Source organism: Melospiza melodia, chromosome 3 (genome assembly GCF_035770615.1).
Source record: "Melospiza melodia melodia isolate bMelMel2 chromosome 3, bMelMel2.pri, whole genome shotgun sequence".
Classification (NCBI taxonomy): Eukaryota; Metazoa; Chordata; class Aves; order Passeriformes; family Passerellidae; genus Melospiza; species Melospiza melodia.
This window is the reverse complement of record NC_086196.1, coordinates 69209201-69279075: the sequence shown is the minus strand read 5'-3', so window position 1 is coordinate 69279075 and position 69875 is coordinate 69209201. Positions and strand designations below refer to the sequence as shown.

General features: G+C 43.1%; 3 protein-coding genes and 1 long non-coding RNA gene across 4 annotated transcripts in view; 2 read left to right on the top strand and 2 right to left on the bottom strand.

Annotated features, from left to right (window-relative positions):
• NSL1 (NSL1 component of MIS12 kinetochore complex) overlaps positions 1 to 920 on the top strand; it is a 9646-nt gene extending 8726 nt beyond the window's left edge. Inside the window, exon 7 of the mRNA XM_063152159.1 lies at positions 1 to 920. This exon is cut by the window's left edge and continues 593 nt beyond it. The gene's annotated coding sequence lies outside the window, so the exon portion shown is untranslated.
• A 3440-nt stretch (positions 921 to 4360) lies between these two features.
• BATF3 (basic leucine zipper ATF-like transcription factor 3) lies at positions 4361 to 9653 on the top strand. The gene is given in 4 exon segments (XM_063153487.1): positions 4361 to 4418; positions 4421 to 4458; positions 5809 to 5913; positions 8348 to 9653. Coding segments are annotated over 4 exon segments (387 nt in total). The 3' UTR covers positions 8534 to 9653.
• Positions 9654 to 37091: 27438 nt separating this feature from the next.
• ATF3 (activating transcription factor 3) lies at positions 37092 to 46669 on the bottom strand. Its single transcript, XM_063152158.1, has 4 exons — positions 46580 to 46669; positions 41976 to 42219; positions 40980 to 41087; positions 37092 to 40037 (listed from the first exon to the last, which is right to left on the bottom strand). Exons 2-4 carry the CDS (start codon positions 42213 to 42215, stop codon positions 39840 to 39842), a joined length of 546 nt encoding a protein of 181 aa, XP_063008228.1. The 5' UTR covers positions 42216 to 42219; positions 46580 to 46669; the 3' UTR covers positions 37092 to 39839.
• A 1593-nt stretch (positions 46670 to 48262) lies between these two features.
• On the bottom strand, positions 48263 to 63013 carry LOC134416782 (uncharacterized). The gene is made up of 3 exons (XR_010027390.1): positions 62977 to 63013; positions 48990 to 49158; positions 48263 to 48345 (listed from the first exon to the last, which is right to left on the bottom strand). It is a non-coding gene; the product is annotated as an uncharacterized LOC134416782 (long non-coding RNA).
• Positions 63014 to 69875: the final 6862 nt, after the last annotated feature.

Genomic DNA, 69875 nt, shown 5'->3' with positions numbered 1-69875 from the left:
CTTTTAGGAAACCACTAACTGCTCATTTACATTCAGCATGTCTCTAGAGAGGTTGGAGAATGTCTAGTTCTCCTAATGCACCTTCATTAATTACTGAGGCATGTGGCTTTTATATTAATGAATTAATTGACACTGCAGCATATTGAAATCACCAAATTTGGTGCAATGTTGGAGTTTTAAGGAAGTCTATGCACACATGTGACATTAGTCCTTGCTATCCTACCTTTCCTGAATGTAGGTCATTTAGGCTTATTTATAGTCATGTTTGTTGAAACTTGGATTTTTAATAATTGTATGTATTTACTTGCAGTGTGCTCTTCTGAACATGAATTCAACCATCAGCATGTTAGGGTCTGATAAATCATTTAATGTAATCCAGGTGTGCACCTGGGGTTTTCCTGAGCAATATTTCTACCCAAGAAAGGATCTTGACTTGGGTTATGTTTGCATTTGTGTTGTTTGACTAAACTTTAAAGATCAGTAGAGGTTACCAGTTAATGGTATTCACTTGAGCTAGCTTACTTTTGTTTTCTTTACTCATTAGTGCCTAGAATATTGGAAATTAGTACTAAATTGAGCCTTGTGCCTTAACCATTTATAACTTTTTCTAGTTTATGGTTGCATGTGCCTGCAGTAAATACTCCTGTCTAGTATGTAAAATATTTGTTACACAGTAAATGGAGGGGGGTTTTAGAAGCTTTATTAATGACATGTTTGGTGCTAAGAAGACAGGTCCAACCTCTTGTCTAAGAGACTGGGAGTTCACAAGAAAACAGATTTTAGCATCATTTCTTTTGTAAAAGTGAGCATCTGTACTGAGACTTTGTATATGTAATAATATGTAAATATTTTTCCTGACCTTGTATATATAAATGTGTGTTTTTATGTGAAGTAAATTAAATCAATTAAGGAAGATCAAAGCTTCAGATAATATTGTCAGTTCTAATCCCGGAATAGATGGTGGCTGAGCAGTGAGCGTACTTCAGAGGACATCTGTGTTAAATTCTGGCTTGAGTAACTGAAGTAGTTCCATTTACTGCCTTTGAACTCACAAGTGTTATTAATCTCAGGGCTGCAAAGCTTATTGGGTGAGAGAGGACAGGATGTGAGAGGGACTGGAGCTGCAGGGCTGTGGGGTGTGTGGCTCAGACTGCTTCTCACACAGCCCCTTGCTATTTTGAGTGCCCATGCTCTTTGAGTGCGGCGTTGGAAATCCCTGCTACGGCTTTCTTCTCATGGATCCTGGCTGCTGCTGGGCTAAGGTGAGCCCTGCAAGATTCTGCATGGCCAGTATTACAGTGTTTGGCCATTTCCTCTGTTAATAGGAAGATTCTCTGCTCTTCTCTGCAAATGACAGGCAAGTACAGAAAAGAGCTAGGAATAGGTATCTCTTTGAAGAAGTTCCCTCAGAAATAGCTGGGTTAGGACAAATGCCATAAGAAATTAAAAGGGAAAGCACTGTGGTTTAAGACTTAATAAATAAATTCACACAGTGCATGTTTCTGTTTAGAGACTAAAGGATAGTTGGCCTGCACAGGATTTCAAGTTAGTGGGAATGGATGCTCTGAGTTAGAGCAGTTGGTCTTCTTTTCCATAACCTGTGTTGCAACTGCAATTGGATGGAAGAAGAAAAATGCATCTGGAAATGCTGGCCAAGTAGACTGTATAAAGAAAAAGATAAAGCAATCAGGATTCCAAGTGCAGTGTATAAACTAGGAATTTAAAAATCTGATGGCTACTTTTGGCCAAGCAACACTGGAAAGAGAACCTTCCTTTAAATGCAAGTTCTGTGATGAGTTGAACTCAACATGAATGTTCAGCAGTTTTTCCAATGGTTATTTAAAAATTCTACAGCCAGTGATACCTGCAACTTGCTGTTCTTCCCATTGGCAGAAATACATAAAACACTTCATTTTTCCCCACTGAGTAGCCTTCTGTCCTTCAGTTAACTTTTCATAGGAATAGGCAGTGTTGTGCAAGACATGTCTAATCAGGCTTCTACTGAAATGTCACAACAGCCAGGCTTCTTATTTTTAACTTGGGGCGAATTGGTATTGCATCAAGAAATGTCTGGTAGTTTTTCTTTATATAGCCTTTGAATTTTGTAACACAGCTCAATGGTGAGGGATGCTTGGGTTCATTTGCAAACAGAGTTTGAATTTCTTGGCTTTTGGGGGCGGGACAGAACATCTCACTGTTTGTTAGTGTGTCCTGTCTGCAGTGTGCTTTTTGCTCATGAGGCTAGGCCATCCCTGGCCAAGAAGAACTTGCAAATTGGAGCAGCACCCACACATGCTTTTGCTGTGTGTACTTTCTGAACAAAGGGGATTACTAACTGTAAAGAGGAAGCTCCTCTTCCAGAAATCTTCACATGGACCCTGATGTCTGTTTGGAAGCCTGGGTGCTCTGAGACCCAGTTCTGACACGTGCCATTCTCCAGGAGAGCCATGCTGTGCTAAGCTATGATCAAAAACCAGTCTGCATGTGTGTAGGCTGCTTCAGTGCAGACAAAAATCACTGATAAACTGCCGTTATAAAATGTAAGCTCAGCTGACTAAGCTGCTTTCTGGGCTGATTTTCTCTCCTGCACAGAAACACTCTGCCTTTACTGCTGCACTACCTGGAATTACTGTGTAGGCATTTCTACAGATGTACCAGAGATAGCTTTAATACTAAGTAGAAACTTGTTCCCACAAGCAAATTTTGACTTGTCATTTCCTTTGTCATTTGTTCTGAACAAGAACAGACTATTCAGGCTCAAGGGGACTGTCCCCTGGCTTGTCCCATGCTTGTGTTATCCTGGAAACCTTATTCTGCAGCTGCTGGGAATTACTCAGTGAGGTGGATATTTACTCAGGACTAATAAATTCTTGGTGAGCTGCTCATGATTTGATGCTGTCAGGTAGCTGGTGCAGGTGCCATTTGCAGCAGCATTGCTCCTGGAGCACGAAGTTCAAAGTCCCTCCGTGGAAGGGGACTTTCTTTCCCACAGATCACTCCAGAGGGCTGTTCAGGTGTTTTATCCACATGGTTCATAGTAAGAGAACATACCTGTTCCCTGAGCTTGTGAAAATACTGCCTTCTAGTCCTGTTTATTTCAACAGAGCTAGAGCTACAAAGGCAGCAAGATCCCAATGCTCTCTTTTTAAGCAACTGTCCCAACTAAGCCTGTGTTTGTGCCCTTGTGTACTGCTTCCCTTTAACTGCACGAGGTGTAGTTAGGCTGTTTCAGAGGAGCAGTTGAGAGCAATTCACCCTCTAATAGCCCTCTGCCTAGTCCAGGAGGTGCTGGTCTGCATCCCCTCAGCTGGAGAATGGCACTGAACCCACACCTTACTGCTGCCTCCATGAGCAGCCCTTGGTGAACATCCTGCTCTTGGCACATTGGATGGCAAAGCAAGAAAGAAGCAAGACTGCTTTTGAAGAAACCAGGGAATGCCCTGTGAGATGCTTGGGAGAGACCCAGCACAGTCAGGGGCTGCAGGTTAGGTCAGGGTATATTGGCAAGCGTTCTTCCCAGCTGTGGTCACCAGCCACCTCCCCAGGGCTGTTAGGGTGGCAAGACTCACAGGGACTCGGTCCTCCAGGGTCGGAGAAGCTCTTGGAAAAGTGCAAAATCAAATAAATTCATGGATAGCCTGGAGGATTGAGATACAAGCTGCTTTGAGGTGGAACAGCTGGGGAGAAGCCCTTCAAACCAAGGAAGTCGTGCTCAAGCCTTGTAGTCACAGTCCCAGAGCCTACCAGGAAACATGTGGCAGAGCACAGGCGTCACTTTGACTCTTGGACTCGGGGGAGCATGGTTCCCTCACCTTAAGCATGAACTGTTAGCCAGATCTTCCTGGAAGGATAGTCTATATTTACTCAGTTTGCCAACTCTATAACTTCATCTAAGCTGGATGACTCAAGCTGCTGAGGAAACCAGAAAAAAAGGGAAGTATCAGATTTATGGAGATACCTGGGGCTTTGTGACCGACTGCCCTGCAGTTGGGGGGCACACACCCTCCTCTCATGGCCATGTGTTCACCTCTGTGAGCTGAGTACAGCCAGGAGGGTACAAATCCTTTTGCAGAAAAGCAAGGATGTTGAAGTAGCTGTCAGTACAAACACTCCCTTTCAGAGCATGAGGCCAAGGTAACTGCAATTAAAATGCAAAAAGGTATTCTGAGAGGTAAAAGAAACAGTGTTCTGTTAAAATACTCTCGACAGAATAATGGAAGAGAAAGATTTTTGTCTGCAGCAACTGTATTTCCAGCATTCTTGGTCCGGCTTTGCCTTTACAAGAAGTCTGTCGCATTTCCTTATTATTTAAAGGAACAGGGTGAGTAGCGAAAGTGAAAATCGCTTTATCCCAGGACGGATGCCGTGTCCTCACACCCACGATCCCGGGCTGAGCTGGCTGTGCCGCATGTGGAGCTGCCGATGTCGCAGGAGCGCGGCGTGCAGGAGCGGCCGGAGGTGAGCAGCGGGGAGCACACGGGCTCCGGGGCAGCCGGGAGAGCACAGAAACTGCGGGGAGTTCAATTCTGCAGGCGAAGGAGCGAGTCAGGCCGCCCGAGGGGGCGTCGAACCCAGCCGGCCCGCGGGGCTGGGGCTCTCCGGGGGGATTTTCAGGCAGCTCCTGCCCGGCAGCGCCGTGACCCGGACTTTCCGCGGCTCCCGGCGGTCCCGGGGGGCGGTCCCCGCGGGGAGCAGCGCGGGATGGGGCGGCCCGGTGGTCCCGGGTTCCCGGTGCGGGCGGGCGCCATGTGAGGGCCATGTGGGCGGCAGCTCCGCCCCGGCCGCTCCGGCACCTGGCGGCGGCACCCCCGGCCCGGGGCGGCGCGTCCCCTGCCCCGGCCCGCCCCTCCCTGCCCTTGCGCTCCCTTCCCTCCGCTGCCGGCACTCGCACCCCCGCGGGCCGGGGGAGCCCTGCGGGCGGCTCGGCGGCGCCGGCATGTCCTGCGCCCTCCCGGCGGCGGCGGCGGCGGGGGCCAGCGCGCTGTCCCGGGGCGCGGCGGCCGAGGGCGGCCAGCAGGTAGGCACCGGGCTGCGCAGGGCGGGCGGGCACATGGGGCTGAGTCACGCCGGGCAGCGCCGCGCCGGGGGTGCCCCCTGCCCTGGGCATCGGCCCTTCTTTTCCCGGGAGGCGCCGCCGCGCCGGCTCTTCCCGGGTGGGAGCGCGGGCGGTGCGTGGAGAGCGCCGGGGCACGGCGGGGCAGCGGCTCTTCCCCAGCCGCGGGCAGCCGGGAAGGGAGCAGCGCTTTCCTGCCCGCTGCTCGCACCTCCGCCCGTCGGCCGCGCCGGAGCGAGGCAGGTGTAAAACACTGCCGGCAGAGCGGGAGCGCCGGTCCCCGCTCGGCTACCCAGCTCCCCCCAGCAGCAGCAATGCCCCTGCCCGCGGGGCTCTGCGGCATCCCCGGCAGCCTGCCGTGCCCCAGCTTCCCCCATCAGTAGCAATGCCCCTGCGGCATCCCCCGGACAGCCTGCCGTGCCCCAGCTCCCCCCAGCAGCAGCAATGCCCCTGCCCGCGGGGCTCTGCGGCATCCCCGGCAGCCTGCGTTGCCCCAGCTTCCCCCATCAGTAGCAATGCCCCTGCGGCATCCCTCAGCAGCCTGCCGGCTTCCCCCCCCTCCGCTTCGGGCCCGCCCGTGCACCGGGGCCGAGGGATGCGCTGCTGTTTGCAGGGACCATGCGGTCTCTGGGAGACCGAGCATCAGCGCTGTAAAGTTGGAAACGTTCGTTCTCAGGAAGTTGCACACCCGACTTCGGGCATCTTCTGTGTGCACCTTGCAAACTAGCGAAGTGTTTCTGGCTGGTGTCTTCCAGAGTCGGGAAGAAGATGACAGAAAAGTAAGGAGGAGAGAAAAGAATCGAGTTGCTGCGCAGAGGAGCCGGAAGAAGCAAACGCAGAAAGCAGATAAACTTCATGAGGTACTTGGTTCTTTGCAGGCATGGCTTGGGTACCAAGCACAGGACTTTACAATAAACTGGAATTCTTAAGCAGGCATGGGCCTGTTTTCACACAATCCTGCTCAGAGAGCTGTGGGTGTGAGGCACTGAAAGCGTGCTATGGGATGCCTGGTCGGGTACTCCAGACACTGATGCTGCTCTTGGACAGTGCAGCTCTGCCTTCAGTGACACTGCTAGGAAGAGAGAGACATGGTCTAGCCCTTGCCTCGTCCTCCCTCTTTTGCTCTTCCTGTGACCCCCAAAGAATGGGATCACAGGGCTCCTTTGGGCTAAACCAGAACCATTTTCTTCTGTAATAGTGTTACGCTTGTCACGTTTGCTGTGACAGTGGATGAATTCTTGCTGTCTTACAAGGCAGAAGGTGATGGAAGAGGAGGGGATCATGCAGTGGCAATGCTGGCTTAAATAAATTCTAGAACTGTGGTGTCATCAACAGGATTCCCAGACATACCCAGCTGAAAAAGCTTCTTAGGAACTTGGGAACCTGTAAGGGTGAGAGCTCGGCTTGGCTAGCTGTTACACTTGTATGCCTTGAAAAGACACAGTGGGTGCCCAAACAGATGAAATGAAAGTAATTGATTCTTACAGAAGCTCTTCATATCACAATGTGTTGTGCTTCTCTTGTGTCCCAGTGCAAACACTGGAGGACAGGGATCCCTTTTCTCTGATTTTGGATGTTAGCTCACACCACAGTGCTCTTGTCGCCAGGTGTCAGCTTTTGGGGCAGGTGTCACTTTTGCAGCACAAAACTGACCGCCACTGTGGCTGAGTCAGTTGCTCAGCTCTGAAGGTTCATCACGGGCTTTTTTCTTTCTCACTGTGCAAGGATTTGCCAGCAGTTAGCAGAGACTAAGAGGGACAGTGTGGGGAGTTTTGGGCTTGGTTTTTCCCAGATCTCCTCTGAGTCAGCGCCTGAGAAAGCCAGGTGCAGGGTAGTTCTGAAAAGGGGTAAGCCCTGGCTTTTGTGGAATCATTTTTGGGCCCTGTGCCATCCTGCAGCCTATCTGATGTTGCTCCTGAACTTGAGGATCTTCCTCGTGCTGGGAATCTTCATTTTGAGGCACACAGGTTTTGCCAGCTGTGGGCACATCTGGTTGAATGGAAATTCATTCTTAGCAAGAACAACGTGACAGTTTCACCCCTGAAAATGAGACTGAGCAATGGGACAGCAACATTTATTCCAAAACCCAGGACCATGGGGTTTGGGGCAAGAAGAGATGAGCAGAATGACAGTGGGGGTAAGACAGCTTGGCTGGAGTTTGGCTCCAGTGCTGTGTGCTGTATTAGGAGGACTGTGCCTGTTTCACTCTGTGAGAGGTGGCTCAGGGGTGTGAGGGAGGGCCAGGGGCCCAAAGTTCTGCAGCAGAGGGGAGCAGAGGCAGTGCCAGGCTGCCCAGGACAACGTTGCATGAGAGCCTCTCCCTGCTGCCTTTCAGGCACGTGTAGGCTTTGAAGTTTTCTCTGGAGTTTTCCCAGGGAGGTGAGATTGAGTGGGTGGGTGTTGAGCCTTGGGCCAGCAGCAAGACATCCATCTGCAGGTTTTCAGTGGGCTGGCCCTGAACCTCCAGCTGTCTGCTCTTTGGGATGGGAAGGCTTAGAAGCAGGGACACTTGGGACACACAGTTATCAAAAAATGTAGCACAGGTGTCTTGCATCCATCACATGCATGCTGCAGAGCAACTCAAAATTCCTCTGCAGTTAACAGCAGCTTGTTTATTGCCAGAGAAGCCTTAGCTCAAAAGCAGTCAGGTCAGGGATAACCAAAGGCACTGGTCTGGCCTTCTGGTGACAGAATGAGTCTGGCCTCAAGCTAGCATGATGCTTCCCTCCTCCTGAGTTCTCAGGCTTCTGAGAAGGTGGCTACAAGCTCTGGCAGGCCTGGAGGAGAGCGCTGGACATGCTGTGCCAGCCTGGATAAATGGCTTTTCCCTGCACTGCCCTGGGGCAACGGCTGCCCTTCTCTCACCAGCAGTGCCAGGCACTGGGTTGGGTTTTCCCAGCACCTCTCAGCAGTCAGTGCTTTCATTTTCTCTGACCTCACCGTGCAGAGTCCATCTTGGCCCTTGCCATCAGAGGCAGCCCGGGGTGGAAGAGGCCACCAGGGGACACAGCCATCCCTGCCTGCAGCCCTGGGCTCCTGGGGACTCTGAGGGCAGGTGGCATCTCCTGGTCTCTAGGGCTGTGAAAGGAATCCCAGTGCGCTCAGGGCACAGGTTGTAAAGCACCTTCCCTGTTCCAGCACCCAGGCTGGGTCTGTCTTTCTCTTAGCACTTTGTAAGTTGTACTAAGAAACCACACTGTTTTTCTACTGTTATGTGAACGTACTCGAGGTGGAAGCACTGAAAGGAATGTTTTGACTGTAAGTTGTTGTTTCTTTTCTTTCCCCTCCTTCCAGGAATATGAGTCTCTTGAGCAAGAAAATACCTCCCTGAAAAGAGAAATCGGAAAGCTAACAGATGAAATGAAACACTTGAGTGAAGTGTTGAAGGATCATGAAAAGATCTGTCCACTATTGCACTGCACCATGAACTTTGTGACCATACCAAGGCCTGATGCACTTGCCAGCTGCCTACCAAGATGAGTGCCCTCCTCAATCACCTCTCAGTGTGATGCGTGAAAGTGCCATTAACGGGAGGTTTCAAGAGCTGCCGCAGCTCTACTCCACGTTGAAATGTTACAGTCTTCTGAATCTCAGGAAAACACCAGCATGGAAAAAAAGACAATTTGAACAGCAGCTTCTAACTTGGTAGACTCTTCAAGCCATGGTTTTGCCTTTGGAAATGTCAAAGTGCTGTGCAGCTCACTATGGAGCGATGGAGTGTAGACAGGGAAAAGTACCAACCCCAGCCTGGAATGCCTTCCTCCCACACATCCACTGCCAGTAACCCTTTGTCACTTGTCACCCATGCCTGTCATGATCAGGCTGCTGGGTTTTATCTCTCTAAACAGGTTTGGTTAATAAAAATGATGTCTCATCTCTATAATGTTCTCCACCTTCTTCAATAATCGATGTCTTTATAGCATCTCTGCTTTTCATTTGCTGGTTGATGCCAAAGTCTAATGCTAATTTTGCTGTTAGTTGTTCTATTATTTACTTATCGCCTCTTCATTGGTTCCTCTTTTGAAGTGTGTGTAACAAAAGAGTTTTCTTAGTCTTTAATATTCCAAATCATCAGCCCTACTGGCATTAGTCCTTGGAGTGTTTTATATCCTAAAATACGGCCTGGTCAGTTTCTGATGGTGATTGTCTGCTCTGTGTGGAAGAAAAGCAAACAGAGTTTGATGGTTTTAAACATTGTTTTAAAAAGCAGATTTTAAAATTTACTCTCTTAATGCACCCACTGGAAATGAACAAGTATCTTCATCCTTCCTTCATCTTGCTTATTGCCTCTGGAAGATTTTGTCTGTGGATTGAGTTTTGCTAAGCATTTTGTTCTATGTCCACACTGAAGGTGTTTGATAATTGCTTGAAAGAAAAACATTCTGTTTTTCTTATCGGTTACAAAAAGGAAGTACGATTGCAATGTTATTGAGAAATACACAGAAAATTGTGTTTACTTTCTCTGAAGATTCCTAACAGTGTCAACCTCTTGAAATGTGGATGCTGTAGCTTGGGAACCAGCAAAAGGTCTTTTTCTCACAGTATTTCACAGTCAAAGAGCACCTTCGGATAATAAAAATCTCCTCCTTATTGCCAACTCTCTCACTTCAGCATTTGGAATTTTTTTTCAGTTAAACTCATGGGATTAATTTCTCCCCTCACCAGGATCACAGTATTTATCAGCAGAATATGATCTGAAATGTCTGGATGTTATTTTTTTTTAACTTTTTTTTTTTTTTAAGTTTCTTTAGTAGAATGGTGCATTGCTGATCACTGCCAAGATAGAATTTGGAGAACCATGTAGTCAACTCTGCCTTCTAAAGGGCCCTCTTGTACCATTGTCTTAGGATAGAAACTCCAGATGAGCTGTTGGCTTCTTTAAATTATGTGTTAGGTTGTTCCCAAGAGAATTTCCAGAATTTGCATCTGCAGCCTAAATGCTCTCTTCAGAGTTCCTTATGGTCCCATAAGAACTGAGTCATCCCACAGAGAGAATCTGCTGCAGTCTCTCCCTAGGAAATCAAAAGTCTCAGTACAGCTCAAGATTCGAATTTTGGGAAATGTCCTTGAAACTGCTCAGTGTGTCACCCTTAAGAATGGAAGATGTCCCATGAATATTCATCCACACACCACATTCCCTCAGGCACTGGATGCCACTGTGTAATCTGGGCAGAGTAGAGGTGTAATGGAGAAGGAGTGGCATGGTGGAAATGAACAACATTCACTCTGGCAAAACCTGTCACAATTTAGGATGAGAGGGAATAATTCATATCTCTTAACTAGGTGTGTGCAGCTCACTGGGAAGTATCTAATTGAGGTCAGGACTGTACAAAGCTGGTCTCACATATGGAGCTCTGTGGACCCTCAAAAATGTGAGGAAAGATCAATTAGTCCAAGACAGTCCATCCCAGCAGAATCCTTCTAAAGACTTTTGTTCCACAGATGCTCTCTTCTAGAAGTAGAAATCTAGTTCCCTGTGTGAGACCCTCCTCCTTACACAAGTATTCTTCTAGACATCTGTCTAGAAACTGACTCCAGCTTGTCACTTGGTGTCATATCCAATTCTGTGGTAAACTTCCCATCAGTAAGAATTGTTCTTGTTCTGCAGTTAAAGTTTTAATCCATGGTCTCTGCACTGGATTCATTGCTGTATTAATTGTACAATGTCTATGCAGAGTGTACAGGGGAAGACAGCAGAATTCCCAGCAATGTTGTGTGATGGAGACAACAACCTGAGTCCAAGAATATGCTGCTGTTCCTTGGGAGGGCTGGGAGCCCTGTGGGAGCCCTCACTGTCCTCACTTTTCCCCCACAACCTCAGGGTACAACTCCAGCTCTTCCTGTGCATCATGTCCTTTAGTAACAGTAGGGCATGGGTTGCTTCTTCCTCCATCTCTTGCATCACTTTTTTTCCCAGGAATATTTCCAAAGGGCCTTTTGCATCATTCTACTTGATAGAGGCACTAAGACACTTCACCAATCAGTATATTGTGTGACTGATGTTCAAAGGCAGCTGGGAGCCTCAAGTAAAAGAAGTGAACAAAATTAGTATCCCAAGCCACTTAAGTCCAGCATTCTGATATATTTATAGAATTAATGTGATAGCTGAATCATGACTTGACAAAGACCATGAGCTGTTAAAGGCTTCTGTGTCCCTGCACATACAGATTATGCTTTTTGCACGAGCTGTGTGTAAAGATATTGATTTACAGGAAACTTCAAAACAGAAAGCATGTTCTGGAGCCTGGGATAATTTTTACATGAATAGGGAACCAGAAAGGAGAACAGAAAGGAAAAAGGCCATTTGTTAAGGAAGCAACAGAAAATTCTTTTTCAGATCCAAACCTCTCCTTTTGCAGCAGTGTTACCCCATGAAAAAAAAAGGTTTCACATCTATATATGGCTAAAATCCCACTTGATGTACTGTAGCTTCAAAAAGCTTCCAGTTGGTTTGACTTGTTCCCCACAAAAATGTGGTCTGTATCACATCCACATGATTTTCAGATGCAGGTGAATAGGGAAGATCTTTTCTATATTCAGATCAGGGTTCATGTGAGGTGCACTGTGAACTGCAGTCTTATTTGTGGATGTGTCATGGAGATGAGGGTTGCTAACAAAGCTGGATTTTGCCTTTTAGGTTCACAGTGAAGGTTACAGTTTGTCTAGATTCAGTTTGGATTTCTTTTTTTTTTTCATTTTCTATGAGTCTAATGAAGAAGCAAAGTGCATCCTACAAACTTACAGACAAAAATATTTCTTTTAGGAACAGACTGGGTCCAATTCAGCTATTTATCTATTATTTTCTTTTGGGTTTAGTTGGGTCAGATTAAAAATGATTATATTTTAAAAAATTAATTTTAGCCTCCAAAGCTAAAAAAATCAACAGAAAGGCAAGGTCAAGCTTCCCATTACTGCTTATGTGACAGAGATCAATTGTTGTACCTCAGGAGAGCTTATTAGAAAGTCTTGCTCCTTCCCACTGGTATTTTACATTCATGCCTGTGAACATTTATAAGTCCTTCATGTACTTATCCAGTCTCACTGAAAGTATATATTTTTAAAAAAATAAATCAAACCAGCCAGTTCTACAGACTTTGTGTTCTTTGCCCTGGTACCAGTTACTGTAATTTAGTGCTCCTTCTGCAATGCCTCCTGATCTCATCTGCATTTGGTACTTTCACTAGCCTTTGTAGTTCATTATTTCAAATGCCACTTTTTTTTTCTTCTTCCTGTATCCTTCTGTTTCCACACAGCTTGGTAAACTTGCCTTAATGGAATCAGTTTTACAGGATCAAGGCTGATCTGTAGGGCCACATGGAAATTGCACTTCACTTGTATACCCTGTATGTGATTAAAGGCTCTGATGTGTGCCTTTTTTGGTCACACAAGTATTAAGGAAGGTGTCAGTACAGTCTTTTAAAAAGTACTTGAAGGTGGCATAACCTTTACTTTAGCCTATCAAACCCATGCTGTTTCCTGTCCATAGATGAATGCTTTGCTGCTTGGCATTTGGGGTTTCCATCTGTGAATCAGTCTTGAATTTCTGTCTCAGTGAAAGTGATAGATAAAACAACCATTAAAAAAAATCCCTTTTCTTCCCATCAGTGCAGTGATATAATTCCTGTTACAGGAAGGAAGCATGTCTGATTAGCAGGAGAAGTGGGGGGGTTATCTTCTGTCACGAAGACTAAATGCTATTCTCTTTATAGGAGGGGAGGAATTTTCTGTTTGTAAACCCTGGGTTACTGTCAAGTGGTCATTGGAGAAACATCTTACATGTACAGAGAGCATGTGGTATGGGCACACATCCAAAAGGGAGGGAAAGAATGTGGGTTCATTCTTTGCAGAAATGTGGGATTTACCTCAATTTCACTGGAAGTAGAAACGGTCCTACAGCTGCCTCAGAGGACATGCAGTCCTTTGCTTACTCACTTGGGTAATATTTAACTCAAGAATAGCTACAGGCTCACTGGAAGTGGGCACTTCTTAATAAAGAAACTGTACTAACAATCATCCCTGGGATTGCATGCTCCATTTCTGGCATTCTTTCAGATATTTTTTTCCTACATAGCTCCTATGGAAAAAAACTGTAATGGTAGAGTAGGAATCTTTTCTCACTGCAGAATTTTGAAATCATGACATCAAATGTATTGTGAAAATAGCTGGCATAGCTTTTGCAAATAACTTGTTTCCTGCTAATTATGAGTTTGGTCTGCTGTAAAGTAATCATTACTGTTCTCTTTAGAAGTGGAAAAACTTAACCACAAAGGTCTTGGTGTAGAATAAAAACATTGGTTCGTGGAGTCAGTGCTGAATAGCTTGCATGCTCCAGTGTCACAGCTTATCTCATCCTGAAGCAGCTTCTTCATGGAGCCAAAGAGAAAATGACACCTGTAAAACCTGTGTTTGCTTTCAATTTGCAGTAGGAGAGCTTTTATTGTATGTGTTTATGAAGTTCTACAGGCTGCTGGCAGAGCTTGCTGCACCCCTGTGGCTGCAGTCCAGTGAAGTCTGCCCAGACCATTCCCCTGGAACACAGGGTGGGTACATCTCCAGTCAGGTGGAAAAGCTTTCTCCTTTCACTGTCATATAATGAGCTTATTGTCATGTTTTCATTATTCTAAATTATTAAAATATCAGAGCTCTTGACATTCTAAGCAAAGGTTGTAAGTAGTCTCTCTTGGGATAAGCAGATTATTAAAATTTGTCTTCCCATTGTAAACTGAATCTTGAGAGTACTAATTTATTGTCTGTCTCAGGTAAATAATTGACAATAAGGAATAAGCAACAAGACACTGCTTCAATATTTGATGCAATGCCATATAAGATACAATTGCTTCAGCTGGAGAAGTTGTGCAAGAATTGAAAAATAGGACTAGCTATTGAAAAAAGTAGAATTAGCTGAAGGAAAATGGCAAAAGTTATTTTTGAAGAGAGAGCTATTAGGCTAAGAAATTGTTTATAAGTGGAGGTTCTCAAGGACTGGTCACAGACCTCTCTTGTTTAGATAAGTCTTTGGTAAAGACTTTGGGTACAAAGGGACCATTACTACAGGAGAAGACTGAAATATCCTGCAAAAGAGACTGCACGACCTTGCAGAAGGGAATAGCCTTGCCATTATTCATAGAACCATGGGACAGCCCATGCTGGAAGGAACCCTGAGAGATCATCTGCTCCAGCCTTCTGGGGACAAGAGGACCTAGATGACATTATCTAGCATCCTGCCACAATGCCAAGTGCAGTCACACACTTGAAGAGCAATTCACAAGAATTTCTGTCACAAGGTGGGGACTCCTGAGTTGGAAATGCCAACAGAAGGAACAGCAAAAGCACATCAGCAACTGATGTTGAGGCAGCAATGCAGTGGAGCAAAAAGAAGGAAAGACAGGCACTCAGATGCACAGTGATGGGGCTATTTCTTTATTTGTCTATCTGTGTTCTTAAAATAGAACTATAGAATAGAAATATCAATGTAATTATGTGAGAGCCTGGCCAGACCTCATCTGAAATACTGTGTACATTTCTGCTCAACCACGATAAAGAAAGGTGAACCAAAACTAGTACAGGTACACAGAAGGGCTACTGGAGGGTTAGGGGAATAAAGAATTATTTTTCCAGAGACAAAGTCTGCAAAGTGATGGGATCATTTTCTATGTAACAACATCAGAGTAAAGATCATGTGAGGGCTGTCATAGAGAAGTAGTAGTGTTAGTAGAAGAATAAATAGCTATAACCTGTTCTTGTTTTTGAAGAACAGAAGAATGTTATGTGAAGAACTTTCTACCTGTCAGAAGAAAGACATCAGAAAGTCCTCCAGCAGAAATGATGCACATGAGCAATTTTGTGGGTTGGCATGTGTGTGTGCAGCCCACTTAGTTTTGGGATGAAGGTCATGTATTTCATGTGGGATGAATTGAGTACACTGCTGATCCAAAATATTTCCTCTTCCCCATATCCTTATTCTCTTTGGAGAAGGCTTGCAATTGAACTTTAAAACAAAGCAGGTCTCAAAACAAACAAAGCAATCCCCTAAGAGTTCTTTAACCAGAAACTCATTTTCACAGGAGATCAGATGCAAGGTTTTGTCACAGGAAGAGTTTTACCAAATTGAATTCTTTGATTAGATCCATATAAGGAAAGAGCAGAAAAAGGGGGAGTTTTCTAAATGCCTACCATTGAACCATGGTATGTTCCCAGAATAAAAAAAAAATAAAATAGAACACTGTTCACAGAGAACAGAAACAAAATCTACCAGGAATTTGGGGAATTTCCCAAGCTGTTTAGCTGTTTACTTTAAAAGCTGAGTTACTCCATCTCTGCAAATATGCATTTCACAGAAGATTGCAGGCCATTTTTGTTTGTCTTACATCCAGTTCATTGATTAAATATATAAACAGGATGTCTTTAAGAGCAGAAAGTTTTAAAACAGGATTTGATACTAAGCAAGAGCTCTTTTAGTTCCCTTTTAGCTATTTGAGTTTCATCTTTGCTTATCAGAGCTGTTTTAGGACACAGTAATTTCCAAGTGCACTATTGGGTGCGAGGTAAATAATCTCTAGAGATGAATTTTTTTTTCTTTCATTTCTTACAGTAAATGACAATAGTACATAAGCTAGAAATTTCCCTTGTAAATTCTGGTCATCCCATTTGTTTGCTAAGTTCCAGTATGGACCCAGGACCTATTCTGTCAGTGCACTGAGAGGTTAACCACCCTTGCTCATCCCTCTCTAGGGGCAGCTGATTCATCAGCTCTGTTAAAGGGCTTGGTTAATAGCCAAGAGCAATCAAATTTGAAAGAGCCTTTTTAATCATACAGGTGAGGAAATTGCTGACCACAGCTTAGGTATTGTCCTGTTTTCCAGGTGAGTAAATTGTTGATGGAGCCTTCCTGTGTGTGAACCTTTGTCCTGCTGGTGCTTCCACCCTCCTTCCGCCTGCAGTTCCAGATCCAAGCCGCTGAGCCAGCCCACGCAGAGCAGCTTGCAGCAAGAACAGCATCTTCCTGTGGACACAGCTCAAGCAGAGGAGCATAGAGGGGGATATGGGTGATTGAGGGCTGTAAAACAAAGCTACATAACCAGCCAGGCTTTTTATGAGAAATGCTGAATGGCACTCACCTCCCAACACTCCTGTATTTTTACCGTCTTGTTAAGATATTGTGTAATCAAAATATTTTCACTCTAAATTATTATTATCAGCTTTTTATATAATTTTGATTGATATTTTGCAAAGCTCCATATATTCCACTTAATTCACATGAAAAAAAATTCTCACAGTTTCCACTAATTGGTTTTCCATCATTATTTGTTTGGGGTTTTCTTCTGTACACCTCCAACTGCAATTTCACAAAACAACATACATTTGTAGATAATTACTTTGATACCAAATTATACATTTTATAATATTCAGGAAAAATAAATTATTTTACTTTTTAAGTACCAGGTGTATGCATTCAAAAGAAAAACCAGATTATATGTTTTCAATTTCACTTTTACCTCAATATCTGATATCAGATGCATGTGCATAGACTCTTAGCTGTCATTATCTTGGTTTGCTCTCAAAAATTTGAGGTATATACTATTACAAATGATAACACAAGGATATAAAACTGTTGCATTAATAAATTAATATTTGTTAATTATTAATAAGCAATATTTATTAATAAAAATCTCATTCCACATCTGCTGCTTGTTTTATACTGAAATAGTGTTTTATATGAAACAGTAATATTTCAAGAGCAGTGATTCGGTTACTGAATATAAATTAAAAATAGTAGTGAGTAAGAAAGCAAAAATCTATCCCAAGTGGATACACAGAGTCTTTACTTTTTGTACACAGGAACATTCCAGTTTTCCTTACAATACTGACTTTTCTTTTCTGCTATGCATCTTCAACTCCTGTTTAATAAACAAATGTTCTTCATTTAGGCCCACTGTGCTTTGCAAGGTACATTTCTGTTTGTCATTTATCAGGTTAGATATATCTCTTCCCACCACCATCTGCCCATTTTGCCTAGCAATACAAGTTCTTCAGGACAGGGGGGTTTGTTGCACTGAGTAGCAATTCAGGGAAATGCTCCAGTACTTTCCTGGTTTTTCCATGTCCTGATACACCTGAACAAAACTCCTCTGCTTTTACTCATGCTTTCTCATGTAATAATGATGGTTGTGGGAACATCAAGCTGTATCATATAACCTGGACAGGTTGGTTCTGTGTTTCATGGACTGAGGCTTCCTAATAACTCAGTGATGCTTTCCAAAGCCTCTGATCTTTTTATCAGCCATATGCCCTGCCTGTGCCAGCTGATCCCCTGTGTGAGTGTGCTTTGATTTATTTTTCCTTACCATCCCTTAAGAATACACAGTGTCTGCTCATGCTTGGCTCAGGTTGTGATATTTTAGCTGTAATAATTCATTGGGATTTAGTTTTCTCTGTACTGAAATGTTTGCTTAGCTACAACAGAATCACATCCATAGTTAGTGTATATATATAGTGTAAATATATGTAGATAGATAGATAGATAGATGGATGGATGGATGGATGGATGGATGGATAGATAGATAGATAGATAGACAGACAGACAGACAGACAGATATAGTGTAAATTTTGAGGAAATTTACACTACTTACACAAGTAGTGTAAATTACCTCAAATTACCTCTGCTTTTACTTGGATCCTTTTCCTTGGGTTCAGCAAGACTCTCATCAGCCACATGGCACCCAAAAGGCAGGCCATGGAATATGACATCTCATTTATAGAAATTACCACGTGTTAAAAAATGTGTCCAGTCCTGCAGCACATTGAAGAAACTCAGCACCTCCATAAGGTACTGTCAGAACCCACTGCTCTATTATAGCAGCAGAGCCTGGCGGGTTATGCCTCAATGTGAGAAACAAAAAAAATGCAATTTTCTGCTTTGGGGTTCCTTCTTGTTGTTTAGAGGCTGGATTCCCTGCATTATATGTCTTCTCTCTCAAATGATTTTGTGGCATGCAATGTTTGCCAGCACAATATTAAATGGTCCCCAGACAACATTTAAACTCACTTGTCATATTTTCTACACTATACCTCACTTTGTAATTACTGCCTCCCACTGCCAATAATTCATGCCCTCCAGAAGGCCCTGTTTAGGTCTGAGTAATAAAATACTGAGAGATTAATATTCAGTTGATGACAGATCATTTAATGCAACTCCTGACAAAGCTCTCCAGCGTCTAGGAAATTGGCAGAACAGGGCTGATGGCTGCTTTCTGATGTCATTCAATTAGCAGCCCAGGGTTAGTTCTCTGGGGTTATTCTATGGAGTTTGATGGAGCAGACTTCTTTCCAACCTTCAGTCCACTCAGGGAATTGTATGAGGCAAGTTTAATTAATGTATATTTGGCATGAAAGTGGACTTTCTTTGTTTGCAAAAAAAGATTTGCATTACTGTTACAGCACTGCAGTTAGCAAATTTAAATATTTTAATTTAATTGTGTGCTGATACTCCCAGTGAGGGCAAAAGAGATGCATGCACGGATCCATATTCAGGCTGTGAATCTGCGCATTGCAGTCTAGATTTTCTCAAAATCTTGGGGGAAATTGCAAACAGCTGTTAAGTTTATGCTGTTAAGTGCTTGAATGATTTGCCTTGCTGTTCTCAAAACCGTGGTCCTACCAACTAAATTCATAAAATGAAACATCACTCCTGCTTTTTCTTCCCCATGCCCCATCTTTATGCCATCTTGGCAGTACAAAGGAGTTTTAAAATAGATATGGATGACAGCTAGCTTACAAACTGATTTCAGTAGGGATGTTTATGTGGGTACATTCCAGCTGAGTAAGAGCACTGAGAAATGGCTTCTGGTAAATGCAGCAGCCACAGTTTTGTCTGCATGGATGTCACCCTGCTCCTCTGCCCATTGATTACCAGAACTGACAGAAAGGGACAAACCTCTGCCTAACCCACTTCAGTTCTCACTCAAATGTCTTGGTTCCCTTGAAAGGCCACTGAGGCTTTAAGGTAAGCATACCACAGTGTGCTTACTTGTGGTTTATTGCTGCTGCAGTCAAAGAGTGAAAAGTTTTGGTTTTAATCTTGTGAGAAACGCCAGGGTGAAACCTGCTCCTCTCCATCTCTCAGCTCAGTGGTATTTGCCATCAGGGAATGCCTTTCTGCCAGGCTTTCAACCAAGATGCTCTGCTCCTACTCAGAGTTGGGAGAGAAAGGGAAAGGGAAGGGACTCCAGCCATCCAGGGGAAAAATGAACTTTGTCTCTGAAAACCACCTAGCCTAGAATTTCAATCCTTTGCATGAGAGAGTAGGTGCACGTGCAATTTTCCAGGTAGCAACTCCAGCTAAAGCAGGTTTCAACCTCTCTCTCCCACCCTTCTCCCATATTGCTGCTCTGCCTCTGTTGGCAGCACAATGTTTATAGGCTGTGTAATAAACTTGGTCATTGAACCGTAGATGGCTGAAAAGAAATCTTGTGTGAAAAAAGAGCCTCTTTTGAGCAACAGTTGCCTGGTTCTGTTTGGAATGACTTGGCAAACAGCAGACATGGCACAGCTGAAATAGGGGAGATGGCTATGGCAGAGAGACAGAAGTAAAGGCTGGGGAATGCCTTGAATTAGGAGATCGTGCTTGCTGCTGAACACATTGTGTTATGAACCCCTTCACCCTCATCTGGCATCCACCATTTGTGTACATAAACTGGACAGATCATCTATCATTTGATATCTGCATAAATATCTCAGCTGGCTTGTTAACATTCTTCAGTAATAGCTGAACTCCTGAGTGCTGATGGGCAGCCGTGGTGCTGTCACTGATCTGACCTGCCCACTCTGACACAGAGCACTGAACACCCTGAGCTGGAAGGGACCCATCAGGATCCCCCAGTCCAACCCCTGGCCCTGCACAGGACACCCCAAGAGTCACACCACGTGCCTGAGAGCATTGTCCAAAGGCTTCTTGAGCTCTGCCAGGCTTGGTGCTGTGACCACTGACCTGGGGAGCTGTTCCAGTGCCCTGCCACGCTCTGGGTGAAGAGCCTTGTCCTGATATCCAACCTAAACCTCCCAGCCTAAACAAGTTTTCTTGAGTCCTGTCACTGGTCAGGAGAGTGAAGGGATTGATGCCTGCCCCTCCACTTCCCCTCAGGAGGATGTTGAAGACCACAATGAACTCTCTCCTCAATCTCCTCTTCTCCAGGCTGAACCAGCTGGTTACTCAGAGCTATGTTCTTCATGGTCTGTGTTCCTCTGGAGCTTTTTAAATTCAAATGTAATAACCTGTAAAAATTCCTTTCCTTCTCCACTATCCTTTGGGAATAAGCAAGGTGGAGATTTGGAAGTTTTCCTGTGGCTAGAATGATGACTGATTTATTTCATATATGGAGATATTTTTTATGGTCGTGTCTTCTTGGGTATGTTGTGAAGCTTTGGGCGTCACACACAGCTTTATTTTCAAATAAATTTATGCTTTCAAGATGAAGCATTAAGCCCTTTTCACCTCTATATTAATACTTGCTATGGCAGTGCAATTGCAATACTCAGAGATTACCCTTAATAATTGTTCATGGCATTTTGAAACCCAAAAGTATCCTTTGCAGTAGTGGGACCAGAACATGCACGCTGCATTTGAATCCCATGAATTGGGCAGGATAGGCAGCCCATACAAATGCCACTCTGCAGAAAGGTTTGCCAGCACCAATAAAAGGGAATAAGCTCATTTGGAACTCAGAGCTTCTTGCAGTTTCCTCACATAGTTTTTATTACAGAAGAAGTTGCATAATGCACAGTGGAAAAACCATGTCTTACACAGCATCTGATGTACAGAACAGTGTGCCCAAGCAATGAGTCAGGGCTCCCAGGTGAGACATGAGTCTGTGTCATGCAGGAATATGTTCCACACCATTCCCTTGGGAGCTGCAAAACATTAACAATTTTCTCAGGTGACGTTTAGCTCCCCAAAAAGGCACTCAGAATACTAAGTGCTTTTACAGAATGATGTGTACTTTCCCCTACATATCCCATATGCCAGTTCTCTATGATTTTTTTTCAGGGATATTCATGTATAAAATAAAACCATTTGTCTAGTATAAATTCCTTTAGGACTTGCCCTCTATAATATTGTGTAAGGGACTGCAACAATCACATGGAAAGCAGTGCCTAGGGAATCCTTCCAGAGTTTACACCAAGTTTGCTGCCTTGGGGGACAGTGATTTAGCCCCTGGGTGTTATTCTTGCTGACCAGGTGTGATCAGTGCAGCCCAGGATTTACGTGTCTCTCTGAGGGAACTCCAATCATTGACTGAAAAGCAGTGAATGAAATGTTGGCTATAGATTGTACAAGTAGCTGTACGAGTAAAATACTAAAAGCATTAAGATAAAGCTGTTAAAAAGAGAAATTGCACTTGATATGAAGAAGGTTCTGCTTCCAAATGAGAGATAATTTTTTGGGGTAATGTTTTTCTATTTAACCATTGTGTTAGTGAGTTTAATGTTTGCTTTTAAAAAGCGGATACATGTTCCTTTGGTCATAATTTCAAAGACTATGTGGCTTAAGTTGAGGGAGGCCACTCCTGTCAAGATGAGATGTTTGGAGATGTTTGTTGCTCCCTTCTTTCCGGAAGTTTCCAGTTCTATAGCAGAATCAGCAGACCAGATTATTGTTTAGTAATGATCAAACATTCCTTGAGCTGCCTCCCAATCTTTGTACTACAGTGACTACCAAGGGATGGTGTGATTTGTTACACACACTCTCCTCTGAGTTGCTTATAGAGTCACTATGCATGCTTGTTCTCTGAGTGCACCTGTACACCCAAGCTCAAGTGTGTGTGGACAATGCAGGGTGCAATAAATGAAAAACCTCTGGGTGGGAAGCAATGCATGTGGATTGACAGGATGGGATAGTTAGCCTCGCTGAGCAGCGGAGCTAATAATAAAGGTTTTTTCTTATTTAGGGCTACATTGGAGCAGTGCTGGAGTGCAAATTGCATGGCTGTGCAGTGTTTTCAGTTTTGTGGCTTTGGCAAGATGGATGGGTAGCAATCCTTGTGCTGTTAGAGTGGGTGTTCCCTCTGATGGACATCCCACTAGGGGGATCTGAGCTGGTGCTTCTGTCTGTGCCCTGAGGACACACATTAAAGGTGTTGGCTCAGGGTTAGCAATAATTCTGTAATTCTGGCCATAGCTTTGTTCAGTGTGTGCCCACAGCACTGGCTGTGCAGCTGTCGTTGGAGATGCTCAGTATCTCACGAGCCGTTCTGGGATCTCACCCATGCAGTGGAATAGGCTCCATGGACACAGAGTGCTCTGCTGGCTGTCACCGCTGTCACCTTCATGTCCCACTCTCATCAGGGCAGCTTGCCGGGCAACACCTGAAAGCCTTCAGAAAATCCCAGGGACCCAGTGATCGTTAGTCACAGCTATACAGTCTATAAATTGCCCTCAGGGACTCTCCATCCAAATAACCAGCAGGCTCAGAATTTTCATTTACTGGATCCGGGCTCGCCGAGACGGGGGGGAAGTCCCCGTGTGTGCCAAAGCGCGGCGCACGTTTCTCATGCCTGGAAGTCCCTGCAGCCCGTTTCCGTGTGTCCCGCCGCTGTTCCTGGGCACCACCAGCTCAGCACCATCAGCTCAGCACCCTCAGCCCGTGTCCGTGTGTCCCGCACGGCTCCCGTGGCTGTTCCCCGCCACCCTCACCGCAGCAGCCCCGGGATCCCGGCCCGGCGCCGCGCCAGGCACAGGGGGTGACCGGGCAGTGCTGGCCCGGGGCAGGAGGCGACAGCAGCGCCCCCCGCCCGCTCCGCCCTCGGGTCACGGAGGGGCCGCAGCCCCTTCCCGGGTCCGGGGCTGTGCGGGGCTGGCCCGGGGCCCGAGGTCCGCTGCCTTGTCCCCAAGCCGTCCCCGCTGTGTCCCCAAGTCTGCTCTCAGTGTCCCCAAGCCGTGCCCGCAGTGTCCCCAAGCCGTGCCCGCAGTGTCCCCAGGCCGTGCTCTCAGTGTCCCCAAGCCGTGCCCGCACCGTCCCCAGGCCGTGCCCGCGATGTCCCCAAGCTGTCCCGCAGTGTCCCCTGGCGGTGGCGCTCCCGTCCCCGCGGCAGCAGAGAGCGAGAGGCTCCGGGGCGCGGGGGGAGTTTCGGGGCCGCGGAGAAGAGCTCGGCACCGATCCCGGCTGCGTCCAAGGCAGTGAGGGCAGCGGGGCGGGAAGGGATCCCGTCCCTCTGTCTGTCCGCCCGGACCCTCCCTGCAGTGCTGCGATCCCCAGCTCCGCGGTCCCCAGCGCGGGCGAGACACGGACCTGCTGGAGCGACTCCAGCCGAGGCCACCAAGTGGATTAGAGGGATGGAGCATCTCTCTTAGGAGGAAAGGATGAGAGAACTGAGATTGCTCAGCCTGGAAAAAAAACCAAAACGGCTTCCGCGTAACCTAACTGCAGCTTTCAGGTGCCTGAAGGGAAACTACAGGAATGATGGAAAGGAACTCTTTACAAGAGCATACACTGACAGGACAAAGGGGAATGGATTCAAACTAAAAGAAAGTAGGTTTAGATTAGATTAGGATGAAGTTCTCTGCTGTGAGTGTAGTGAGGCACTGGCACAGGTTGCCCAAAGAAGCTGTGGATGCCCCATCCCTGGAAGTGTTCAAGGCCAGGTTGGATGGGGCAGCCTGGTCTAGTGGAAGGTGTCCCTGTCCATGGCAGGAGGTTGGTACTGGATGATCTTTAAAGTCCCCTCCAGACCAAGCTACTCCATGATTCCATCATCCAAATGCCCCTTCCTCTTCTACCACTCCACAATGAGAGAATCAAAGAAAGGGAAAGCTTGGGCCAACCCCTGGCCCACCCCAGCTTAGGGGCAGAGAGTCTCCCTGCCAATGAGGGAGGCTGGCACATCCCTGAGCTGCTGTAAGGAAACCTGCTGTGGGATTTGGGCCAAAGTAACCACGTTTTTATTATTGGATAAAAATAGAAAATGTATAAACCGCCTTCCAGCCCAGCCAATTCAGTCTGACTTTTGGGAATGTGTTGAGCTTTAATGATCTGCTTCTGATGATCCTGCCCAGCCTGCTGCAAGCAGCCAAAACCAGCACTGCTACAAGAGAATAATTCTCATTCCAATAGAAATTCCAGCAGCCTTGGTGTGGGTAGACTGAGTATCTGCTTAATGTTGGCTTACCATTAAAGACCCAAACTCCTCACAGTGTACTGCATGCAATGCTGTTTCAAATTAACTAAAACACTCGAATCACATCCAGATGATGCAAAACAGACTTGTATTTTAGTGCCAGAAGTATGTAAAGGTCCTGCACAAGCCATGCATAATAATTGCATCTTTTTGGCGCCAGCACTTGTACTTGTCATTTGCTGACACAGTGCTGAGTTCATCTGAGAAGCAGAACACTTCAGCGTTTCAAAGAATCGTGCTTGTTTGGAGGAAGGGAGGGGAAACGGAAAGGCTACTTACATTTGGATATTAAGTGTTAATGTGCTGTCCTATCTTTAGTCAGTGGGGGAGAAGGAATGGGGCTGCAGTGAGTAAAGTGCACTTGAAAGCTTGTTTCACTTCTCCTTGGTGCTGCCCACTGTGCAAGCAGCGAGTATCTGGTTACCGTCCTTGAGCTGGTCACACAAGCTGATCTGCCAATGGTTTGATTGAGAAACACAAGTTGGAAATGCCACATTTCATAGAAGGAGGCTGTGACAGAAACCCTATGTTTGGATTCTGTCTTATTTCTCACAATCCTTACTAGAAACGCAGCAGCCCACAGCTCTGTGACTCAGTGCTGTGCTGCTCACTGCATGCTCCCAGCTTGTGTTGAAGCAGTGGAAGTGCTGTGCACACATGTGAGTTAAAAGGTCTCTATGAACTAGGTATTTTTGGGTTTGGGTGGCCAAATTATGCACAAGAACCAAACCACCTGTTAGAGGGTCAGTGGAAGACTAGATTGCAAGAACCGAATTTTGCCTCTTGTTGTATCTCTTGAAATCATGCATCAGTGTCATTTATAAAATCTTACTAGGAGCAAAAACCTTCATCCCTCATGTTGCCTGTGAAAAGAGATTCCACATTATGTTCTGTCCCTCTAATTGTCCACAGTCCATAATACTTCCTTTCCCTACCTTCGTTCCTGTGGATGGTGACTGTTTTCCTTAAAAAAGTCAAAGGAGATGCAAGAAACTGTCTTATTCCACAGACTGCATATTCTGATCCATGATTTATCAGAAGTGAGGCTATTTCAGGGAAGTGTCTCAGAATCATCTTTCTGGGAATTGTAATTTCTAAGGGGGAGCCTGAAATAATTTTTTCTTTCAATATTTTCTCGTATATTTCTGTCTGTAGATTATGTTACAGTTAATGTCTGTTCCTATTTAAAAAACAGATGAATATATTTTCCTCTGCCTTAAATAGTCTCACAGCTTTTTGGCACAATTTCCGTCTTTACCAGCTCAGGATTGTAGGATATAAACCGCAGAGCCAAGCTTCAGTTTCTTGAATCTTTCAATCTAATAAGTATTTCTGACATTTCTCTGCAGGGGATGTTTGCCATTATTTGTCTTGTTTTTTATTCTGGTAAAATAATGTTCTCTGTTTTGCTGTATTAGGTAAATGGAAATTCACAATGGTAGAATCAAAGAGAATCCTCTTGCTTCTCTTTGTGAAGAAATGTCCACCTCTGAGCTTTTTATGGAAAACAAATCCAGATTTTCAGGGACTGGGACAATGAGGAACTTCCTGCTCTGGGAGAAGTTCTGGTTCAAGATCATCTAAGGAACCTGATGGTGCACAAGTCCATGGGAGCTGATGAGATGCATCTGCACATCCTGAAGGAAGTGGTAAAGCACTCTCCATCATATTTGAGAAATCGTGGCAGTTTGGCTGGAAAAGGGGAAACATAACCCAAATTTAAGAAAGGGAAGATCCAGGGAGCTACAGGCCAGTCTGCCTGACCTCTGTGCCTGACAAAATCATGGAGCAGATCCTCCTGGAAGCTGTGTTAAAGCACGGGGAAAATAAGCTGATTTGCAACAGCCAGCATGGCTTCACTAAGGGCAAATAGTGCCTGACAAGCCTGGGATCCTGTGCTGTGCAGACAGGCTGAGAGGGCTGGGGCTGCTCAGCCTGGAGAGGAGGAGGCTCTGGCTCTCACATTCCAGTACCTAAAGGGGGCTACAGGACAGCTGGAGAGGGATGTTGGGCTGGAGCAGGTAGTGATGGGACAAGCAGCAATGGTTTAACCTTGAGTACCCTGTGCAGTAAAGCAGGGTGCAGTGAGGTGGGGTTGGTGTCTTCTGCTGTGCCTGCACTGAGAGAACAAGAGGCAATGGCCTTAAACTTAAAACCAGGGATATTCCGTGAATATATTAAGAAAAAAACTTCATTGTTAGGGTGATCAGATATTGGAATATGTTGTCCAAGGAGGTGGTGGAGCCACCATCCATGGAGGTGTTCATGAGGTGTCTGGATCTGGCACTGGCTGATGTGGATTAGTGGTTTCAGTGGTGCTGCTGGGCAGACTGGATGATCTGGAAGGTCTCTTCCAACCTTGATGATTCTGTGAATCCATGAAAGAAGATGGCATCAGATCAGTTATTAGGAAGAAATTCTTTACTGTGAGGGTGATGAGGTGCTGGAACAGGTTGCCCACTTCCATCCCTGAAGCGTTGAAGGCCAGGCTGACTGGGGCTCTGGGCATCCTGGTCTGGTGGGAAGTGCCCCTGCCCGGGGGTTGGAACTAGATAATCTTTAAGGTCCCTTCCAATCCAAACCATTCTTTGATTCTATGAACTGTTTACTGATCAAAATTTATGATTTGAGCTCTCTAGCTGTGTGTAACCATCTAAAAACTTACAGTCAAGAGAAAAGTTCAGATGCATACCAAAGAGAAAATGACATCATCTTCTCAGGGATGAACATAACCACAGATGCTCCAATTAAAGCCCAGACTGATCAGAATTTTTTTGAAAGGCTGAAGAGCATAACTTTGCTTTGATTTGTTTTTTAACAGGTTGATGAAAGATGAGGTAGTAGGAAGCTTTCTGTCTTTTCCAAGGAAAAGAAGGTGAGCTCGAGCTCAATGGGCTGCTTGCTCCTGGTGAAGCCTTGCATTGCAGGGGTTTGCTCACCCATGTCCAGTGGGAACAGTGATGTGGCACTTAGACTTTACTGAAAAATAAACTGGTATTGGAAAACAATAGCAATAGGTTTTTAGTGCCTGAAGTTTGAAACAAACTCTTTTGCTAATTACTTTTTTTTTTAACAAGTCCTTTTTTTTTTTTTTTTCCTATTTAAAAACAAAACAGTTTTCACTCTTAGTTATGAAATGTTCTGAATGAGAATGTGTGGAGTTCTACAGATCTCCCAACAAGCTTCATGTGCTGGGCTTCCTGTCAATGTAAAATGGGAAAACTACCTTGTGACTGAACTCATTGGTCCTCACTCATAAATTGAGAATTGAAGCAACTCTTTGTACCATGTCTGTTTTTTTCTAGACTGGATTTTAGCACTTGAAAGAATGGCCCATTACTTTGTATTTGTCTGCTGCTTGGTGGCATAAGAAAGCAACAAATTTATGTGTGGTTTCTAAGTAGTGTTTAGTACAATGAAGACTGAGACAAGCTTAACAATGACTTATATCATGGGATAAGTTTTTCATTGTGTGTAAATTATTCCTAAAAGAGGAACATGTGACAAAAATGCAATAACTGCAGCTAATTCAGCCCTCAGCAAGCATGCAAACAAGTGTGCTGGAGATGCTTAAGGGGATGAAGTGAGGGAAGATGACCTGTATATTTGGGGAGAACAGTTAAATCAACTCTTCTGTTAGTTATCCATGTCACCACAGGCTGGACATCAGGTGCTTTTGAAATAATTGCTGGTAAGCATGAACTCAGCCTTCCTGCAGAACCTGTGGAGCACGTGCTCAGGGCAGCACCACTGGGGAATGTGGCTGAGTTTGAAGGAGCTGCTTACATACTAGGCTGAGCTGGGAGTCTTGGGAGATGCAGGAAAGAGAATTGCTTGATAGATGTGTGGGTGGTTTGTGTTTTGAGTAGGGAGGTAGGGGCCAGAGTAGGAGGGTAGGCTACCATAAAGCTAGGGCTGAAAAAGAGCCAGAGAGGGAAAACAGTGGTTTTCTAATTTCTCTTACCCTTTACTGTAATACTTCCAAGTTCTGCTTATCCAAAAAGACAGAATGTAAAATAAATGTTTTATTTCCCTCTTGGCCTTCATCATTCTCCACCAGAACAGTTTTCAAGACATTGTTGTGATGAGACAGAATTTTTTTAGCTTCAAACTGTAGTTTACCTGCTGAGGAGGGTAGATATATATAAATATATAATAGAGAGTTTGAAAGGAAAAATTTCCAGCCCAGTGTCACAATGCTTGCTATTGAGGTTGCTATTGCCATGGATATCATTGGTCTTTGTCATCAGGCAGATATTAATGTATTAATTTTATAAGCCTGTATATATTAAATTTGTGCAGGTCACTCTGCTCAGCACCTATCTGTGAACAGTTTGTTGTCTTAGCTTGATTCTCATCTTACATACTCTGAAGAACGACCCCTGAAGTTGATGATTTACGTTTCTTGGACACCAGCATTGTAGTTTGTACCACTATTTAGTCACTGCTAAATGTGACCCATGCAGTTTTTGGAGATGCATATTCCTACCCTGCTTCTGAATTTAGCTCGCTGCACTCTTACTAAGTAGAAGTCTGGAAGGGACAAAAAGAGACCTCCCTCTGAAATTTAATCCAGATCACACATGTGGTGTGGTAGGGAACAAGAACCACAGAGACCTCTGCCAGCCCTAGATCTTATAAAATCTAAACACACCAATAATCACTGAGGTTATTTTTAAATGTTTAACATGACTCTCCAAAGGACATACACATTTAACATCTGCATCTCTTTAAAGAGTTATTTATTCTAATATATCACAGCTCTGGCAGTAATTTTGTGTTAATTGCTCAGAACAGGCTGAACTTCAGAGGGTTATAAATTTCAGTATGACATGTGCTGTGGATTTGTTTTAGTTTTGCTTTTTTCCCCCCAAATTTACATATACTGAATGGCCAACTAACCTGACATCATTGGGAGCTCAGGATGGTTGGTGTCTGTCCATTTCACTCCACAAGTGTGGATTTATGGCCATGAGTCATGGAAGTAGAATTACCTTTTCATGAGGTTAGCGTGATCTGTCTTTCCATATAAGATGCTTCTATGGTAATGTTGATCATGTTACTAGGGTGATGTAAAAACATTAACTAAGTGTTTTACACAGGATTCATTTTAAAGGAAACTGGGCATTAACTTCTGTTCCCTTACTAATGCATATGCTTATCCATACTTAGAAATACACTTTAGTGCTTGAATGTTAGTCTGAGCATTAAAGTACCTTAGTGGCACTTAAATCCCCTAAAGGATTTTAGCCATAATTCCAACTCCCTGCTCCCCAACACCAAATTTCTGTTCTGTTTCTGCCCATGCACAAACATCAGGATCCATCACTTGCATTTTCATTCTTTGTGGTTGCACCCACCCGCAGCTCCAGGAATGTGCTCCGAGTGGGAATCTGCCTGCCTGTCTGACCATCAGGACCTAGTTAGGCTTTTATTTCGACCACACACACATTTCATGAAGCCATGGAATGGTTTGGATTGGAAGGGACATTTGAGAGCACCTAGTTGCAGTCTCCCTGCCACGGACAGGGATGCCTTCCCCTGGAGCAGGCTGCTGAGGGACCCGGCCAGCCTGGCCATGAACACCTCCTGGGAGGGGCATGGAGCTGTGTTTAGAGGGCTTGCTTAAAAAATTCACACTCCAATGGTTTCCCCACCCTGATTATGTGGATGGCACATGCTGGTCAGGGGGCTGTGGGTGTTGAAATCTCTCTTTAAAACTCAAGGTTCTTTATCAGCTCTGGCAGGTTTTTTTTTGGCAGGATGCCTTGTCCAGCCCCCTGCATTCATATCCTTGTTTCATTTGCGTGCACAGGAGTAGTACATTAATGCTTTACTACTTAAGGAGCAGTCTGGAATGCCAGACATAACTGGACAGCCTCTCAGCAGCTACAGCACTGATTAAATGTCTGTGAGCAGCAGAACTGGAGGCTTGGCAGAGAGAATAGGATCCTACAGTGTGCTCAGTGTCTGTGAATATTTAGAGTGAAGGGGTCAGTTGTGAAAGAATTTAATTTTAAAATTTTTCTCTGCTTTTGCTTGTGGCAGGTTGGCTTTCAGAGGGAATCCATTTCCCATATTTGCATTGCTGTTTCTGAGCAAGCAGCGTCCAGAATGACCTTTCCTGTGCTTTAGGAAATTGTTAAACAACAATTGTGAATGCTGGTGGGGGACTGTGCAACCAATTTGGAGAATGAAACAATGAAATGCATCTTAAAGTACCTGGAAAAAAACCCACCAATCTCTAAATGGATTTAAAGGATGGCACTATATTTTTGGGGAGAGATAGAAAATGGTCCTCCATCTATGTTCTGTGTCCTTCTCCTCTGGTGCACTTATTGCTGCCCATGGACATTGTACTAGGTTTGTGTGGCCAGGTTTTGGTAGCATTTCCTCCTTTTGAATAAGTGCTTGTGCAATTTAATATCTGCTTTAGCTTCCTGTAGAATGGTTTCCCTTCTCTTTAAGGGAAATACTTTGCTGTGTGCTGTAAACCAGTTTTGTAACATTCTGCTTATTTGAGAATCGACTCCTAGAAAGACAGGAAGTGTCAGTGCAAGAGGGCAGGAGGCAAAAATGCTGTGAAGAAACCCAGGTCAAAATAACAACAGCTAAACAGAGGGCTTCTTGGTGCTTTTTGCTAGATACTGAGAAGCGTGGTATTACTTGAAAGGTGGGCAAATTTTTTAAAATAAATCTCTCCTTCTTTTGTTACTAATTTTGAGGATTTCTTTTTTGAACCCAGTATTTATAAACCCTTCAGATATTAGAACTAGAATTAGATATTAGAATTAGAACAGATAACTGGTTTCTCTAACCATTTTTTTCTCTGTCCATAGATAGTTTTACTGCTACAGGGAAATGTGGTGTGGCCAAACTCAGATATTCAAACAAATACATCTGACACACCCATGCACAAACAAACAAAGCAGAACCTTTGGTTCTAAACATGAAATGTGAACAGTCTAATACACTAAATTTATTTTCTTTTCTATTGGTTTTGAAATTAGTACACACAAGTAATTTCTCTAAGTCTTTTTCTACAGTCATGAAGAATGAGGATGTCACACCATCAGATGTGGGGCTTGGAGAATGGGTGACAAACCCATGGGGGTTAGCAGCAAATATGGGGGTTACAGGCCCTGTGTGATCCAGCTTCCAAGGTTGTAGTAGACTAAAATAAGAGGGAAAGTTCTCACCATGCCAGAATCAGAGGGCTGTGCTTCTCCAAGGCAGGTGAGAAAGGATCCCTGGTTTTAGCCAAGGAAAGGTAGCAGCACTTCATTCAGCAGAGAGATTATTGTACATTTACTTGTTCTCATCTCACCTCTCAGCCAAGCAATTGTCAATGGATGGAGAGTTTGGACTGTGGCGGTGGTTTGGATAGCAGCATCCAAAGCATATGTGCTCTTCCCTCTCAGAAAAGTGTCTACTGTGTGGCCAGGAGAACTCTGACTGAGCTCTTTCAGTTCTCCACGTGGGCAATTCTGCATGTAAAACAAATCCTTTGGAGGCAGGAAAATTGGCCAAATGTACATTTTCCACTTAGGTTACAAAGTGGCCTGGAACTGTTCTGTAACCTGGGTAACTGATGTTCTATTTTATTATACAGAGAATTCTTTTATCTTTTAATGCACATTTGATTCACAGATTGTTTACACTTGGGGGGTCGACATTGCTGGTAAAGATAGAAAGTATAAAACACATTAACAACAAAAAAACTCCCCACCCAAATTCCCAAACTCAAACAAACAAGTGAACATAAAAGAATAATAAAAGAAAAAAAACCACACACACACCCCACTCAAGAAGACCCTTAAACACTGTGAGTTTTCCTGGGGTTGAGAGGAGTACCAGTAATTACTGGTGGTTTGGATGGTTTCACTTGGCTGTAAGTGATAATCACACGGCAATAAAATTTACTCTTCTGTTCAGGAGCTTTCTAGTGACTTAACAAAATTTGTGAATCTTCATGAGTCTTGCTCAAAAGACCCAGCTTTCAAAAGTAAGGGATTTTATTTTCCTTGGGATGAAGAAAGGGTAGAAAGAATGGTATTGGTCATAATCCTTGTCTTTCAGATGGAGGAATTGAGGCATTGGGTAGTTTGTGTATTTAAGTCACACAGCATGGCAGGAATTAAAATGTGATAATTAGATGTACAATGACTCTTTATTGCCACAGAAAATCTTGGAGTAGCTGACAGACTCTAAAAGCTCCAAATGTGATTGAGGATGATGAAGACCTCATTGCAGGGGACATTCAGGAGATGGCACTTAGGTCAGAAGCCTGTCGGAGAGAAGCTGGGAAACAGAGCAGCTAAAGGAGCTGAAAAGAGCACTGAATCACCCTTCAGATGTATTAGTGATAGTTAACCCATTGGCAAGTGTAGCATTCACATTCTCTGAAAAAATTCGCACAGGATTTTTATCCTGGGAAGCTGAGAAGCCTCAGAGAAAAGGGAAAACAATTCTTACCTCATTTCCTTCTCCTCTGTTTTGCTGCTTTGGAAGGTGTTTGGAGATTGTTTATCCAACAGGTGATTGTTTTATTGGATTCTGGTGTGAGTTGTTTTGACTCTTTGGCCAACCAGGGCCAAGCTGCATCAAGACTCTTTCCAGAGTCACAGGTTTTCATTATTACCTTTTTAGCATTCTGTAAGTATCCTTTCGGTATTCTTTGGTATAGTTTAGTTTAGTATTCTTTAATATTATATAGTATCATAAAGTAATAAATTAGCCTTCTGAGAACATGGAGTCAGACTCATCATTCCTCCCTGGCACAGGGGTCCCTGCAAATACAATAAGAAACTCTAGTGAGAACTGATGATCAAAGGGAACAAACGCTCAGAGGGCTGAGAAGCTGAAGAAATAGAGACAATTCCCCAGCCAGAACCCTCTCCATGACAGGACAAAGTGAAGAACACAAGCAGAGGGTCTGTCTGACACTGAAGTGACTATAGGTTGAGTTTTTCAGAAGAATCAGCACTAACCTAATGAGTTTTCAGTAAAAGGCTCAAACAAAATGGAAAAAGAAAGTTGCTGAAATACTAAAAACAATGCATAACACTCTCACTGTCACTCTGGCTTAATCTTTGTTGGTGTCTGAGGACTGGAGTGGGGCAAATATGCCACCAAACTTTCTTAAAGGTTCCAGGAGAATCCAAGGAACTATAGGCCTGTAATCGGAACAGGCAAGTTAATGGGAATTAAGATAAAGGAACTATCAATTAGTAGGTACCTAGAGAAATACTTGAAGAGAGTCAGAATGGATTTTATAACATTTAATTCAGGCTTACAGGCACATCTGCAGTTCTTGGAAAGAGTTGGCAGATATGTGGATCAGGGATATTCAGTAGATGCATTTTATGACACCTCCAAAGAGGTTTCAAAAAATTCACTCAACAAGTAATTATTTCAACAAACTGAATAGTTATGAATAGAGAAAATGCATATATGTGATTAAAAGGTAGCAAAGAGAGTAAAATAAGCTATGAACTCTCCCATGAGGGGCAGCTCATGCAGTGATGTTCCACAGGAAACTTTACTGGGACCTGCAGAGCTCAAAACTTTCATAAATGATCTGGTAGGAGTGTGAGTAAAGTAGCAAGGTTAATGATGGTGCAACTTTACTCGGGACAGACAGGAGAAAGGCAGTTTCTGAAGACTGGAAGGAAGACTTTACATTTACATTTTGGAACATAAAAGGGCCGATAAAACTCAATGTAAGTAAACATGAGGTAGTGTATATGGGAAAAATCAGTCCTAGCATCGTATATGAAGAGTTTCCCTTGAGTTTATAATTGCTAGTCAGGAAGGAGATCTTGGGATTATGATAGATTGTTGCATTGTGTGGGACTGGATGCTGGGCAGTCATCAAAACTGCAAACCTATTTTCTGGAATTCTTAGGAAAGGGACAGTGAACATCAAGACCCTTCTGTATCAATCCATGGCTTGACCACAACTTGAATACTATTAATGTAGTTATAGTTCTTTTATGTTTAAGGGTGAGGGAATGGTTAGGGAAAGGGTTTCTTTTGTCCTAGGAAAAGTCACAATTTTCCCAGAAAAAACTGGGTAAGAGGAATAATCAAGGATGTAAAGTGGCTGCCAAAAATAAAAAGAAGAAGAAGAAAAAAGACTGCTTAGGCTAGGACAAGCAGAGTTACTGGGAACAGGGTCAAACAAGAAGTTTCTTCTTCTCAGTGGTGATAGCTCTATGGAACCTGCCGTCAGAAGTTGCTGCAGATGCTGGTACTGTGGATGAGAAACTGGTGAAAACATTTGACAGGAAGATCTGTGGAAGGGTACTACCTAAAGTATTCATGGAAAGCTCGTGTGACTCACCAGCTGAAAACAGTTGGTGTGGGAAAGCACCCAGGGGAAGCATGCTCACCCTGCTCCTATTCTTCCTTGGACAGCTGCTTTAGATCAGGGCTGCAGGGAGAGAGCAGGGCTGGGTGGGCCCTGGGAGGGGGCTGGGGGCTGCCAGCAGGAATGCAGGAGCTACGTGCTGTGCTAACCTGGGCAGCAGCACCAGGGCCCAGCTGGCTCTGGCTGAGAGCTCCCCCAGGGCTGGCACCCACCAGCTGGGCTGGGATTCCTGCTGTCATCACTGGGTGTGCCCAGCTCTCAGCTGGCTGATATAAAATATTGCTACTCCTCACTGCTATTTACTGCCTGGGCATTCCCACCCGCCAAGCATGGTCGTGCACCAATTATTCTGGTGGAGTCTAGAAATATAAAGATGCTAAATTCTCAAAGGAGGAGAAATATTCCAACTTTAACTCTCTCGGTTTGTTTCCATTTTCTATTTATTCATTTCATAGATCTAATGATTTTTTTCTGAGTGTCAGCTCTAGAACATTTACATTGGGGTCTGAAAATCATTAGGCTGGGGTTTTTTTGTTAATGGATCTCTGTCAGCAATAGTAAATATTTGCAGCCAGAAGTGATGCTATATATAAGGAATAGATTCCAGTGTATTCTCTTTTTAATTGTGATGGCTTTGAAGATCTAACAGCACTGAAAATTAGCAAATAACTATTTTTATCCCTGGAGTCAGCAGTTCTGACTCAGTGTCCATTAAGGAAATGAATTTTAAACAACAGGATTCTTAAAAATTATTGTCACTCATTATCTTAACTACACTTAAAAAGGAATGGCATCTATTATAGAAATGAAAATATTCTATTGGTGTAATTACTAACTAATGAAGACCGTTAGAAAGTAATTATGTTAATTAATATCACTGCACATTTAATCCCGGGATGATTCTCAAGGTCTCCAGCTGGGGGCACTGGGCAAACACGGAAACCTGGCAATGGCAGCGCGGGTGAGGCTTGCACCTAGACAAGAACTGTGCTGGAGGGGAGGAGGCAGGGAAACCAAAACCACCAAGGAAAATGGATGCGAGGTACAGTCATCACCCTGGATTTGAGAATTTCCTAAGATGAAATACATTTTATTTTCAAAACTCTTTTGTTAGTGACAAACAGTTGTATGCTTTTCATTACTCATAAATTATCCAAATTCTTTAGCAAATCTATCCCTTTAATCAGTACCTTCCAATTCTAATGGACCCAGATAGAAAAGTTATTGTAAATTTCAATTTGTTGCCATTCAGTTTCATTAAACATTTCCAGCCTTGTATAAATCATTGTCTCTACCTACCTTTAATATTGCTATTTATTCATTTATATCAGGGAAAGAGCTAGAAAAGAAACAGAAGATGCTCCTTGTCAAAGTATAGAGTGAAGCCCAGCATGCTTTGAGGTCTGCATGGGCCTGGAGAGACAGATTTAGCATCCAGAACAAGACCTGAGGAGAAGACGTGGCATATAATTTCTCAAGGAATACCAACTATGCTATAAGGAATATGTCAGAGACCAATGATGGTTTCATGCTTTCAACTCATACCATTAAAAAAAAATTACAAAATACCAGTTCAGGAAATCGTAGCCCTAATTTTGTTGGTAAGGTTCTCTAAACCAGGGCAGGCAGGTGATTTTTAAGTTAGCCAATTTAGTGTTGAACTGGGTACTCAAAAGCAGAGTTTGACAGCAGCCATAGGAGAATGCATGAAAGGGTGAATGTACTTATGGGGACTGCACAACTGCAAATGGATGGACCAATAAGGAAAGTAAACATTCAACATTGCCAAGCTCAGAGTAGCCTAGATCTTCCTTCCAGATGATATTTTTAACTGGATTTTGCAATAGAGCAATGGATTTCCTGATCCCTGGAGCTCCTGGCCTTCTATCTGGCCTCTGTGTTACAAGTTATGACTGCTTGTAATGGATTGAAGCCAAAAGTTGTGTCCACATCACCGGCTGTCAAAACACAGGGACTTCTGTCTGGGTGTGTAGATACTCAGTTTTGGAAAAGCAGGAGAGAACATTTTGTTCATGTTTCTCCCAGACACACCAATACACAGACACAGAGAAAAAACCAAAGCCCTAATCATGCCATACTTCCTTAGTGTCTTCCATATAATTGTAGAAAACAATCTAGAAATATTAAGGCTTCAGAGTAGCAAAAGCATTAAATTCATTAGGGAACCAGACAGTTGAAATAACTATCAGCTGGTTGGTTGCAAGGTTAGGAAAGCTTCAGGAGTTCTGTTTTCCAGTCCTTTAATCAAGCTCTAGGCCACAAATAAGAAGTTGGCCTGGAATTCACAATCAACCTTGCAACAACAAAATTTTGTTTACACCTTGACAAGCAGTGAACAGTACCAGTTTCACCTTATAAGATGCTCATTGTTGCAAACCCATAAAGAGTGTTTGCTTTTTAATATTTCAGTGTTGTTTCAAGAGAATGAAGTTGGTCTTGGACCTTGACACATAGAATGAATTAAATGACACGTGAATAAATATATATTAATTCTTTTTTATTAAAGTATCAAAACAAACTTGAGAATAGAAAACAAACTGTTTTTTAATGCATTTTAAGGGTTCTCCTGAATAAAGTATACTTTGAGAAAACTCATGCAACATACTGTGTGGCTGTTCAAACACTCTTTTCCTGGGCACAGTCAAGTGACCCTGAGTACCATCATTTCCAGAGCAGCGTGCAGGAGCACACACACACACACACAGACAGAAGGAATACAGAGCAGCTATGACTGCACATGTAAAGAAATAAAAATAGATTCTCTTCTGACAATAGTAGTGGTACCATATTAACATTTGGCATGTCGAGTAAATAAGAGCAAGCAACAAAATCATGACGCCTGCATCACCGGTGATATGGTTAAAGCAACCATACAAATTCCCTAAGGGAGACACATGAATTTTGTCATTACAGACTCTGTGGTAACACTTTATAACCAATCATGAGACAAATAGCCCTGTCTGCAGGCATTTGAGAGGCAAAAAGCAAAGCCAAGGTGTACGATACCGGGGCGATGCCTTGGTTTTGTATTTCCCCATTACAGAAGTCAAATAATGAACATACTTTGACAAGTTTATTGTACACACACCATGTAGATCTGTTGTCTGGTAAACAGCTGGCCCAATTACATGTAGAACTCGCCCTTTAAACCAGAGAAGTTGCCAAAGAGGCTCCAAACTCTGCTCACAGGACATGAGAAAACTCTCACTGAAGTCAATAGAACCTCCTTCCAATATACAGAAAGATCATGGATTCTTAAGACAGAATTGGACCTAGAATGTCATCTTTGTAATACATTCACTGTTCAGATACATGAAGCACATACCCCTAACATGTGATACAGGACATTACAATATATCCAGATCTTAGGAAATGGTACTAGGTAGTTCTGTTGCAGAATATAACAATCATATGAGGACCAGGTACAACATGTGATGGACTCATGCGAGACTTGCAGGGTAAGAAGCTCATGGCTGAGGTATCTTCAAGTTTAGCCTTTAGAACAAACACACAATTTCAACACTGCAGAACTGGTGTAAAATATTATGCACTGTAAGCTCCACTTGTATTTTGCTTTGTTTAGATTGTGGCATTGAACAGTCAGACACCACTGATGGAGGTACAAAGTGTTGGAAGGCACATTATCTGCACCCAATCATTCAGGACACTCAGTGCCTCATCTTCAAAAAAGATGAAGGATAAGTGTTTTTAATAGTGGTGTCTCAAATACAACTGGTGAAGTTTAGGAATATATAATATTAAACACCAAGAGATAAAAGACAGCCCAACACTTGTGTTTTCAGTTTTATCTTGCTCGCAGTATTTATTAGCTCTACTCATTATGATATTAGTGATAAATAAGGATAATACTTTCTTTTACAAAAAAAAAAGTAAGGGTATATTTTATAGAAATAAACAATCTGAGAATTTCATAGAAACATCAGAATTTCAACACTCATAGCTCCAACTGTTTTGTCCAGCAGCTCTTCTACCAGTTCAAAAACATCCAAGGTTAGTATTTAATAAAAAAATTAAACAATTATTCACTACATCAAAACTCTTGCCTCCTTTAGATTCTAAATAACACTTTAGATTGACTGTAGTTGCCACTTAAATGTAAAACAAAAGTAGCTACAATCATAACTTTTCCCTCTGAGTCACCTGGCAAAAGGAAGTAACCCTGACCAGGATGGAAAAATCTTTGCCAAGCTCTTATGCCTGTAAGAGCTATCTGCATGAGCAGACCCACTGACATCCGTGGAACCTCTTCTGTGACTGAGGGGTAATAGCATGAATTAAGGCATGTAAGATTAGATCCTAGATGAGTTTTAAAAAATATTTTTTTCCAAGGCTCAGGAGTCTGGGATTCACTCCTGCAGTTCTTTACTTGAGCAAAACCTCTATCAATACCCCATGCACAGTTAGTTCCTTCTTTCCAATTCAGTGGGCTCAAGTCACCAAGTCAGTAAGTGACGGTACAGTAAGTGACAGAGCAGTAAGCTGCTCTTCAGCAATTCAAGGAAAAATTGAATTGTCCCCAGGGGGTAGTATCTGGGGTGATAGCTCATAAAATACAAGCTAGGTTACCTAGATGTTCTGCAAGGAACTTTTCTTTGTCACACTTACTAGACCCTTCAAATTCAGTCACTGAGATGAGTCACAGAAAAACCCACATGAGCGTTGTGAAAAATATGAGAAAGCTTGGTTGGAACTACAGGGGGGAGTTTTGTGTGTGTGTGTTTTAGGTTAGAATGCAACATTACACATCAGTACATTCTGCCAGAAACCATCCTCCTGGAAATTCAAAAATACTCAGTCCTCTTTCCCTACCAGCAACAAGGAAGAGCAGTGTCCATCCAGCAGAGCTGTCTGTACCCCGTGCATGGCTGGAAGTCATAGTGTTCTAGCACAAACCTGTGAGTGCACATACTGCATGCTAGCAGAGCTAAAACTTCAGAAGCTGTTGTCTGTAGCTCCTAGGAACAGCAAGTATGACAGGTGCAAACCCTACATTGGAGGCAGAAGGCTCCTCAGTTTGATTGAGACCAGATCTTCCAAGGGCAAGGATCGCTGTCAAGCCAAAATGATTCTTTCCACTCATGAGAGCAATCTGCCCTTCCTAAAGGCTCTTGACTAATAGAATCCTACACTTTATGTCAGACTCCCCCACGGATTCTGGTAGCTGTTAAAAACATTTTAAATATCTCCACGCTTGCCATATCACTTAACCTTGCAATGTGCCTTCTTTGATCTGTTGAATAAAAAGATTTCTTTCATCCTCAGGTGTCCTCCCATTCTGTGCACGGACTATGCAGGTGGGCCTGTGCAGGTTGAGCATGTATATCAAATGCTGCTTCTCGTTCTTCAGCTCCTCAATCTGGGCTTTCAGCTCCGCATTGATCGTCTCCAGCTTCTCCGATTCCTAGCACAAAGCACACACACAGTTTTACACTCAGAAGTTCAAACAGTAAGTCACTGGGTTTTTTTCTTACAGTTGTTGTGTTTAAGTGTGGGAAAGCGTATGGCTGGCAGAGAAAGGAATCACATGTACTTAGTGTGCTGAAACGATGAAACTGTACATTCCCCTGTCAGTAATGGCCTGAAAACCAGATTGAGAGTTACCTCATTTGGCCTCTAGAGAATGTAATGGAAGTTGAAAAGCAAAATTCAAACTTGTATTCACTTACAGTGACAGATACCCAAAGCATTATTGCTATCTTCTGCAAAATTATTCTGAGCTTTTTGGGTCAAAAATTGACCCAAAATTATTTACGCTGCTTCTTAACTCCCTGGAACATCAGCTCATCTACAAAGCCATTTTAAGCTAGCAAAGTGCAAACACAGCTTTTTTCCCCCAGCCCTAGATGTAGGAATATACAGGCCTGTATACCTAGATACACAGGCTTGGTGCTACTGAAATACAGTTTCATATCACAGCACAGGAGGTGAAGATGTGTCTGGGCTCCTAGGACAGAGAATTCAAGTTTCCACACCACTCTGTTCATAAAGAAGTCAGAAATTACTTGTAGGTGCTTGTGGGCTCTCCACAGTGAATATTTTATGAAACATGATTTTACTTCTATTTGTGTGCCGTGTACACATTCAAATTAACATTATTCCCATAGAAAGATTGGTCACTGAAACAGCAATCTCTTTTCACTCCTACCATGCTTTCACTTTATGCCAGTATCAACCAGGTTTGGATTTAATATTTGGCAGGTTTATTTTTCATAACTAATGCTTTTAAGGGTTCACAAACTTTTGGGGGATATCTTTCTGATTTCCTACCATGACAATACCCTATGCTATCTGTTTGGATCCTGGCAGGATGACAGATTTGGAACAATTCTATCCAGTCACTTACTTTTTGCAAACATTCTGTTTTTTCCTTCTTTTTGTTTCGGCACTTTGCTGCAGCAATTTTATTCCTTTCCCTTCTTCTCTTTTTTCTTTCATCCTCTTCAGGAGAAAACTGTCCCACAAAAACAGATATACACAATGCATAAGACGCTGTAAACAGGAGAAAAATGTATTTTGATAACTTCTGGATTTTTAAAATCGACATGGAAAGTGCTGTCAGTGCTCACATCATGAGTTACACAAAAATGTGATTCTGACCTTGTAGAAAAGCAGGAACTTCATTAGAATTGTCAATGAAAACCTTGACAATGGAGGGGGGTTGTATGTAATCTATATGATGGTTCATTAAAATCAGTGGTACTCAAAAAACTCACTGAATGTCTCCCCGGGCTCCCACACCTCTGTGTCTCCTCCATTTCCCAGGGAGGAAAAGGAGGAGGGGCACAGGGAGCACATGGAGGATGTGTCACGAGTGAGGCAGCCAGAAGTGAGTGAATTAAAGGCAGCACCAAAAAGGGCACACTGTCACACTTCCTTCTGTTTCCTGAGGAAGCTCAGGCCAAGGTGTAACTCTTTCCTTGACCAAAGCTATTTCCCCACTTTCAAAGAGCAATGTTTTTCATGGATAGTGCCATCTTTAAGCAAAAATATAGTGTGGACATAGCAGGTCCATGCCTTAACCCCCACGGGTTCTGCTGGACTGTCCTCAGTCAAACAGAACTTCAGCAGTGACTTATTCCAAATCCAGCCACAACTGGGCAGGGAAACCAGATTAGCACTGTAAACATTGTCTGTAGTCCATAATGAAAATCAAATATCCAACTATGAGAATTACCAGAGGGTTTGCCCAAAGCACTCAACAGAAAGCCAAGCAGCTGGCTTAAGAGGAAACAAGTATGGTACAGGGGGTTGCCTATAGTTAATACAGTTAGTGGTCTTGTGGCAAAACTTTATTAGAGAATTAATCATTCACACCAAAATTCTGTTTAAAGAGCCTTACCTCTGTTTTCAGCATTGATGTTTCAACTGGCCTTTCAGAAACAGTCACTGTGTCCAAAGTGGAAGACATCCTATGGAACTGACGCTTGTTCTGAATGGCAAACCTCAGTTCCTCCTTCACCAGAGGGGTTAAATTTGTGAAATCATCAAACCCCAGTGACCCTGCAGGGGACAAAGTGGGAACAATTGCGGAGGCGCTGACTTCTAATGCAGATACCTGGCCTGAGTGTTGGACCATCATTTTGCTGAAAGAGAAAAAGAGATAATATTGATAGTCTTTCAACAACTTTAGAAAGGCACACAATATCTCTTAGAGATATATTTCATACTGTGAATAATACTGTAGTTACATTGCTTCAGTCCCCATTCCTAGTCTATCCCAATCCCTCAAAAGCAGTTAAGAATTTGGAACTCAAAATCTTTCAACTTTATGTTAAGTCAAAGTTAGTATTTAAAAGTAAGAATAGTATCAGCACATGACACAATTTCTAGGTCTTTCTGAAACTTGATATTTAAAAAATTTTGTGCAAGTATGTGTACTGTTAAGTTTTAAACTGGTAGTGTGTGGCAAATGAGAATCGAGTCAATAGGAAGAGAAAGAAAACAAGAACAAAAATCAGACAGCAAATAAGTAGTACTATTATTTAAAGCATAGAAGGAGAGTAAGAGTATATTCATCTTCAGAGCTATATCACCACAAATTCCAGCTTCAAATGGACAGAGCAAACCTTGTTCTCAGCTACACTTAGCTCAATGAGTTTTACTAGAAGCTGAAAATTGCTAACCACAACAGGATCTGTCACGAAGTTATCACACTCAGTTTTACACACAGTTGTACATTTGGCTATAAACCCCTGGAAAATAGTTAACAATAAGAGCTGAGACAAAGGCAAAAGTCTCTACATGGTCTGTGGCTCCACAGCACAGGCTGAGTTGGAGGGATTGACTCATGAAAAATGTGAAGCCGTTTCTTTCATTCCTTTGCTCTTGTAAAATTCGAAACTGTCCTTATGTGCCCTCTACGAGAGGCTTGAAATTCTTAAATATTTATGGCTGGATCTTCTGCTGACATAAAACAGTGTGATTGAAGAGTCTTTAGGGGAATTATGTAAATGTAAACCCATGGAGAAAGCTCATTTCTAGTGGATTTCTGAAGAAAACAAACCTATCCAACAGTGCTCTCTACTTTTCTCTTTTTAGTCATTCTTGTTAGTTATTTTTAGCCAGTTTTGAAGGGAGAGAGGCCCCATGTGCTCTGTGAAAACTGGTGTCCCCACTGAGGGAGGAAGAGGCAAAACTCAGCAGTCAGTCATCCAAACTCAGTGGGTTTGCTGATGCACACATCCCTGCAAGCCACAGCCCATCTCTCACCCAGCAGAGGTGAGATAAAAGGTCTGGAAGAAGACTGAGCGCCTTTTGTGTATGGTCCAAGGGACAAAAGGTGCAAATCCACAGGAAAACAGAGTGTAATACTTCCCTGGTTCACAAAGTGACTTGTGTTAAATTGGATTTTACTATGTTGTCTTTGGGGCAAAGATTTTTGGTTTTGTTGTTGTTGTTTTGGGTTTTTTTTTTTTAATAGTGGTATAGATAACTACAGTATGTAATTATCTACTCTGGATTAGAACCACAATAATTACAGGAAAGTCAATTGTAATTAACTTGGTACAGGTAAGCAAACAGCTGCCTCAGGGTAGCAGTGTGGGTAAGCTAAATTTCCACATGGTCAATCCAGAACTGCACAGTTCCCTGTACGTTACTTCTGGAACCCAGCAAGAAATGTTTGGGGTCATGTGCCTTGACAAGAAGATTGAATTTGCTCAGAGATATCTAAAAATACACTGTAAATCCACACTGGTGCAAATGAGAATAGAACCCGGTTCATGGCTGTGAGGCAAACACAAAAATCAGAGGAGTGTGAATTGCCTGTTGCTGGAAAATATCAGGTCCAACTGCAGTCTTCCTCACTTCTTCCTCTCTCAGTGACCACAGAAGAGCTGAACATTTCCCAGAGTCTCAGGGTGAAATCCTGACCCCATGGAAATCAAAAGGACTTTTTCTGTTGACCTCAATGGGGCCAGGATTTCACCCGTAGTTATTCAAGATGGGGAAATTATTTGGAACAATTTGTTATTCAGAAAGACCTTGGGAAATTTATGTAATTCTCTTCAGAAAGCCCCTGCTCATGAGTCACATTTAAAGTACTGATACAGTTTAATCCTATAATCTCAGAAAGCTAGCAGTTACTCTTTTCCAGCAAGTCAGAAATGGCCCTATTAATTTCCAGCTGAAGTCCTCCCAGCATTATTTACCATTTACCAACATTCAACCATACAACTAATTTAAACAGGCTCATTCCAGATGACACTGAACCCCTCACTGCCAGCAGAAATTTCAGTTATTTTCACTGACTCAGTGTCCTTGAATGCTGATGATGGCTTCGTTCAACAAAGTTAATTCTGTATAATTCAATCCAACCAGGATTCTTAAAGTAGCAGTAAAACTGTTTTTCCAGCCTCCAAGATAATTAGTTGGGCAAGTAATTTTCAAGCTCTGCTGGTTTATTCAATTATTTTTCAGTTTAGGTGAACTTTTAATTAAGGTCAGCAGCAGCGCCAGAGGAAATCAAGAATGTGCCTGAGAAATTGTGTTAATTGTGGATTTCTAGTGGTTAGTGCTAAGTGCACCACAAACACCACCAATGGTGTTTGTGCACCACAAACACCACCTCCTGCAATGGCTTCAGGTCCTCTCGCCCACCTGTCACTAGTGTGTAACAGAGGAGTGGTCAGGTGCCCAGAGCAGGAGAAAGTGTCCTTGACCGTAGGAGCTGGCTGCTCTCCTGCCCAGACAGCTCACTGCCCTCCCAACCATCCTGAAATGCAACTCTAATTGCTCCAACAAGCTAGATGTTGGGCAGCTTCTGAGGAACAAATCTGCTTTCAGAAATGTTTTACAAATAGGAAAATTAGATTTTACTATTTAAAAAAAAAATGCAACAAGTTGCCCTTCCTTGTCCCAATTTTTGTACAATGTTCCTCTGTCCCAAAGCCATGCAGAACACTATCTCATTTCCTCTGAGTTTAGGAAGGCTGGGGAAGCAGTAGGAATAAGAGTATCAAGCCTTAGAGCGTGATTCCATGGTGGCCTCTCTGCTACAATCTGTGTTTACTGTGTCAGACCACGCACATGTCCTGCAGTTGCTGCCACTGGAGGTGCTGAACACTTCTGAGCCCTGCCCTGCTCCCGGCACAGCCTGTTCCCGGGCTCGGTTAATGCTTCACTGCTTTAGCCTCACTTCTGGAATTCTCAACAGTTTTACCCTCCCTATTCAGGTAGGTTCAAACAACTCCATTCATTCGTTCTCCCCCTGCTTTTTGTTTGTTGTTTTGAAGATGATTCTTTTCATCTACAATGAGCTTTTACATCTCCTCTGCCAAGATTTTCAAATCTTAAAATCTTAGCTGTGCTCTTCCATTATTTAAGGATATGCTTGTTTAATTTCAATATTGAAAGTGACTACTTTCAGTTTTTTTCTTGCTTAATAGCAGATGGCTGACTGTGCTTCTTGGTTTTATTTCTTCATACAAATTCCTTTTCCTCTGGTGCTGATGCAATAAACCTTGATAACCACTGAGGTTAATCTTAAACAGCATTAAGAGCAATTACAGTTCACAACCTCTGTGCACGCTAGTTGACCTTAAGCTTTCTGACATCCCACATCGCTCCCGAGGCATTTTCTCTGCTGCCTTTCAGTTTCTCAAACGCTGTTACTAGGAGGAAAATCGATTTCCAACAGGAAACCCGTTTTCCGAAAGAAGTTGTCCGTTGTGTCACGCCTGATTTGCTTAGGCAACAGTTCAGCAACTGATCTACCCCACGCCAAGACACAGGGACCGAAAGGAGAGCGGATATCCCCGGCTGTCACGAGAAGTTCCCCGCTCGGTTTAGGGGAATATCAGCGATAACTCTGCCCGCGGCAGCGCGGGTTTGTCACGGCCCGGGCTGTCCCCCCGCGGCTCCCCCGTGCCTGTCCCGGCGGTGCCGCCGCCGCCTGCCCCCAGCACGGGCACCCCGCTCGGGCATCCCGGGGCTGCCGTGTCCCCGCTCCGCTCGGGCATCCCGCGGCTCCGGGGCTGCCGTGTCCCCGCTCCGCTCGGGCATCCTGGGGCTGCCGTGTCCCCGCTCCGCTCGGGCATCCCGGCGCTCCGGGGCTGCCGTGCTCCCGCCGCGGCCGCCACCGCGCGGTGCCGAGCGGCGCTGCCGGCCGGGGACAGCGGGGCCGGGCGGGCTGTCCCGGCGCTCACATCTGGCGGTAGCCCGGGCAGGGGCTTCCCCCAGATGTGAGGGCCGGCACGGGGCCGGGCGGCCGGGGGGCTCCGGCGGAGCTCGGCGGGGCCGGGGCTCTCCCGGAGCTCACGGCAGGCGGCGGCACCGCCGCGCCAGACCTCGCCCGCGGCGGAGAAACTTTTGCCGGCGGCGCGGCGCGGGTCCCCCGGCGGGCATCCCTCCCTCCATCCATCCCTCCATCCCTCCCTCGGCGGCGGGACAGCCTCCCGGAGCTCAGCCCCCAGTCCCGGCCGCCCCTGTCCCGCTCGCACCTACCTCGGTGCCGCCGCGGTCCCGGCAGGAGGGAAGGGGCTCGGCAGCCCCGGCGCGCTGCGCTCCGCGCTGCTCCGCCGCCTCCCGCGGGAGAGCGGCTCCCTCGGCTCCCCGCGCCTCTGCCGCTCGCCCGGGTTGCATCACCCCCCTTTTATAGCCGAGCGGGCAGCGCTGGTATTTACTCTGGCGGCGAGTCCCTGGCTGATGTCATGCTATTAATAGCCTCTCCGAAAGAGAGGGAGGAGGGAAGCGGGCCGGGGCGGTGATGCAAGGCTTCCCCGCCGGCACGGCTCGGCACGGCTCGGCACCGCACGGAACCGCACGGAACGGCAGCACCGCGCCGAGCCGGGCCGAGCAGCAGCATCCCTCGGCACCCCGACTGACCCCTTCGCCTTCCCTCTTCACCACTCTCCCCTCTGTTTATTTATTTATTTATTTTTGTTAAGACTCCGAGAGTTTCTTTCTCCGGGCCATTCTGCTTCTGACAATAAATCAAAGTCCCTCTAGCGACAAAAAAACAAAAACCAAAACAAAACAAAAAAAAAAAAAAAAAAGAAAAAAAAAAAAAAAGTGGCAATTGTGTCTTTTTCGAAAGGTCTGAAAAGTGCGATCTTTCTCTAGAGGAAAAAAAATGTTCATGCCCCCCCCTGCCTCCCCCGTTTCCACCATTCTCCCTCCTCCTCCCCCCGCCACTTTAGATGACAGCAAAAAGTTTATTTCACATAAAGGAGAAAGCTTCGGTTTTTTACTCTGAGGAGGAAAGACCCGTTTAATTAAATTATAGAAAGCTAAAAATAGCACTCTTTGGGGTTTTTGTTTGTTTTGTTAGGGTATTTTTAAAAACTTTTGTTAAAACACAGCAGCATGCGATTTCCTTATGATCTTATGAAAAAAACAGGGGATTCCTACAGCAGAGAGGGAAATATAGTTGTGGCTGTGGTAAAGGGGTTTTTGTTTAGTTCTTTTTTTCCCCTCTGGTTTGTTAACAGATAGAAATTACCCTCTAACAGCCTTCAAAGTGCTAGAAAATAAGATGTTAAAAAATCCCAAAAACCAAAAAACAGAACACCAAAAAGAACTTTAGCTGGGGGAGACACAGAAAGCTTACAAAGACAGATGCATGGGATTATCCAGTGCAATAATAATTCATATACAACACATGCAAACTTGTTATCAAGCCAGTCTTCAAGTGTCTGTACTTGACTTGGAAAGACCAGGACATTTCATGCTTTAGTATATTGTAACTAAACAAACATAAAATGTATACCTTCATGTATAAAATGTATATTCCAATCAAGTGCTCCAAATGGTTGAAGAATTTTATAATGTTCAATATGCCAGTTTTGATAATAGGCAATAAGTCTGGAGTGATTGGGATGTGTTAATTACTTGGAGTGTTTTGTCAAGAATACAGATTAGTAGTAGAATAGTAGTTTACAGAATTAGTATAATTGAGAATAGTAATTTGAAAGTCCCTCTGTACCTCCCTTCTGTGTGCATGTGGTTGTCTGGATGTATATATGGGTGTACATATATATAGATAGATAGATAGATATAGGTATAGATATAGATATAGATATAATATTGGTCACACAGTCTGGAGTAGTAAACTTAATTTTTTTTTAATGTCCAAGTGCCAGTTACTTTGCAAAATTTCACATTTAGGTACCTGCTCTGGAAAGAAAAGTACAGATGTGGTGGGAAAGGAGGGAGCCTGGAGCAGTGACGTGGGTTTCCCTCCCGTGGAAGGTGCAGTCGCACCCAGTTCTCTGCAAACAAAGAAATGCATTTTGTGAGGGCAGCAGAGAACTCCTCTGACCTACCTGGCAGCTCTCCACCTACAGCTCCTGTGAGCTGCGAGCTTTTTTCTTTTTCACTCACCTATAGATAAATCATTCTTAGCTCTATCAAAACATAGTTATTGCTGCATTTTTATTAATCTAGATAAATCAATGTCAAGTGCAATGCCAGGCAAAAACTTTGCTCTTGAAGGGTCTAGAGCAACCTTTTTATTTCACCTTGGTACACCCTAATAAGTCTTTTTTACTTCAGAGGCACAATTTTATAATTCATGCTGTGCTCAAGGACAGCTGGCACCGTTTTTCTCAAGCCTAGAAGAAAAAAAAATAAAAATCCTCTCAAGCAGAAGCCAAATGTGGAAAATTTCTTCCCAAAAGATAGTTGGTTGGAAAATTTTAAGCACTGTGGAAATGTGTTAGCAACCTCGGTTTTAGTGGCCAAGAACAGGTGCCTGCTGCAATTATGACAGAAATTTAGCAACTGTCTGTCCTTATTTATTTAGGTAACTGTATCAGAAGTGGGAATGTATTTAGAGTGTTTTCAGCTAAACAGAACAGTGTTGCAGAATAATGGAAGAAAAAGCAGCTCTGTCCTTCCATGTGGATAGAAGTACCTTGGAAATCCAAGTGTTGTTATCCAGTTGTGGATGGTCACTGACACCTGCTTGTTTGCTACACAGTGCTGGTCCCATTACTGCCCATGAGCTGCAGCCAGCACTAAAACCTGACAGCAAAGCAGTTGTGTTCATTCTTGAACCTCTCCTGAAGTGAGGCAGCTCCTCCCTGCAAAGCAAACAGAGAAACTGTTCCTGTGCGCATTTGAGATTAGGCCACTGAAACATGTCCTGGCTTGAAACTCTTCAGTGAAAAAAGAAAATGAAACCAGAGTGAAAAATAAACCCAGCTCCATTGTGTCATATAGGTTTTATCCAGATCCCTTTTGAAACCAAAGTTTAGTTAATCTCAGTTGGATCACATCCCAGTTAAAAAAAATAAATTAAAAATTAAGAATATCAGGAAGTTAAAGTAGCACCCAGTACAGCCACCAGATGCTCTGATGTTCTTGCCAGTTTAATTTTCTATCTCAGAAAATATCTTTCATTTGCCCCCCCCTGAACATTTACCAGTCCTTTTCCAATCCATGTCTCTCTTTCCTCACAAACTGCAGGGGACAGATGCCCTGCAACAGCATTTTTTTGACAGAGGTAACATCCACGTTCTTAACTTCTGTTTCCCTTAAGCCAGGTACACAGCCCATCACTCAGACTGATGGGCACAGGGCTCTCTTCCCTCTGCAGAGAAATCAGGCTGAATATCACCCGATGGTGTGGTCCTTGCAGCCCTCCTGCAGTCTCCAGTGTGGAGAAAATAACTTTTTCTTTCACCTCTTTCTGACCAAGTCGTGCCTCCACATCCCTTGACACTAATTCACACACTGTGTGGATATTTGATTAATATGAAAATATGGCTGTCTCATTATTAAAAAGAGCTACAGACACCATCAGACAGAGGGAACAGACCCCCAGTCTCACAGCAGAAACTTTCTCCTGTCCTAACATTTATGCTACTGCAGGACATCAGTCAGAGCAACACAAATAAAATCTCCATGTCCCATCCAGATCCTGGGTTGGTTTCTGGTCACACAGTTCCATTAAACCTATTTAGTCTGATAAAAATATTATGAGATGTAAATAAATCAAATGTGTAGTGATAACATGAGTAAAACCTGCCTCTCTGTGTGTTTTGTGGTTTGAATTGTTTAAAGTTTTGAAATTACTGTAACTCTGACAAGACAAATCTTTCCCTGCACAGCACATATAAGAGAAATAGGTTTCCATAATTCAGAGTTATCACATGGTAAAATCTGGACAAATCTGGACAGAATCAGGTTTTCTGACTCTGCCTGAAATATTCCTTTCTACTTCTGTGATGGGAACTAACCTCCATCATAATTTTTGCTATGTGGTACATTCAGGTCTGAATCTATGTGGCAGGACTCCCCTGTTCACCAAAGCATGCACTAATTTTGAGATGATTTTCCCATCTGACTGGACTAACACCAGGGGTGAAACCTGGGACTAGTTTTTCCATGTGGGTTGGTACTGCTGGAACCATGGGAGCAGCCAGCAGCAGAAGGAGCAGCAGCACCTCCACCCAGCCCAGAGTTTTTCAGCAGCTGTCTGGGGACTCTTAGAGCATCTGTGGGCTACTTCCAAGGTTTTCTCCAAAAACTGAATGAAAAACCTCCAAGCCTTCAGGAGCAAGGACAAAATTCGGTCTGGAAGGGTTGGATCTCTACGGACCTAAAAGGTCCAAAAATGGGAGTTAAAAACCGCAGGGTTAGAGAATTGACTCTCACTGAGACTGTGTGGCAAACCCTGCCACTCTCTTACTTTTAATACCTCTCAAGCAGATGAGAAGATGAGTATATGTTTTGTGGAGGGAAATAGGTGCTCTGTTTTAACAGCTTTTATTCTTTAACACTGAAGATAGAATTATTTTGCTCTTTGTTTTTCTCCCCACAGCTTACCTTTCTTTCCTTACTGCCTTCTCCATTACAATCCCTCTAATTCCATTTACTCTTCATTTATTCTGTCCTTTTAAAATCCCATTCCCTGGTCTCTTTTGCTTTGATTCCGTAAGTTACATTTCCCATTTCTTTAAAACAGCAGCTTTTCCTTTTATTTTGCCACTTCCTTTTTTCCACTCTTCTCACTTCTCTCTTTTCCCTCCCTGTATCCCTGAAATTCATCAGTCCCCTTTTTTCTGTTCCTTTTTTCCTTGAAATTTTTTTCCCCATTGATCCTTCTGGTTCTGCCTGGAAGCTTCCTCAATTTAAATGAGTAATTTTTAATTTCTCTTTTGCTTTCTGTCATTTTCATTTTTGCTTCTCCCTTAATGAAGGGAGATGAAGGCACTGATAATAACAAAATTACCATTGGGTACAACACGTACACTTCAGGATCAGATTCTGGGGCATAACATTATCACAAATTTTAGTGCAACTTTACTAAATTACAGTTCCAGAAGGTTGTCAGCCATTGTTATAGGCAGAGTTTCAGAAGTGTGGGGTGGAGGTGCAAGTTCTACAAACATCCATCCTCTCTAAGTGAGAGACAGCCCTGACACTGGCCCAGACAAGTATATCTTTAGTTCCCTTTTCCTGAAAGTTTTCAAGGCTTTTTTTTTTTTTTTTTTTTTTATTAGATGGACTTTGTGCACCAGCTGACAAGCTGGCAAAGCACAATAACCTGCAATTAAAATTTGTTCTCTTTGGATACATCCAGGCAATAAACAACAACAACAAAAAAAAGTCCCACGTATGGAAGAATCACATCTTAAACCAGACTGAACACAGCAAACTCCCTGGCTTCACTGAACAAGCAAAAGGACAGGTCAGGTATATTAACTGCCCTCAGGCAGGTGCAAATTGTGTCTCCTACAGTGCCTTCATAGTCCCTTCCATTCCATGGCAAGAAAACTGCTTGTTCACAGATCCTGCCCTTCCTCTTCCTCTCCCCATCCTTTCCACCTTGACAAAGCATCCCAGATTTTGTTTGAGATCAGTCACAGGCTCATTCTGAACTTCATCAATGTCTTCACATGTAAAGAAATGATCACTAATGAAAGTATTAAGACCTGATCCAAGAAAGATTCCCAATGACTTCAGTGAGAGATAAATTTAGCCCCCAGGGACTATGAAAAATCAGCATTTAGTCACACTGGCTCTCAGCATACAAAACTCTCCTCCTGAAGTAACCTGGAAGAAAGTGTAGGAATTATTTCCTGAAGGTGTATGCTTCCCTCGGGTGGACTAATGTAATTATGGTTTGTGTCCTTGTTGTCTTCCAGGTGAACACCAAGGATGAGAGGAAGTAAGAGAGAGAATATATCTATTTTTACTGCGCTAAGTTACAAGCATTTTTGACACATTATTGAATTAATCATGCTGCTGCACACAAATACAAACACACACACACACACACACACACACACTATAAAATCCAGCTCTTCCTATTGATTGTCCTTGCAACTGTGTACACATATAAAGAATACTCTGGAATTTAATATCATTTATGACACTTTAAACAGGCTTTAAACAGCTCTTCTCATCTGTCTGGCAAATATGTAAATTACAATTTGTCATAATAATTACAAATGAACATTTTTAATTATTAAACATTGATTCCTACATAAACACCATTTCAAATAAAAACACTGTATGGCACAGATTGCGACCTACAGAAGACAGACAAGGCTGCCACTGCAGCTTTCACTGCGTTTATCATTTGTCCTCTCACCTACTTCACATGTGCCTTGCCATGAAAGGAGCACATGAATGATCATAACGTCCATTCAGCCTCTTATCTTCCTGGGTTTGCTTTTTTGGCTTTGACTGTACAGTAACTTGCCCAGATAATGAGAACAAAGTGTAAATAAAATTAAACCAATAGAGCTGCACACAGCTTTAAAAAGAGACTGCCCTGCTTGCAGCCACAAAAGCACCCCCTGAACCCAGACCCTGATTGCTCTGTGAGGCTGCGGCTGAGGCAGCCCCAGCAACAGGGGAAGATGTGGGGTGCCCCTACACCCTACACCCACCTGGGCTTCCCAGGTGATGCCAGTCCAGTGGGGAACGCTACCCATGGTGGGGTGGGGTCCACCTTCTCTGCAGTGACTCTCAGAAGCAGAATGGTCACAGAGAGAGAAAAGCAGACTGCAGGACGTCCCATGTCCAGGTTGGAAGCAGAATGGTCACAGAGAGAGAAAAGCAGACTGCAGGATGCCCTGTGTCCAGGTTGGAAGCAGAATGGTCACAGAGAGAGAAAAGCAGACTGCAGGATGCCCCTGGCCCAGGGCACGTCCTCAGCACAGGGCTGAAAAGTCAGGCACCATCTGGTTTCCTGCCTAATCGGCTCGAAACTGCAGGACAGGAGAGCCTGAGTGGGAGACATGCAGAGTGAGAGTCCCCAGGCAGCACAGATGATCAGAGTGTGCTGAGATCATTTCTCCTCAGAAAGAGGAGGCACAAGTTTCACCCCACACAGCCAGATGTAAGAACCTAACTCAGGTCTGTCTCTCCAGACTCACTGTTCTTGCTGATGGGTTTTTTGACTTTTTTAAAAACTAAGCCCAAGCCTGGTTAGATGACTCCACATTGCAGGTTAGATGGCTGAGTGGGGAAGAAATGGGAATTTATTTTCACCATGCACATCCTCCTTCTGTGGAGCTGGGCTTTAGTCCTACACTGTAAATAACATCAGGAGAGCTGGGAAATGAGAGGGCTCCTTATTCACCATCTTTGTGAAATAACCTGATGATCTTCCTTTTGTTCTGTTTCCCAGTCTGCCGAAATGGATAATATTTTATTCTTTAGGGTAAAGTAGCTGAGATTCCCAAATGAATATAATGGATAAGGCTGCTGTATTTTATTTTCATTTCTAATTTTAATTAGCACTCTTGTAGGCCCTATTTTTTTTGCTTTCTTGAGGCATTATTATGTATTCTTACTACTGAATGTGTGCATGGCAGTAGCATTTAGCAGCCAGAGTAAAGATTCTTGCTGTGTTTTTATTATATATACAAGAGTTTTATTATATATACAAGAGTTTTATATTGAGCTCTAAAAATGATGACAATATTTCAACTGCCCAACAGAAGCCCAGATTCAGCACAGCAATTAAATACATTAAATAAATATTCTCTGTCCAAAAGCCTTGCCTAAGTTGCTATTAACAAAAATATCATATAAATAGCCTTTATAAATATTATTTCTTATTTCTGTGGAATTATATTTATTCTAACACATTTGGGATGAGATCACCTGGCAAGGTCTAATATTATGGTCTCTTGTTAGAAGGACATTTTCTTAAATGTATGGGCTGATTAATTAATTAATTGCAGATCTTTGAAGAAGAATAATTACTATTATTTTTCTAAAAAACCTAAATGTTTAGAATTTTGGTAGATCCTGATTTTTTTTCCCACAAAGGGAAAGTGTAGTTCAATGCTATTTAAATTTATTGGGTTTTTTTTCCCTCATAAATTCAAAGCTGATCAAAGGAAAACATGCTCTACCATCCCATTTTGAAGAGATGTTCTGAAGGGAAAGGTGGTTTCCTTGTAAGTGAAGAAATATTTCTTGCCCTTGCATAAGCCAAGATGCTCTACATTGTATCAGAAAAAAATGTCAGATAAATCATCAGCATCGTGGCTGGAACAGAAAGTACAGATATGACAGAGTACCCAAAACAAGCCACAGATCCCCTGCAGATATAAAGTGGTATAACTAATTTAATTTCATCACCCAAAGATTTGACTTGGGATGGCCTAGCTTGATATTTTTTGTTGATGATTTGTTTTGTGATTAAAGAATCTGCATGACGTGGAGAGAATGTGTAATGTAGCAGGCAACACTTCAGTTCACCAGGTCTTTTTTTACAGGTGACTTGTGCTTTGTGCAAAAGGGGATGTTTAGGCTCCAAAATCTTCTCCAAATTTTCCTTAGTGGTCTGTGCAATCTCTTGAACTCAGGCTGTAAATCAGCCACATTATGCAGTGAGTGCTTGCAGGAAAAAAGGGCTCTCACTGCAAGTGTGAGGTGCACACTGCTTTCTTTGCAGAGCAGGGGCATTGAACTTGGACTCAAGTTGCTGGGGGTTGGTTTACAACTATTAAAGGTCACTATAATTAATATAATAAAACGAATATATAATATAATTATAAACTAATATATAATAATAAATATAATATAATATAATATAATATAATATAATATAATATAATATAATATAATATAATATAATATAATATAATATAATATAATATAATATAATATAATATAATATAATTAATATAATATAATTAATATAATATAATTAATATAATATAATATAATATAATATAATATAATATAATATAATATAATATAATATAATATAATATAATATAATTAATATAATATAATATAATATAATATAATATAATATAATATAATATAATATAATATAATATAATATAATGTAATGTAATATAATATAATATAATGTAATATAATATAATATAATATAATATGTTTTATTGTTATAAATAATGTAATGTAATATAGAAATAAATTTTTTCCGTAAATGTTCCATATACTTAAAATATTCACGCAGGTGCCTAAGCATTTGTAGGTTTTGTTGATTTCATCACTAACTTGAATATATGTTCAAAGATATATTGAACATATATTCAATATATCTTTGTTGAACATATACTCAATATATCATATGTTCAATATATGTTTAAAGATATATTGAACATATATTCGATATATCTTTTCTTGTTCTAAAATGCCTGTTGAGGATATTTTTACAAATAAATCAGGTGCTGTAAAAGCATCATTCCTGGCCACAGCCCTGTCCCAGAACACAGATGCAGCTTCTCTCCCTTCATGGGTGTTCCTTCCCAGGGTATTGGTAGGACAGAACTCTAATGAATCTTCTCTCTAAACTCATTCCTGTGTAACAGAGGGACTTCAGCATCCTTTGCTTTCCTGACAAAATTCATTCCTTGAGTCTTAGCTGTGTATGTGCCTGCCCTAGAAGGTCTCTTAGCAAACCCAGGGGGTTGTGATCACCCTTCTCCTATGGTCTACCCCAGCCAAGAGCCCTCTGTGCCTCTCCCAGTGTCTGCTGCGCACCTCCGAGAGCTCCACGGGGCTTGGTGGGTGAAATTCAGCAGGCACAGGAGATGAGATGAAATGAGATAATCGTCACCAACTTTTATCATCATGGTGGCTGTTAGCACATGATTGCCTATCAACAGAGTCATCACCTATTTTTCAAATCCTCTCTTTGGTCAGTATTAGAGTCTTTGCCCTCAACTCCCAATTCCAATTCCTTTTGTCCCCAGTTCCCTTTTCACTTCCTTATGTGAATTCCTGGACTCAGCTCAGCTGCAGTTCACCTGCAGCCATGAAGAGCTGAGCTTTGAGTCCAACTTCTCAAAGACCTTTGGCCTAACATCCATATACATTATGTAATAAGATATCTAAATGTCCTGCAAGGCAGGAGAGATAAGCATTTTCTGGAGGCTATCCTTCCTTCTACCAGGGCCTGGATTATTTTAGATTTTACATGTGTAGCTCATTCTCTCTATGATCTGTGAGGCCACATTTCCATCGATGTAAGCATGAAATTAGTGGCAGGCTTAGAGCAAGCCCTAATTATATTACAGTTTAATAGGGAAACAGATCATGTCAAGTGGGAGGTCAGCAGCATATTTTTGGAGCACATCTCAAAGTTCACCCAGTACACATCCTTTCCTTATACTGGAATATTTATAGTTTGTTTGTTTTACACTGGAAATATTCCTTCTGTGAGCTCTTCCAAAGAGACTCCTCCTCCTCCTCCTTTTCAAACTCTCCTGTGATGGACCAGAATGGCAGCTTTAGAATGGACTAGCTGTAGTAACCCAAGGTCCCAAGCAAATCCAAGGTCCATTATACAAAGCCCTTTCCCAGAGCTATTAAACATCCTGGTGCCCAGACCCCAAATGTGCTGCAATAAGCAGCCTTTATGTTCCTGCGCACTTAAAAGTTCCATTTTGTCACCATGATATTTTCTGAAAAATCTCTTTGCCATGATTTTTCTCCTGAGAAGCTGAGAAGTCTCAGAGGAAAAGAAAAACAATGATTATCTGCTGCTGTGGAATGCAACAGGTTCATCTTTGATTGGTCTCATGTGGTTGTTTTTAATTAATGGCCAATCCCAGTCCAGCTGTCTCAGACTCTCTGGTCAGTCACAAGATTTTATTATCATTCCTTTCTATTCCTTTCAAGCCTTCTGATGAAATCCTTTCTTCTATTCTTTTCGTAAGTTTTAATATATCATTTTCTTTTAATATGATACATATAATAAAATAATAAATCAGCCTTCTGAAACATGGAGTCAAGATTCTCATCTCTTCCCTTGTCCTGAGACCCCTGCAAACACCACCACATTTAGTGAACCCCGAGTGAAGAACATAGCCACGCCATTTCTGTATGGGTGCTCAAATACATCTGCTACCCAGTTAGGAGCCTTCCTCGGGACCGTGTCCAGTGGGTTCCTGATATTAAATCTTCCCCTAGGTCCCCCAAAGTATGTGTTTCCTGGTGGTGCCTATCCTATGCAGGGGGAGTGAGCAAGTGCATGGTGTAATCATGCCTTTCAAAGAGCAGGTGCTTTTTCAGGCACTTGCATGAAAGGATTGAGAACAGGGCTATGTTTCTGCTCCTAAAAAACACTTGTGTAAAATCTTGGAGCAGCCCTGGGAGTGAGAAGAGTCTCCTCCTCCTGAACCAACAGCCCCCTCTCCATTTTCTGTATGGCCTCAGCAAGGAACATGGAGGGTGTTCCTGTCCCCATTTTGAGCCTGATAGCTCAGGTAACCTCCCAGATCAATGGGAGTAAGAGATTAAACCTTGTCAGGCATCCACTGGAATTGTACCTGGCTTTTACATATCCCTGCTGGATGCTTCAAGGAAGCAGCACCACCTCAATCCTTCCTTCTTGCAAGCACTGACAAGAGAGGAGTGATACCTTGCTAAACTGAAAAGAAGTGGCCAAGGCACAGGCAGGGATCTCAGGTTTGTGTCTCTCGAGAGGACAGAGATGCCCCCTACAACAGGAGAGAAAAGTGGTTCCCCACCTCTTGCTGGGGAGGCTAAGCTGCTCCCTGCACACCTCGCTGGCTGATTTGGGAGCCACTTCCCAAATCCGGGGCTGAAGTCTTCCAGCTGAGAATCAAGTCACGTAAGACAGGGGACACAGAGTCAGGCATTGCTGTGACTGGATTTTGGGTGGCTGAGGTTTTACAGGAACTCTATCGGCCCTGAGCCTCTCCAGTTAGTTTGCACTATACAATTAAGAACAGCAATTATTAACAAGGTGTGAGAAACCAATTTGTCTTCTGCTGTGATGATCAGAGTGCACCATGACTAGGGACAATTCTCTTTTATAAAGAGGTGCGGAAATGTTCAGAGAGCAGAAAGTCTCAATACTTTCACAACCATCTATTTTGAACTTGTAATGTGACAGAGCTATCATGTGAACACTTTAATGAGTGATTTAGCAAAGCTCAGTACCACTTGTAAACAAAATGCATATTTCCATACCAAAATAAAATGCTGTTCAGAGTTTTTCTGAAAACATTCAACTCATGTTGACAGAAGAATGAAATGTACACATTAAAAAAAAAAAAAATCTCTTCTTAGAAACATGCCACCTTATTCTAAAATAATAATATTCATCTCAGCTGACACTCAAAGTGTTAAATAATCAATTTCTCTTTCCCACTAGAAAAGACAGCCACTCAGGCAGGTAATCACAGTGTTGGAGAATTTAATTTTGTTGAGTAAAAATTTGTTTTATAAGCTACTTTTCCTATCAAATGACAGTAAGTCCCTTGACATAAATATCACTGCAATTTTATTACATGAACGAGTGGTTACTGGCTCGTGTTTTTTCTTTACTCTAAACAAGTGAAAGAATTTGGAAATCCTGACCTGAAAGAGTTTCACACATATTTAATTTTAATTGTGCATGCAATCACAGTGAGTTTGGTACCACTCATATGCTTAAATTTAAGCGTGTGCATAGGTGTCAGCAGGATGGGGCTTTAATATAGCACAAAATCTAAGGTCTGCTTTTTCAGTGTTAGAATTTATGCCTCAATAAATTCATTTTTCCAAGAGAAGTTGTTCTGTGAAACAAACTATAAAAATAAATCTGTATATATCATCAATTTTAACAGAGGCATATATTAATATATTTAATATTTCTAAGTATAACTATTACAATATATAATATTTCTGAAAAGTACTGAGTCACACAAGGGACCTGACACATGACATCATAGAATAAACCCTTGGGGAGAGGGTTACTGAGAGTCAGGTAAGAATGGGATGAAATTATTTTCATTGCTGTTGGCATGGGTACGTACTTCCAACTGTTTTCTGCTGCTGCTGCTTCGGAGTAACATATTACCAGTTATCACCAAAATAGTTATTCTCATTACAGAAACATTAGGCCTTGTTACAACATATATATATACCCTGAAAACTCACAAAAAATTACTATCAGCTAATTTTCCTATATTTTAGAAAATAAGCCAGGTCTTGATAAATCTGTTTACTTTTACATGCTCTCTACAACCATAATGACTTTCTGTCTGTGCAAGTTTTGTTTTGGGAGCTCAGCCTGAACAACAAGCTAACAACAAAAGCCAACCAACCAGTAAGGGCAAGCAGTACTAGCAAGATGTTATCAGTTACTTCCAGAAAATGCCCCTTGGTGCCTATTTCACTCTGCTATTTTAAGTCAATTTGCAAAGCTTTGACAAGGAACAAAGGTTAAATACTTGGAATTTGCACAGGTTGTACGTTCACTGCAGAATGCGAAATAAATGCCACAAATACATGGTAGTTCTCCCAAGAAGAAAAAATGTGGGGCATGGGTACAGCTGCTCTGAACATCGTTAAAGAAGATCATTATTCTGGAACCAAGTGGGAAAGGAAGAGGTAGAAATGCAGTGTTGCAGAGGTGCTGCTTTCAAGGCTGCTTTATTAGGAGACTCCAGGTAGGTATGGAGCTGATCAGAACTGTGTTACAAATATCTCCTGTTGTGTTACTCTAAGGAATAACACCTGAAGTACAAGAACCTGCTCTGGTAATACTGGCATGCATTTTAGCCACCTGAGCTGAGGGCTGAGCTTTGATAGTTAGGGATATTGGTAATTAAAAGTGGCAAAAGCAGATGAAAATCCAGTGGCACTGCATGCTGTGGAGGTGGATGTTTGTAGTTATAAAACTGCAGTCCTGGATGAGCGTATAGTAGATCAGATTAAATTTAAGACTGCTAAATTTTGCTGTGAGAATTTATTTCTGTTGATAGGGCATGGATTGGTCTGTTTATGTTTTGTTTGGGTTCTGCTGGCTGATTTTATCAACATTGTTAAATACATTCATGCTGGTCATTGTAGTAGCAGCTGGAATGCCATCTCCACCAAGCCATCCCTTAGTAAGTAAGAGTTGGTCAAACTGAAGGAAACAGATTTAGAGTTTGCCCATTGACATACAGCATGAAAACCATAGCAGAGAAAACAGAGAATCTCCAAGTCCTGACTCTCCTGGCAAATGGGGAATGTTGTAAGTACAAGGTACTGTGGCAAACCTTTCCTCCTCCAGCTTTCCTCAGCCATGAAAAATTTTTTTCCCTATTTCTGGTCCTCATCCAGCTCAAGAGTCAGTGACGATAATCAGAGCATGCCAAGCATCTGACCTCAGCAGATTTTCTTGTGAAATAAAGAACGCAGTGTGACGTGCAATTTTCTTCTGAATTCTTCAGATATGTCTCCTGGAATACATTCTTTCTGTTAACAGTTCTGCTATCAGCACTGTTTTCCGCATTTGACCCTCTCCCCTGCTTGTATTGCTGTGGTATTTTCTAAGGAAGTTGTTAACAGGTTATTTTCCACTGTAGTACTCCAGCAAATTGTAGTGGGTTTGAGTTGGTATTTAAAAATTAGCTTTCCACCTTCACAGCTAATCCTTGGGGGACAGACTGAACCAGTGATGTCCTGGGTGCTCAGCACATTCTGAATTAGGCCTCATCAGGAGGATATGCAGCCAAAGTTGACAAACTTATAAATACAAAGTGACCCAGTTTCTATCAAGAATGTACTTGTGCGGAAACAAACAAATCAAGAAAAAAAATTACCCTATTTATCAAATTACTTTTTAAAATCCTGAGAAGTCAGTAATTTCTAAAAATTTCAGGAAACACTTGAAACAAGATTGAAGCACTAAGATTCTGGTTTATTTTTAGAGTTTTTTTCATATAGCTAACACAATCCGTAGTTACTGTTTCTGCTATTAATCCAGAACATATTCATTGTAATTCTTCTCTGTACTTTTTATCAATAACCTGCACAGATACTTTAATTACAGAGAAAAGATATCTCATTGTGGTAACGGTACCCAATTTTGCCTTTTCCTTATTGGTTTTCTTCTTTTGTGCTATTCCCATACACATGGTTCAAAGCACTTGTGAGATGATCTCATTTTTTGGGTTGTTGCTGTTTCATTTTGATCTTGTTTTCCTGGCTGAGAGGATGTGTGTCACTTGTGTTTTGAAAGGAACTCTGGTAAATACAGCCGCTTCTTGAAAAGATCACGGCTCCCCTTTGAGCACGACTCTGCCATAAATATGCAAGTGGGAAGAGAACTATGAAGAACTTGTTGTGTGAACTGCCCACGGGTGCAGCCCTGCTTCTGGATCCTTCCCCGCGGGGCACAGACACCTCCCAGCCCGCAGGGCACCGAGTGCCAAAGGAGGGCAATTGTGCTAGAAGGCTTTTTAATTCCCCAACTTACTTCAGCTGTTATCAGCAGCTGGTTACTTCAGCTGGCTGATATGCCTCGGTGTCCTGTAAACATTCGGTCTGGTGCCGTGCATTACTCATAGTTGGAAAATCACTTTGACTCCTGTAGCATAATTATGTTAATGTCAAATGAGTCACAGGGAAACAGAAAACTTTTATCAGGGCTGCACCTCAGTGCCAGTTTCTGAATGCTCCTGTTGGCATGACAGAAGTAGGTTAGGGCATTTAGGGGAAAAAACAACTTTCATTTAATGAGTGACATGAAACTGGGATAATAATTACTCACAGGGAAGCTTAAGTGACAATCAAACTTAGATTCACTGATACATAAAATTGGTAAGAGAATGCCCTGCCTGATTATTTATAAGAGCAAGAATAAAAAATACTGAATTTTTAAACAATTACTTTTTCAAGAAAACTTCAGATCTCTTTCATAGATAAACAGCTTTTCACATTCATTATTTAATTTCAATGGCAGTAAGTGATTTATTTAAATTGACATCTTAATTAGATTGCATTTCAGAGACAACCTTCTCTGATATTTTATTATTTTTACCTCTTTCTTGGTTTAGTTAATGCTAATGATCAGCTAGGGAAAACAAAACAAAACAAAAAACCTCCCTTTCAGCTCATGTTTGGATCATAATGCAAAACGCCAGAAGTCCTCCAACAAGCTAAAAGTTCTTGTAACATATCTCATCCCAGCTTAAAGCAGACAAATGGCCAACGAGAGCAGAATTTGTTCCAGAGTTTAAAGACAAGGGGACAAACATCTGTGACACACTGGCTGTCTCAGGGCTAAGCTGCAGCACTTCTTTCTTTCTGGAACATGCAAGTTCCACTACAACACTCTGGTATTTGCCTACCAGGAGTTTACATGCTTAAACATATATCAACATTTGCACGTACCATCCTGATGAATAGGATATACCATCTCAATGCAAAGGGAAAGGTTTTTTTTCCCCAGATGGCTGAAACATCATTCTCAGAACACAAAAGTTTAAGCATTCTGACAGATTCCACTGTGCTATACAATAAAAAGTAAGCAAAAGGCAACAGCTGAATTGAAAATCATAACCATATAATTTTAGATGGGAAAAAAATAAATCACCTAGGGCAACGGAATAAAAATCTCTTATTGATAAGTGATGCATTTCCATTAATGTTCTATTTGAGAGGGAGACAAGACTTACATTTCTCTGGGAGCTCCATCCCTCTGAGCACTTCCCCTTCATCTGCTGAGCTCTCATCTCATGCCTTTTTTGAGTTCCCTCCACTTATCCAGAAACTGTTAATAAATTAAATCTCACATGTCCTAAAAGAAACCAACTGTTGTTACTAAATTGAGTGGGAATATAAGGTCATGCCATAGGTGACTAAGTTCCCCCCAGATTTCCCTACGAGCCATGATCTAAATATGATGGTACAGCATCATCTCGACCTTATAATGAGTGAGGGGCTTTATTTCAGAGCACATCCCCGACCCAGAGATAACCTACTATGGACAACACCTGTAGTTTGAAGCCCTCGGCTCCTGGCTGAGGAGGATAATAATAAAATTGTGTTTTATTATGTAAAACAGTTCATGCCTAACACATCACCAGAAAGCCTTCACTTGTAGTTATTTGGTTCTCTCGCGTTTCGCGTGGGAACGTTCAGGAAATACACCGAGGCGTTCTTTCTCTGTAAAGCCCCATGGCTTTATTAGCGAGGTGTGTTTGTGGTTTGCCCCACGGAGGCGGCCACACGCTGTATGTGTGCTGCCGGGGCAGGACCCGGCGCTTCCCTTCTCCCCGCGCCCTCAGCGCTCCGGGGGAAGCGCGGCGGGAGCGGCGATGGAGAGAAGGGCTCGGGAGCATCACGGCGGCCGAGAGCCGGGGCGGGCACGCCCGGGGCGCGGGGCCCGGCCCGCGGGTGCGGGACAGCGCGGCCGGGCGGTGCGGGGCGTGCGGGCCCCCCCGGCGCCGCAGCTGCGCCCGTCCGTCAGCGCCGCCCCCCGGGCGGGGCCGCCCCGCGCTGCCCCTTTAAGGCAGCGCAGCCCCGCGCGCATTCCAGCGGCCGCGTCACCGTTCCGGGAAGCGGTGGCGTCACCGCGCCATCCCTCCCTCGCTGCCTCTCTCTCTCTCGGTGCGGCGCTCCGCGCCGGGCGGCGGGGCGGGCCCGGTAACAAAGGCGCGATATAAATAGAAGGTGAGCGAGCGCGGGCAGCGCCGTGCCCGCCGGCCGGGGCGGGGCCGCGCCCGCCGTGACGTCACGACGCGGGCGCGCGCCTGCGCGGCTATTTATAGGCGCCGCCGGTGGGAAGCCGGGCGCGGTGACGTCATGCGGCGCTGCCGGGCGTGCGGCGTCACGTCACGTGCGGGGCTCGGCGGCCCCCTCAGGACGGCGGCGCTGAGGGCGGGAGCCCGAACCTGAGCCCCGGCCCCAGCCCGGCCTCGGGGTGCGCCCGCCGGCAGCGCCCCGCCACTGACGGCCCTTGAAACAGCGAGGGCGTTCTTTGAGTCGTGCCGGGGATTCGCCTTGCCTCGGCACGAGCCGGGGGGCCGCTGGCCGCGCTCCCCTCGCGGGTTGCTCAGTGAAAGGAAAACTCCGTGTGAGGGCGGGCAGCACCGCCGGCTGCTCCTGACCCTGCCCGGCTCTCCCCGTACGCACAAGCAATGCCTTCCCCCGGGGGATGGTTCCTGCGCCCGCTGGAACACGACATTCCCCACAATTAATTGTTACATAAGTGCCGTGTCAAGGATGCCATTGATATTACGGTGGCTCTCTCCACTGCGGCAATGACAGCAGCAGCTTCTCTCTAGAATGTAAAAGGATGCTGGCTCATTTCTGTGCCACTGGCCCCGTCGGCCTCTCCAGAGCAGCCCGAGGATGTTCACAGCCTTTGTGGTCATGGGCTCTGTGAACGGCTGAAGCCTGGCATTGTTCACAGTCCCCTGCTGGAGCTGGCCTCCTCTTTTTTCTAAAAATCAGATAATGTGAAAGGGTACTGGGCCACGTGTAAGCTTTTAATAGTAGTATTTGGTAGGCAAGGCTTACATATCCTTTACTGTAACTCTTTGTATTTCACTACTGGGTATTAAAAAGCTGCTGGGTCCTCTTTGATCCCTTCTGAATGGGGGTGGAGGGGGCATCATGGTTTGTGGTTGGTTGGTTGGCTTGGGTTTTTTTTGTGAAATTGTTCATAAAAGTCAGTGGCTGTCTCCCAAAGCTGTTGCTTTCTCTAGACAGACCAGACAGCAAATAGGTCTCTAATTTGAGACAGCATCTTCCCAAACTGTTCATGTTCAAAGAAAATGTGGTGGACCGCGTGAAACAAGGAACTATATCATCATCAACAAGTAACTTCTGGTACACTAGTCACTGTGAGCATGTGAAAGAGCTAGAAAAAGTTCACTGAGAGTTGCACAATAAGCACCAAATAAAACACCAAATAAAGCACCAAATAAAGGTCCTTGGAGAGGAGCTGTAAAGTCAGTTGAAGTTTCCAGAAGGCAGAACTGAGTGTGCCAGGTTCTGTCCCCATAGGGCTGATGTGTCTGCATCAGTGTGCTCTCACCCCTAAGTTTGGGGTTTTTTTTATTTGAAAGATAAGTGTTCAAATAAATATAGACTGAACTAAATCTAAATCAGGGATATTTTCTTTCTAGAGCTTCATCAAATAGTTAATTTGGGATTATTCACAAGTGGTTTTGAGTAGGCTTAGCCAAAGTCTCAACTGGAAAATTGAAGGAAGTGGAGGTTCAGCCCTTTCTGTGTGCCAGTGCACTGTTCAAAGTTAGCAATCCTTTTTCAGCCTCTGTGGTATTGTGGCATCTGTCTGTGAAGGTTGAATGTGGCATTTGAAGGGCTTTGTTGTGCAGAGTAGCAATGTCATGGTGCAGTGCAAACCTGAGCAGAATTGTGCTGTCCCAGAGCATTCCAAGGGAGGATGGTGTGCTTATTAGAGAGAGGCTGTGTCTTTTATTAGATTGAGTCATTCAGAGAGAAGTGGGCAAGCTTTCAGGAGCACAAACCTTTCTCCTTCAGCTGCCTTAAAAAAGACATTCTGGAAAACCATATCAGTAGATTTGTGCTGTTCTTAAAACAGTGTTCTCTGTCAAAAAAACCTGGATTACTCATTAGCTTCTAGAAATGTAATAGCTGCTGGTTTTCCACTGAGGTGTTCCTGGTTACATGCTGCTGGGGACACACCTGTCAAACAGAGCTGTGCTTGGAGCCATAAAGGTGTAGTTGCACAGATAACTGCTTGAAGTGCAGCAGAGCAGCCCTGGATGTGCTGTCTGGAGATTACACAGCATCTCCTCTGAGGAGGGAATTTGCAATGCTTACTTCACTGTTTAGTCACCTGGATGACTGTATGCTGACAATGAAACAGGCTTCTGAGTGAGCCACCAGAATAAAATTTCAAAGCTTACCGTAACCTGTACTGAGTGTACATCTCTGCAGTAGAGCACTAGCCTATCCTAGAACCTTCCTGCAAAACAGTTAAATAATCTTCTTAACCTAGGAAAAAAAAAAGGCCTGTGCTTTGAAGTGAAGCTTTCCTGGAATTTTCCGTGTGCCCTTCATGGCTTTGAGGTGGTGCCTGCTATCAGAAAGAACCTTCCAGGAAGTCTGTGAGCCCTGGGCAGTGTCAGTCTGTGAGTGAGGCTTGCATCATAAATGCCCTCAATGCAGAGCTGTGGATTCTGCTGGTTCTCATCCCAGAATGGGAGGTGTTTGCTCGCTGTGCTGTGTCCTGATGGAAGTTATTGGGATGAACCCAAGCAGTACCAGGCATGGGATGGCTCCCACAGGCTGAAGGACAGAAATGGCCTGCTAGCAGAAGGTTTTCACAAAGCAGTCCAAGTGGACTAATAGAGCACCTCCAAAACAAGCTCAGAGCTTAATTTTTTTAACCCAGGTGGACACTTAAAAACTGTGGTTTCAGCAGAAACATGAGTTTGGCACCTAATTTTGTCTTCCTGTCAGCCCTTTGCTTTCTTACAGGTAATAATTAACAACTGTTCAAGTTCTGTGATGGCCCCTCTTCACTTCTAAGTGTCAGTCTCCCTTTTATCTGAAAACATCTAGCTTTTCAGCATAATTAAGGCTGAATTCTTAGGCATTTAACAGGGATCTATTGATGTTATTTTTAAAAAGGCACCATATTTTTCTGTTGCCTTCTATGTCTGGAAACCGTTTTTCAGGGCAGACTAGAAGAAGTTTCTGGTGGAAGCTGGACTCCCTGACTCAACAGGGCTCTTTGTTTTCAAGGAATAAAAATAAAGAGGATCTCTCTTGAGTTTCCTTTAATTATAAGCCTGAGGGCAGAGTGAAAGGAGGAGTGATTTCTGTTCCTCAGTATGATTGTGATTTAGCTCAGTTTGTGATTTAGCTCTGCCTGGAGGAGTTGCTGTTTTGTTGCTAAATGATAATTGTACCTTTCCTGTGGCTGTAGAGGAGATTTGGCAGTGTTGCACTCCTGGTTCGTGGGAGTTCTCAAAAAAATTAATGGGGAGTTTCTTCTGTGACTTGAACATGCTGCTCTCCTTCACAATCCCAAGGATTTCCTTGTGGTATGATCCAGGGCGGAATGTCAAGTCAGTTCTTGCAGTGTGGCTGTTTCATTGTGGAGGAAACGTGATGCATCTGAAATGTATTTGAGATCCCATTTTCTCATTAGGTGCTTACGTTATGCAAGGTGGAAATGGCAGTTACCCTTGGAGCTATTTATCACACTGCTCTGCAGCTAATGAGGGAAATGCAGTCAAGAAGGGACATGACAGAGGTTTTTGTAAAAGTTTTGTAGAAGAAAGGATAACCTGGATGGTGAAGGTATATGAGAACATTGATGTTTAAAAAATATTTTAAAAAGTGTGTGCAGTTCTGCTGTTAATTATGAACAGCCCTTGGTCAGGCATAGGCACTAAGTCAGTATCCTGTCACTTTCTTCATGGTAAGAAGAAAGTGTTTCTAGCAGCACCAAAATAAAGAATTCATGGCTTTTTGAGAAATAAAGGAATTACTTTATCTCATTCCTTGGATGATAACTTCCTTTCTCTGAGGAAAGCAGAACTGTCAGCGATGATGATGACTCCTCTTTTCAGGTAGAAGAGTAAAGATGTGAGCAAGAAATTTATGGGGTGTTTTGGGTAAGTTTTTCAGTGCTTTCTGACAAAGACAAGGAGGTGTATCATGCCCACCAGGGCAACGTGGTGAGCATAATGTTAATCTGTTAATCATGTAAGTACCTGAGAGAATTAGAAATTGCACATCAAAGGTGTCACCTGTTTCTTTTGACCATTGACTGCTTTCTGCAGAACAGCCACTGCAGCATCTTAATGAACTGAAACAAGGCAGTTTTCACAGATTCTACTGTGGTCTAGTAGTGTCACAAAGGTATTTATTCTGTTTGTGGCATTTGTTACATGATTGAAAATTTGGGTATCTTAGCAAAAAAGGTGCCTTTTTATTTCTCTCTTAAATCTTGGTAAGAGTTTAAAGCATTCAACTCTAAAGATTTTTCTGATGGTTTACTGGGATTTAATCAGTTTAATTCATATAATGAGGCCATCATGGCTTTTTATGTAATATGAAAATATTTCAAAAGTCTGTTAATTTCTAATTGACATTTTGTCACTTAACCTAGCCTGTGTTCAAGGTCAGTGCAGGATTGTTACCTGGTAATGTTTGTCATGACAGGATGAATTACAGAATTTATGAACTTTTTGTTATTGCCACTTCTGCATACCCACAGTGCAACTTGAAAACTTACATTAGAAATGGCTTTCAAAATTCAGGAATAGATTAAACCCTCTGTTCTCCCTTCTAATCCTTCCTGTCCTCACCCACCTCACTCTCCACCCTTAGATCAAAGTTTCCAAGAGGGTAAAGTCAAAATGTTTCACGTAAATCTCCTTGATGCAGCAGCTCAGGCTCTTTGAAACTTTTGTTCTCTTCTGTTTGTTTCTTCCAAAACTTCTTGTTGCTTCCTCTGTATCCACGGGGTCTTTTTTATTTTTTTTTCCTCTTTGCTCTGGAGTGTTACTTGCGTTTATCTAGGACTGTCAGTGGACTGGAACTCTGGTGTTCAGCTGTTATTTTAAAAATGTGGATAACTTTATTAAGTTCACAAAGAAACATCTGTGGTATACTGTAAATCACAATGAGAAATACATTTTGCAAGCAATCACAGTTGTGTAAAGAAGTTTAAAACAAGCAAAAACCTCATTGTTTTCCCCAAAGGCTCCTGTTTTTGTAACTGTTTAGGTTAGTAAATTCTTTGGAATTTGTCTTTTGCCTTGGAATGCCTAATCAAATGTGAGATGTTGAAAATGAAGTCAGTAGATCATGACTACCATTTTGAAACTTCCATAAACAATGGGGCACTGTGCACTGTGGAACATTACTCTAGTGAACACAGTGCTTAGCAGAAATCCTAAATCTGTTGCTCATTCAGTTGAAAGCACAGCAGAGGCAAAACCAATGCATGAGCACGTGTCATGGCAATAAATTTAAATTTTATCACAAGTTGCCCTATGAGAATTTAATCTTTAATTTTGTTGACTTTTCTACATGTTTAGATCTTAAAATATTTTTTAATTGAATGTTTCTGAGATGGTATCTTCTTTCTGCCCTATATTTAGAAGCAATGAAGGTAAGGTAAAGTTGTTTTGCAAGTGGGGCATGACTCTGTCCCTGTGGAGCTCGATGACATTTCTTGCTAACTGAAATGATGCACAACTGGGTGTGGAGGGTTTTGGGTGGCACAGTTTGCTCCTTCTTGGTTTCCTTTCTTCACACAGATTGATTGTTATGTCTGAGTTGTTGTAAAAACAAGGTGTTCTAAACCTTTCTAATTAGCTTCTGTCTAATTTGGCATACTTTCTGGAACTGAGAGATTTCCTGCAAAAGCTTGGTTCCTCCCCCATCCCAGTAACATCACTAAATTACTTTTAAAAAGTATTTCAGTGCTGCCACATGCCTAATTATAAGTTGATTTTTTGAGGCTTTTAAATTTGAGTTGTCTTACAAAAGTGAAATTATTTTTAAGGATTGAGTTGCATACTGCTTGAATGTTACTCAAATCTGTACAAAAAACTTCCTT

Excerpts from the sequence above, each read along its gene's own strand:
- ATF3 (XM_063152158.1), bottom strand. The coding sequence starts at position 42,215 with ATGATGGTCCAACACTCAGGCCAGGTATCTGCATTAGAAGTCAGCGCC. Across the intron at positions 41,088-41,975 it reads CATCAATGCTGAAAACAGAG|TTTTCTCCTGAAGAGGATGA; the intron begins GTAAGGCTCTTT and ends TTTGTGGGACAG. Across the intron at positions 40,038-40,979 it reads AAACAGAATGTTTGCAAAAA|GAATCGGAGAAGCTGGAGAC; the intron begins GTAAGTGACTGG and ends GCTTTGTGCTAG.